The sequence below is a fragment of the Tamandua tetradactyla genome, chromosome 11 (genome assembly GCF_023851605.1).
Source record: "Tamandua tetradactyla isolate mTamTet1 chromosome 11, mTamTet1.pri, whole genome shotgun sequence".
Lineage (NCBI taxonomy): Eukaryota > Metazoa > Chordata > Mammalia > Pilosa > Myrmecophagidae > Tamandua > Tamandua tetradactyla.
The window spans coordinates 11617406-11689494 of NC_135337.1; the positions used below are offsets into that span (position 1 = coordinate 11617406).

Here is a 72089-nt window from a genome sequence, read left to right on the forward strand (position 1 = left end):
ATATCTCAGCTTCTCTGAGTTCTCTGAGCTTTTTCTGTGCATCTTTTATCCTCTTATAAAAGACTCCAGTAAGGGGATTAAGACCCACCTAGAATGGGGTGTGTCACAGCTCATTTGAAATAACTTAATCAAAAGGTCCCACTTTTGCATAAGTCTATACCCACAAGAATGGATTAAAAGCCTCATAGCTGACACAGAGACATTTGGAGATGCAGAAAGAAAATGCTCCCAAGGAAGCTGTTTGAAACCAGAAGTCAAAGGACCAGTAGATGTGACCTACTTGCTTTCCCAACCAACTGAGGTGTTTCAGACCCAATGGCCTTTCTTGAGTCAAGGTATCTTTCCTTGGATGCCTTAGTTTGGACATTTTTATGGCCTTGGAAATGTAGACTTATAATTTGATAAATTCCCTTTTTAAAAGTTATTCCATTTCTGGTATATTGCATTCTGGCAGCATTTAATAAACTAACAGACTCCTAAAAAAAAAAACAAACACATGTTCTCTGCATTCTTGTGGGTATGAGCTCACTATAAATGAAATATTTTGAAGATGCTGTTTTAGTTAGGATGTGGCCTAACTGACTGAGGGTGGGCCTTAATATGATTACTGGGATTATTTATCAGCAGAAGAAATTAAAAAATAGTCAGGAAAAGTCATGAGGAGGAGTCAGAAGCCAGAATTCAATAGGAAGCTGGAAGTAAAAGAAGAGGAAATCTCTATACGTGTCACCATGTGTTTTGGTTTTCAAAAGCTACTGGAATGCAATAAACCAGAAATGAGTTAGCTTTTACAGTGAGGATTTATTAGCCTACAAATTTATGGTTCTAAGGCCATGAAAATGTCCAAATTAAGGCATCAATAGGCTGATATCTTCCCTGAAGAAAAAATTCCAGAATCTGGGGCACCTCTTCACATGGAAAGGTACATAGCTGGCATCTGCTGGTGCTTCTATCCCAGGTTTCATTACTTTCAGCTTCTGGATTCCATGGCTTCCTCTCTCAGCATCTGTGGGTACGTGTTTATATCTCAGCTTCTCTGAGTTCTCTGAGCTTTTGCTGTGCATCTTTTATCCTCTTATAAAGGACTCCAGTAAGGGGATTAAGACCCACCTAGAATGGGGTGTGTCACAGCTCATTTGAAATAACTTAATCAAAAGGTCCCACCTTTGCATAAGTCTATACCCACAAGAATGGATTAAAAGAACATGACCTTTTCTGGGGTACAGAAACAGCTTCAAACTCTCACACTATGTGATGGCAAAATCAAAGAACTCAAGGATTGCCAGCTAGCCAGAATGCTACAGATTCCAGGAGTAAGCAAGCCTTCCAGCCTCTGAAACCATAAGATAATAAATGCCTATGTTCAAGCCAGCCTGTTTATTGTATTTGTCATAGCAGCCTGGACTCTAAGACAACTAAGTTCCCGTACCAGAAAATTTATATATTGACTAGTACATTTCCTAATATAACTTATGTAGACAGCTTAATTGAAAGCCATAATACTTGGAACTTTGAGTAGGGCATGAGATTTTGTAGGTTTGTCCAGAGTGATGCCCTGATAAATCCCAGAGTGATTTATACAGTGAACAAAAAAGTATATGCAAAGTCTCCTTGGGGGAATGGTGAGAAAGGGGAAAATTCAACTTCCCCAAGTGGAGAATCCTTGATATTCTCACAAGCAGTGGGGACAACCAAAGCAATACACTGAGCCCCCAACCTTGGGGTTTGTTCATAAGAAACATAACTTTGCAAAGGATAGGCTAAGTCTACTTAAAATTAGGCCTAAGTGTCATCCCCAAGAGAACCTCTTTTGTTGCTCAGATGTGGCCTCTCTCTCTCAGCCAACATGACAAGCAAACTCACCGCCCTTCCCTTCTTTACATGGGACATGACTCTCAGGGGTGTGGACCTTCCTGGCAACATAGGACAGAAATCCTAGAATGAGCTGGGACTCAGCACCAAGGGATTGAGAAAACCTTCTCGACTGAAAGGGGGAAGAGAGAAATGAGACAAAATAAAGTGTCGATGGCTGAGAGATTCTAAACAGAGTCGAGAGGTTATCCTGGAGGTTATTCTAATGCATTAAATAGATATCACTTGTTTAGTTAAGGCGTAATGGAGAGGTTGGAGGGATCTGTCTGAAAATGTAGAGCTTTGTTCCAGTAGCCATGTTTCTTGAAGAAGATTGTATAATGATATAGATTTCTTAATGTGACTGTGTGGTTGTGAAAACCTTGTGTCTGATGCTTCTTTTATCTACCTTATCAACAGATGAGTAATACATACAGATTAAAAATAAATAAATAATAGAGGGAACAAAGGTTAAAATAAATTTAGTAAATTGAAATGCTAGTGATCAATGAAAGGGAGGGGTAAGGAGCATGGTATGTATGAGTTGTTTTTCTGTTTTCTTTTCATTTCTTTTTCTGAATTGATGCAAATGTTTTGAGAAATGATCATGATGATGAATATACAACTATGTGATGATTTTGTGAGTTATTCATTATATAATAAGAATGGAATGATCATATGGTAAGAATGTTTGTGTTTGTATGTGGTTATGTTTCATAAAAAAATGATTATGGTGAAGAATACATAACTATGTCATGATATTGTGAGCCACTGATTGTATACCATATATGGACTATATGATTGTGAAGATTTGTCAATAAAAATATTTAAAAAAAGAAAAAAGAAGAAGCCACACCAGGATTGTGGCTGTTGTCTTCAAGGCAACTGCCAAGCTAGGTATGACAGGAAGGAGCTAGGATTAGCTAAAAAGCCACAGAACTCTCTGACTGTGATCCAGATGATTTTTTGTTGAGTAAGTGTTGACTAGGTTGCTATAAATTTCTCATTAGTTTCCAGAATTCTGAAAAAAGTCTTATCAGTTTTCTTTTTCATTTTAATTTTCAGAGGAATTTTATTAATTACACAGAAATCTTTTTTATAGATTGAGAGTGGAAACTTTTTTTCCAGGTACAACTTTTATTATTATTATTATCATTATTATTATTATAGATCAATAAAAGAAACTGGGTCCTAGAAGCTGCAGTGATCTAAGCAGCAGCAAGTTTGTGAATTCGTCCTTTTTTGCTTGTTTAAATATATTTAAATTATCACACTGTTCATATACTCATTTGCACGCAATTCTGCACCAAATATACTAATTGCAATAAAGTTATTCCCCATCCCAGGAAGAAAAAAAAATTACTCTGTAAGATAATTTTCACTGAAATCTAACCAAACTTTGTTAAGTGTACTGTGACAAGATTATAAATGATATGAAAACTAACATTCTAATATCTGGTCATTAAATTAAGGTTTACCTATACATTCTTTAATTTCTGTAATTTTAATAGGTAATATATTTCACTCTCATAACACCTTCAGAAGTAAAGCATATTGAAAAGGAAAGAAAAGAATACAACTGAATGTTCAGGCAGAACATCTTGCCAGAAGTAATGAGATAGAGATATACTAAATGCCCAGTGAAGAATTTCATAGGGTCAACAAGATATTTTTCACTTACACAGGCAAAATAGATTTTGCAATTACCAGTTGCATTAAATACACCAAATAAAGCTCCAAAAATTGATACTATAAGGTAAAATACTTTAAGTTTTCCAGGCTACAACTGTGAATAATTTTAAAATGGTTTTCTTAAATTTATTTATTTATTGATTGATTGATTGATCTGCTTTTTTTAATTTTGTAAATTTTTTATTAATTAAAAAAATTAGAAGAAACACAAACATTCCCAACACATACACTCAGCAATTCACAATATCATCACATAGTTGCATATTCATTATCATGATCATTTCCCAGAATATTAGCATCAATTCAGAAAAAGAAATAAAAAGACAACAGAAAAATATAACAAACAGAAAAAAAAATTTTTACAGGCCATACCCCTTACTGATCTCTTTCATTGATCACTAGCATTTGAAACTAAATCTATTTTAACATTTGTTTTCCCTATTATTTATTTTTATTCCATATGTTCCTCTCATCTGTTGACAAGGTAGATAAAAGGAGCATCAGACACAAGGTTTTCACAATCACACAGTCACACTGTGAAAGCTGTATCATTATATAATCATCATCAAGAAACATGGCTACTGGAACACAGCTCTACATTTTCAGGCAGTTTCCTCCAGCCTCTCCATTACATCTTGGATAACAAGGTGATATCTACTTAATGCATAAGAATAACCTCCAGGATAACCTTTCGACTCTGTTTGGAATCTCTCAGCCATTGACACTTTGTCTCATTTCACTCTTCCCCCTTTTGGTCGAGAAGGTTTCCTCAATTCTTTGATGCTGGGTCTCAGCTCATTCTAGAGTTTTTCTTAATCCCTTGATGCTGAAACTCAGCTCATTCTGGGATTTCTGTCCCACGCTGCCAGGAAGATTCACACCCCTGGTAGTCATGTCCCACATAGACAGGGGGAGGGTGGTAAGTCTGCTTGCTGTGTTGGCTGGAGAGAGAGGCCACATCTGAGCAACAAAAGAGGTTCTCTTGGGGGTAACTCTTAGACTTAATTTTAAGTAGGCTTGACCTATCCCCTGTGGGGTTAAGTTTCATATGAACAAACCCCAAGACTGGGGGCTCAGCCTATAGCTTTGGTTGTCCACACTGCTTTTGAGAATATCAAGAATTCAACTTGGGGAAGTTGAGTTTTCCCCCGTTCTCACCATTCTTTGCAAATAGTTTTCCACTCACTGATCAAATCACTCTGGGATTCATCAGGGCATCACCCGGACAAACCAAAAAAAATCTCATGTCCTATACAAAGCTCCATGTACTTAAGGTGTTCAGTCAACTATCTACATAAGTTATATTAGGAGATGCACTAGTCAAAGTATAGATTTGTACCAAATAAACATTTTTTGCTTTAGTCTCACACATTAGTTGAAATTTTTAAATATTAATTACCATCTCTTTTCAGCCCATTGCAGTAATGACATTCTTTTTTTCCTCCTCATGCAAAAACATTTTTTAAATTTGTACATTTATTCACTATCATTATATACTCTAGGCATTCCTAGATTATACCATCTCAATCTTTATCATCTATCTTTCTTTGTGATTTCATTTATGCCCCAGCCCTCTTCCCTCTATCATTCTCATATGCAGTTTCATTCAGTGTTTTAACATAATTGTATTACAGTTAGGTAATATTGTGCTGCCCATTTCTGAGTTTTTATATTCAGTCCTGTTGCACAATCTGTATCCCTTCAGCTCCAATTACCCAATATCTTACCCTATTTCTATCTCCTGATGGTCTCTGTTACCAAGGAAATAGTCCAAGTTTATTCACTAATGTCAATTCATATCAGTGAGACCATACAGTATTTGTCCTTTTGTTTCTGGCTGATCACACTCAGCATAATGTCCTTAAGGTCCATTCATATTGTTACATACTTCATAACTTTATTCTGTCTTACAGCTGCATAATATTCCATCTTATGTAAATGTCACAGTTTGTTTAGTCAACTGTCTGTTGATGGACATTTTGGCTGTTACCATCTCTTGGTAATTGTTAATAATGCTGCTATAAACATTGGTGTGTAAATGTCCATTTGTGTCCTTGGCCTCGTGTCCTTTGAGTAGAGACAGCATATAGATGGGTCCCGTTTTTTAATCCATTCTGCCAGACTATGTCTTTTGATTGGAGAGTTTAATCCATTAACATTCAGTGTTATTACTGCATGGGTAGTACTTTCTTCTACTATTTTGCCTTCTGGGTTTTATATGTCATATCTAATTTTCCTTCTTTTTACCTTTACTCATAGCCTTCCTTTCTACAGTCTTCTCCACACCTCTCTCTTCTGCCTTCATATCTGTCTCTAGTGTTCCCTTTAGTATTTCTTGCAGAGCTGGTCTCTTGGTCACAAATTCTCTCAGTGATTTTTTGTCTGAAAATGTTTTAATTTCTCCCTCATTTTTGAAGGACAATTTTGCTGGATATATAATTCTTGGTTGGCAGTTTTTCTCTTTTAATAATTTAAATATATTATCCCACTGTCTTCTCGCCTCCATGGTTTCTGCTGAGAGATCTGCACATAGTCTTATTGGGCTTCCCTTGTATGTGATGGATTGCTTTTCTCTTGCTGCTTTCAAGATCCTCTCTTTCTCTTTGACCTCTGACATTCTGATTATTAAATGTCTTGGAGTATGTCTATTTGGATCTAATCTCTTTGGGGTGCGCTGTATTTCTTGGATCTGTAATTTTAAGTCTTTCATAAGAGTTGGTAAATTTTCAGTGATAATTTCCTCCATTAGTTTTTCTCCTCCTTTTCCCTTCTCTTCTCCTTCTGGGACACCCACAACACGTACATTCGTGTGCTTCATATTGTCTTTCAATTCCCTGAGTCCCTGCTCATATTTTTCCATTTTTTCCCCATGGTTTCTGTTTCTTGTCGGATTTCAGATGTTCCATCCTCCAGTTTAGAAATCCTATGTTCTATCTCTCGAAATCTACCATTGTAGGTTTCCATTGTTTTTTTCATCTCTTCTACTGTGTCTTTCATTCCCATAAGTTCTGTGATTTATTTTTTCAGACTTTCAGTTTCTTCTTTTTGTTCTTTCCTTGCCTTCTTTATATCCTCCCTCAATTCATTGATTTGGTTTTTGATGAGGTTTTCCATGTCTGTTTGTACATTCTGAATTAATTGTTTCAGCTCCTGTATGTCATTTGAATTGTTGGTTTGTTCCTTTGACTGGGCCAAATCTTCAATTTTCCTAGTGTGATTTGTTATTTTTTGCTGGCGTCTAGGCATTTAATTACCTTAATTAGTTTATTCTGGAGATTGCTTTCACTTCTTTTATCTAGGGTTTTCTTGCTGGATGAATTTGTTGTCTATCTGTTCTTTGACATTCCATTCAGCTTTATCTGGACCTTTAGCTTAAGTTTTGTTTAACAGAGGAGAATTTTTCAGTTCTTGTTTTCTTGTTTCTTGCCCTGCTTGTGTGGTGCCTTTCCGCCCCCCCAACACACACACACTTAGGAGGGTCTACTTAGATATTATAGACCCCAGCCAGATTTTCCCAGACCAAACTGGCCTCCTATCAAGAGGAAAGAGTCACCTGCATCGGTTTTCCCTGAGGGTGAGACCCGGCAGTTTGAAAGACTTTTCTATGAAGTCTCTGGACTCTGTTTTTCTTATCCTGCCCTGTGTGTGGCACTTGTCTGACTGCAGGTCCCATCAGCATATGATGATGCGGTACCTTTAACTTTGGCAGACTCTCCCTGCTGGGGGCGTGGTGGAGACAGAGGAGAGGTTGTAGGCTGGTTTTAATGGCTTCAAATTACCAAGCCCTGGGATCTGAATTTCTTGATGGAGGGATTCCACCTGAGTTGGGGTTCACCCCTCCCCTGGGGGAGGCACAGGCTCCAGACAAGCCCCCAAAAGAGCTCACTTCTGCCTATGCCTGGGGCATTGCAGCCTGGAAAGTCCTGCCACTGTATCCAGAGGCAGTCAAGTCTTTGTAGATACACAGCCACAAAAACCTTCATTTCCTTCTTTTTTTTCCCCCCCCTTTTTCTGTCAGTCTTGCCCCCTTGGCGCTGGGGCAAAAATGAGCAACCTCTGCTTCGATCAAGTTTACCTAAGCTGGGGGCCTATTTTTAGTAGTCAGAATTTGTTAATTAGTTTCACAATTGGCGTTTGATTGTGCCCAGTCCCTGCTGCTGGTAAAGTCCTTTGCTTTCCCCTCTGGGAAGCGGCCTGTGGGGGAGGGACGGTGGCCGCCGCAGCTTTCGGAACTCATGGTTCTGGGGGGTGCTCGCAGCCGGTCCAGCTGGTCCAGACTGGGGTACGCCGAGCGTCTGGTCACTGATGTGGCCCCAGGAGCTGTTCTGTACTGTTTCTGGTTATTTAGTAGTTGCTCTGGAGGATGAACTAAAATGCGCACATTGCTAAGCCGCCATCTTGACCCAGACTAAATTTATTTATTTTTTTAAACATAACACGAAGAAGGTATTAAAACTGGTTTAATAGCTCAATAGAATAAGTACTCCAGATTTTGGGAGGGATGAAAAGGGAGATATTCAGACCCCTTCATCAGAATCCCCCAAACTTGACCATAGTGGATTAATGATGTGCTTTGTGGATATGGTTAGTCAATGACACCAGCTTGACAGATCTTTCTGCACCAAATCTCATTGGGCTATCTGGTCCCCTAGGCTGATGAAGAACCACTGGACAAGGAGCACTGGCATCATCCAGGGTGATGCTCTTCAAGCAATTGACCAACTGAACAGGTCTTAGAGCTGCAATAGCCTTTGGGCCTTTGCAGACTCACCAAACATTACAAGCACTACACTTGCCAGTGCAATGACTAAGAATCACTGAGAATTCCACCTCATTTCCTGCCTATAGCTCAATGTCATCCTGAACTTCTCTCACATGGAAAAAGAGCTTCTTGCTATCTCCTACTTCATAGTTAATGAAGCTATACTGATCTTTCACAGACTCCACTGTGGTCGTTCGCAAGGGTATGATGTTGCAGGCCACAGTCTGTGCATTTTGGCCCAGGACACACAACTGGAACTTTACACTCTCTCCATTCTTTAGGCAATCCCCTTTGTTAGCCATCCCAGCTATGCCAAATGGATAGATTTCACCTTTCATATCCCCCTCCTCCATGATCCCAATCATTCCTTGGTACTCAGTTTGTGTTGGATCAACACTGTCCAGGGACAAACGACTTTACCAGAGTAGATGGTGGAATCAGCTTCCTCAGTAGTGCCATTCACTGAGTGTGTTTGTTCAGCTTTTTTGCACTGACTTTATTGCTTTTACCTTTGGACAAGCTGCACTCAACTGTCTCCCTATTCCAGGCTATCAACATCTCCTGAGAATTCACTGTAATGGAAAAAGATTTCCTTTACATGATTGGCTATTTCAATAAATCCAAAATTATCCTTCAGAGTTGCCATATAACCCAAGAGTCTCTTGGAATTGGAATTATGACCTAAAAGTTACACACAAGTTCTGCTCCCAAAGCTTCTGTTTGTCATCAATAGTAAATTCAACCTTATCTCCTATTTGAGAAATAGAACTTTCCACATCCTTGGCTTGAAGAGCAATGGTCAGTTTTACCCCACAATCATCATAAGCAATAATGCCATCCTCAGCTTCCTCATTTTGCCTTCATTTGGGATTGTGGCTTTGGGATTGGGAAAAGTGGCTTCTTTTTCTACAGTGCCTAGCAAATGATTATCTGAATGGGAATGGAATGAAATCATGCCTTTGGGAAGTTTTTTAATCCTAATACCATGATTTCTTTGGACAGAGAGCATATCCAGAACCACAGTAAACTCTACTTCATCTGCAGTATGGAGCTGGTTCCCACACAAAAAAAATATTCACTGAAGTGGAAGAACATGTGAACATCACAATCCACATACTTGACGAAACCCAAACCGTCTCATGGCAGCAATCACACCCATTTCTCTGGCTTCATTTGTGAACCGAAGTGTACTTGATAGAACTTCTATGTTGGTTGCTCATTCTAGTTTGTCACGTTGGTCTGTTGAAATCTTAAATGTAATATGGTCACATTCCAGCAGGGTCACCTTGGAGTTTGTATCTTTGTCTCCAAAAGGAAGTTCTTTAGGAATCAGAAAGTCAACTTTGATGCATCTTGGAAATGGGTCATTCTGGCTTTTACTGTGTACTTTTGGGATCCCTTTGGTTACAGTTCCTTCAAAATGTTTGGTGCTGATATCTTAAAAAATGGGTGCTCCTTGAGGTAATAGTCTGACATCTGTTGTAACTCCTTTACCATCTCTGTCCTTGATTGTGAACTCCACATCATCTCCAGGCTATAAGGTTTCTAGGTCACCCTTAAAATCACTATAGTGAAAGAATATTTCTTTTACAACATCACTTCTTTCAATAAAGCCAAATGCCTTCTTCGTGGCACAAACTACTACCTGACAGTAGGCTTGTTTCTTTTTCAATAGTATACTGTTACGAGCACTTACAGCACCAATGTGTTTATTGTTATCAATTGCAAGATTTATTTTATCTCCAGTTTCCAAATGAACATTCCCTTTGACATCTTCAGGAATGTAAGTCAGATAAAACACTTCCTTATTATGTTCATAGCAGACACTCCCTGTTGGACTCTGCTCGGGGCAGCTGGAGATTTACTCTGAGTTGTGAGGAACAGTGCACATAACTTGTCCATTAATACATTTTTTCAGGAAGGATTTCTGGTTTTATCTTCATCAGTTTAATGAGTTTTCTGGTCCACCAATCAGATGATACTTCAAATTTAATATCATCTCCTACTTTTAAGTCCTGCAGGTTGCCATTATACCATGAACACTGGGAGAAAAGTCTAGCTTGATATTCTGAACATTGGATAAATCTGTAAGAGGTTAGCAGTTTTTTGATAACCCCAGTTACACACAGTACTGCTGAAGTATCATTGGGGTACCCATTGTGTCCATTGTTGTGGAGAATGTTAAGATCAAAGCTCGTCTTGCAGTGATAATCAAATATTGTACTTTCAGTAGTATTTGCTCATTCTTCTTTTTCAGTGCACATTTCAAAGGATGAAAGTTGTTAGTATTTAAAAAAGAGCGAGAGAAAATGATCTATCAAGCAAATAAATAAGACAACTGCTGCTGCACTGGGCAATCTCACAGTACAGCACTGAAGAAAAAGACTACTTGCAGCATTGGGAAGTGCTCTTTCAAAGCTGTTGAGTAGGCACAAACCTCTTGTTTCAGATCAAGTGTTGTGTCTTCAACTTAAGAGTACTCTTCTTTGGTCTTGTTGGTTGTTATGATGTTTGTTCCTTGCCTGATCTGAACTTGAAGCAGCAGTTTCAGGTGGTAAAGTCTGTTCTGTTACACGTCATACCCAACAGCTCAGTGCCCCCTCTCCAGCATTACCATAAGCAGCATAGGTGACAGTGGAAACTTTTAATAAAATACAGAATGGCTTGAAATTAAAAACATCCATTAAATGATGCAATACACTATACAATCACATGAGCCCACAAATGCCACAAATCACAAGCACCTCATCTGCCTCTGTTGGAGCAATGCCAACATCCTGGCACCCATTACCAATCCAATGGCAGTTTATTTTATCTTTGAAACATGCTGTTAGAACATGTGACTAAACAAAGAGACAAAATGTGACCCTCTGCAACTCTGGCATAACCAGAATGAAGTTTGGGACCCTACGGAGCAAGTCTCACCACTCTGCTACAAGAGGAAGTTCCACCCAGTCTCCTTGCAGACAAGCTCCCAGACATCCTTCCCCACCTCAGACATCTCCCCTTCTTTAGCCTAGCAATCTTGAGTATGTCGTTACCTGAATTCTGCATTAAATTTGGACTCCTACTACTCTTTTTTTTGCATCCCCCACTGAACATATCCCAGACCTGTTTGGGATAGGAACAGGCATGAAATACATGAGCTATGTCAAACAGGATCATCTCCTGTGCCATTTGAGATATGTCACTTCTATCAATGCAGTTTCAGATGCAATGGCTATTCTGAGAAACTATATTCCTGTGAATCTATTTTAAGAGTACCCCTAACTAAAACCCCCAAATCTATATATTTTAAGAGTACCCCCTAATTAAAACTCCCAAATCTATGTATTTCTTAAATTGGCACTCTAGACTCTGTCTCCTGCATACTCTATTGCCTAGCTGATGTTCAAAAGTACTGGCATCTCCACCCATACTTTTATGGATATGTCTCTGTATATTATGAAAAATGTGGAGTTCCTTGAGAGATAGAAGAAAAATATGGAACTATTAAACTTTACCATCAGGAAATCCTCTGATACTGTGTCAAACATTGATCTTGAGGCTTACCCTTGTGAAGCCTATGTAGGTAGTGGAGAAGCTTAGGCCTACCCAAAGGTATGCCTAAGAGTTACTTCTGAAGGACCTCTTTTGTTGCTCAGATGTGGCCTCATTTTCTCTAAGCCCATCTCTGCAAGTGAAATCACTGCCCTCCCCCCCTACATGGGACATGGCATCCAGGGGTGAAAGTCCCCCTGGTGGCATGGGAGATGACTCCCAGAGATGAGTCTGGCACTGGCACCATGAGATCAACAATGCCATCCTGACCAAAAGGGGGAGAAGAAGCGTAACTAATAAAGTATCAGTGGGTGAGAGAGTTCAAAAAGAGTCGAGAGACTACTCTAGAGGTCAAGGTCACTCTTATGCAAGCTTCAGCTGGACCTTGCTACCTATCATAACTTGCCAAACTCCAACCAAAACCATTCCAGCCAATCCTAAAGAACACCTAGGGCAATATATAAGATTCTTCAAAGGTTTCCATAAACATACAACCTCCAAATGGGTTCGTGGACCAGAAAAGCCCTGAAACTTCAAGGGGCCAGCCTCTTCAAAACATCAGGTAGTTCCATCTCCCTACCCCATATTATTGACAGCCCCTTCCAACATGAAAAAGTTAGAATGGCCATAGCCCAAATACCTCTAAAGAGTGGGATAAAAAGATCCAAGGTGATGGGAGTTATATAGAGAAGGTAGGGTTTAAGAAACGAATACAATTGCTGAATCATTAAATTGATATTTGTTTTAGTTTCCAATACCTTAGAACAGCTAGAAGTAAAAACCTGAAATTTGTTCTACAACTAATTGTAACAATGTGCTTTGAAATTTACTGCTTTTTTGTATATATGTTATTTATCACACACACACACACACACACAAACAATTTTAATGATTAAAAAATATTTTTTCCTTCTAGCTTCCTATATTCTGGAACAGCTAGAAGGAAAAATCTGAGAGGGTGGTATGGTAACCCATGACAAATTCTGGGATCTTTCCTGTAACTACTTGTGAAGAGTGTTCTGAAAATTACTGCTTTTTTCTTTCTTTGCTTTGTATACATTTATTATATCATACAATAAAAATTTTCAGAAAATAATAAATTCCCCTTTTTAAAAACTGTTCTACTTCTGGTATATTGCATTCCAGCAGCTTACAAACTAAAACAACGTCTTCAATATGTATTTTTATATACATTTCTATTGTACATGTGCTTGATCTTTTTTCTCATAGCAATTTTAAAATCTAGAGTGAGAATAGAAAGGCAATTCATTTTTTTCCTATCATGCGGTCAATTAATTTATTTCTATAACTAGTATTGATCACAAAGGCCAGTTTCTTTCAGCTTCTCACTTTCTGTTTGGTTCATTTTAGCATTCTTGTCAACTTTGGGAAAATTTCTATCAAATTTCTTCTCTCTTTGAAAGTTAAGATTCCAGGATGGATGTTTAAATCATGTGTGTTTTTGTGTGTAGTGACAAAACATAAGTACTCTTTGATGTTCTGATACTCATTATCAGTTTTGATTTGAATTTGTCATTGTAACAGTATATTATGAGTTCTATGTTGTTTTTGTTGAGGTTAGGATTTTTGGAGAAACCAGCAAAATAAATCTTTTCGCCATATGTACATGTTATAATTACCTCTTTATTAATTTTATTGTCAATAGTCAATGGTTCTATTATTTGTATATGAAATTCATCTCTTCTAATAACTACTACTTTCAGTACAATCTGAAAAAAAATTGGGAGTCAATGCTTAATGGCTAGAGAGTTTCTGTTTGGGGTAATGGAAAAGTTTTGGTGATGGGAGCACAATGTGAACGTAATTGACCCCACTGATTGTACACTTGAATGTGGTTAAAATGGAAAATGTCATGTTCGGTATCACAGTAGAAAACTTTTCAAAAGAAAAATAAACTATTTCTTACACAGGGAAAGTGACCACTCATTTGATAAACGTGTTTTAGTACTTACTATATGCTAGGAACTGTTCTAGATGCTGGGGACGCAGCGTTGAACAAGACATACCAACGTCTTTATTTCATTGTCAACCCTTTACCCAAAGTTACCTATATAAAGTGTCTGGGATATATAGTTTCTGTTCAATAAATTGTTGCTATTGTTATTATTAAAGTCTTTATAAATTACTACAGATTTTTAAAATGAAAATGCTTCAGTATTGCCACCAATACTCACCAATTCCATAGTATCTCTAATTCTGTCCGCATGATTTCCTTTAACTGATTACTTTAGCTCTTTTTTTCTCTTATCAGTTATATATATATATATATATATACATATATATTTATTCCTTCGAGGAAATGTTGCACTTGTCTTGTTCAATATACATATATATTTATTCCTTCGAGGAAATGTTGCACTTGTCTTGTTCAAGAAAGACTGTATTAGCATCTTCTTTTCCAGTATAAATCTTTATAGCTGAAGCTGAGGCTGTCTGCATTTTGTTTAGCTTGTTTTTTCTTTTCCAATCGAGCAAAATAGCTCTGTTTTCGTTCCTCTTTCTCTTCCTTGGTATCCGTATTACACCATCAAAAGCACAAGAGTAAGTAATTGGAGAAGCCCTTCTTTTTAATCAATGCATCATAACCCTTCACTCAACATCTCCTAGAGAACTAGATTCATATTGGTACCAAACAGAAAAAACGTACAGCAAACTAACGCAAACGTGGCAGCCTCAGAGAGCGGGGGCGCCGGCTCCCGGGTTCTGGGAGAAGGTGGTCGGGTGCGCGCATTTCGGGGAGCTGCGGCTTCTGCTTCCAAAGGCTGGAAAGGAGCGGACTGGGAAGGCAGACGCCGGTAGGAGGAGCGGGGGGCGGAGACAAGAGCGCCGAGGCGCCCGCACCAGGGCCCAGCGTCGAGCTGGGGAAAGAGGCTGCCGCCGGCGGTCCTCGCCCCCGCGCAAGCGCTTAGGGCACAGGCCGTAGTGGGCCCACTGGCCCGCGACAGGCGGAAAGCTGCGGATGGTCGGACGCTTTCCGGTTGAGTTTTCACCAGTTTATTCACTGCTTTTGTGAAGCGATGGACTTTTGGAGCTCCCTATTCCACCTTTTTATTTATTTATTTATTTATTTATTTATTTATTTATTTATTTATTTATTTATTTATTTATTTATTTATTTATTTATTTTTATGTCACCTGTTATTTTTTATTTGTTTTGCCATTCTGATAGCTATGTAAAGAGATATTACTGTTTTAATATGAATTCCTCTAACAGCTAAGGATCTTGATCACCTTTCAATGTGCTTATTTGTCATCTGGGTATCCTCTTTATTGAAATTTCTCTTTAGGTGTTTTGCTAGTTTTTCAATTGGATTGTTTTTCAGTTGAATTTTGAGCGTTCTTAAAATATTCTAGACACTATCACTTTGTTAGATATGTGGTTTGCGAATACTTTCTCTTGACCTTTAGCTTGTCTCTTCAGTTTCTTAACAAAATTTTTTGTGGAAGAAGTTTTGAATTTTGACGAAGTCCAATTTATCAATTTCCCTTTCTATTGATTATGCTATTGATGTAAAAGCTAAGAACTGTATATATATTCCTAATCTTAAATCAGTCTGCAAATTAGGACAAGTTTAATGTAGTCATGGCTAGTACCTTTTGGATATATTACCAGCTTTAGTTTGCAGTGAGTCTGCTCTGTAATAATTCCCTTCCATGTATTTCTCTACTGTTGTTTCCAGATAGGCAGTCAAATAGTTAATCCGTTGGCCACTGTTTATGAATCAGTAAATCCTTTTCAAACAATGTGATGATTTATTTTTCTTGCACAGCTAAGGACATGATAAAGTCAACATAAAGTACAGGGAATTATTTTGATAAAACTCTCTGCTTTTTACATTCCTTATTTAGAAAAGACTTTTATAACTTTTCACTGAAATAGACTAACAGTCCAAGAAAACTTTGTCACTTTAACAGAGAGAAAACCAAGTTTTAGTCTTGCATCAGTATATTATTTGATACTAAAGCTTTTAAAAATTTAGTATGTAGGCCTAGTAAATCTTTTTTACCTTTGACCATAATTTCCTTTTCTACAAACCTTCTGCAACTTACTGTATTTACTCAAGTTTTGTCCTACACTTTCCTCATTCTGTAATAGCCTTTCATTTTATGTTAGGACAAACTACTCTCTTTTTCCTTTTAATAAAAACACATCCTTTATATCCTTTATACTTAAATCATTAAAATGATTTTGGAAACTGTCTTTAAGCAAACATTCACCATCTACAATTATCATCAAAATCAAATTTGTCAGAATAATGTCAAATACTTGAAACATTTTAATCAATGCATTCTTGAAAAGTAATTTTACATTTTTTAATAAGAATTTTCACGTTTTCAAAGTCTTTTGATCATATTTCTTTTACAAAACAAATCTAATTGCAAGATGCTATTGAAATTTAAAGTTTCATTCTTAGGTTACTTTTCACTAATGTTCAATTTGTACAATGGAAAGTTAACAGATTTTTCAACTGAAAGTAAAGAAAAACTGTGAAGATGAAATTTGCAAGCAAGGAGCTTCTTAATATTAAATGGCTTCCCCAATTCAAAAATGTAAAATATGAAACCAAAGGGAAGCCACAAATTTGGGGTCAGAGCTAATGGGGTTGCCCTAAACCTAAACAAGGGGCTAAATCAGGGTACAGAGGTGCTGTGGGAGCTAGAGGTAGGTCTTCTGTCTTATCAGGAATAGGAGCATTATCAGTATTTACTTTATGATTATAACTTAGTTTACATTTTTTAAAAATACATTCTCCTCATTTCATTATTTGGCAAACCATTAATACTCTCGTATTTGGACCCTAGCTTCCAGCAGGGCTTGGAACATGTCTCTGTGGGAAATCCTATTACTGGTATTGGGGAACCAACTCACATCATATCTCTTGGTCTCTCCTTCCTCTGTATTACAGTTACCCATGTCTCCTCGCTCTGCCATTTTATCTAAGACTTGGTTAAGTGGATTGCCTCTTTCTCCTAACAATAAAGCCGTTATCCAGTGTTTATATGCTGGAAGTTCTGTCTTAGTGATAGCATTTCTTTGTGAGGCATTGATTATTGGTACATATCAGCCTCCCCTATCATGGTGACTGACTTCATGACCTCCTCTTTCAATCTCTGCATGACATCTTGCAAAGTGTACCAAGGTCCATCACTTTTTGGCCACATAGTGTCAGTAGGGTATTGTTTATTACACCCTTGTGCAACCAATGCCAGCAAGTTAGAACTTTCTTCTGTTGGTTAAGTCCCTGAAAAGCAGTCTGTATTGATGTATTAGTGCCAATTCCTACAAATTTCATGCAATTGCCATAGTTCAGCACCTCTCCTCTAGCTCCTGCATCAGCAATTCTGACCATCCAGGCAATTAATGGCTCACCAATTTTCTGAGTAAAACAGCTAAGAATGTCAGTTATTTCTTGGTCAGTAAAATCTTTTCTAGTGGTTTTGAAAGTAACCTGATTGCCCCATTTTTCTTATTTTTCCTTTTTGTGTTGGGCATGCTTTTATTTCTGGGGGATATTTATTCTTTTTTCCTGATAAAGGTTTCTCATCCAAAACATCACAATCTTCTTCATCATCATCTGTCTTATCCCACACATCATCATCCAACTTATCAGGATGCCAGTCAGCAGTGGCAGTTGCTATTACAGCGTGTATTTTTGTTTGTTTGTTTATTTTACCTTGTATCATTTTATATTTATATTGGGCCACAGGGACTGTGGCTTTTTCAATTATTGACTGACAATTATGAACTTGATCTCCCAAAATAGAATTTTGACACTGCAGCCTAGACAGTTTTCCCTGCAACTCTGCCAATTCCTTTACACAATTAATATTTTTAGAAATTGCTTGGTCTCTCTGTTAACACATTTTTCTATATGCTGTTAACAAAACACATCCTCTTTGACATACTCCAATTATTTCTTCCCCTGTTTTTAATGGATTGTTCTTGACAAAGAGTAACTTGAATAGGCTATCCTTGTTTAATTCTATTCCCCCAATCCTCACAGGGTCCCATGCATTTTTCCCATTCCTTCGCAAGTGAGAAGTAAAGTAAATCATCCACTCCTGGGATTTCTTGCCTTTTTGCTTTGGGCTTAGAGGACTTTTTTAAAAATGACATCTCTTAGTTGATGTCCAAAGCTTATGACATACTATTAATTTCTTAGTGCTGCTTGGATGGAGTCCATGAGCTCTCATGTCATGTCAGATATTGCTAAATGCCTGTCCCAACTCCTGAGCAGGTTTTTCACTAATATCTAAAACAGTGGATGCACAGTCAAAAAGATAAAAGCGATGGCACCTTTTGATTTTTAAACAGTTTTTTGACCCTCACTGATCTCAAGAAAATCTTGAAGAGGGGTTACTCAATTACAAATTCCCAAATGTCTTATAGCACTAGAAAGTAAAAACCAAGGAGATGGAACATTCAGATCCAAAGCAACATTCTGCATACAAAAAGGACAAGAAATAGGCAATTTTAAATCTATTGAGAATGGTCCTAACAAACCATTATAATATTCAGAAGAGCACAGTCCGTATTTCCTGCCAGATTCTCTAAAGCTTGTCTTATTGACATTCACCACTACAAAGCTGTGCTGAAATGTGAATCCTGCTGACTATGCCAATTTTATTGCATGAAAGGCAACATGATATTTGTGGCCACTTAATTCAGAGGCTCAGATTTGCAGACAATACAGACTTCAGTGATATAAAAACAGAATTTATTAGGAAAGTAGTAAAAAGATTTTTAGAAATGAGACATAATTACATCACCAGATGGGACAGCACCAACACCCAAAGAGGAGTGCTGGGGAATCTCGGAGACAGCACTCAGGGAGGGTCTGGCTGGTAAAAATCCACAGCAGAGCATCCTCTTCCCAGATAAGATTCTCTTTCTCTCTCTCTCCTAATCTGTGTGTGTGTGTGTGTGTGTGTGTGTGTCTGTCTTTGTCTCTCTCTATTTCTCTCTCTCATGAGATTCTCAAGCCTAACTGCTTGCATGCAGTTTATATGATATTTTACACAATAGTGGCCAGATTCCAATTAGCTTATGTGACAGGGTCCAGGTGGTCCTCTGGGAACTGGCTAAGGACTGAGAGGAGCTTCCTGGGACCTAGATAACTTTATCAAAGTATGTCTCCTTCTGGGAAGATAGCCAATCCTCCCAGCTAGAGTGCACATTTCAACAATTTATAACCAAGGTCACATAATGGCAGCATCAGTTGAGCAGAACAGACTCTACAAATTTAGTTTTTCCTTTCAAGGGCTCAGCCTGAATTGATTATTTTGTCCCCACTGCTTGCAAGAATATCAAAAATTGTCCAAATGGAGAAGTTGAATATTTTCTCCTTTCTTCCCATCCCCCCAGTGTGACTTTGCAAATCTTTCTTTCTTCACTGCCAAATCACTCTGGGATTTATCAGGCCAGCATACTAACCTGGACAAACCACAAAATCTCACACCCTGTTCAAGATTCCATGTACTTATGGTGTTCAACTAAACTAACCATACAAGTTAAATTAGGAAATGCACTACCCAAAATATAATGTTTTATTAAAAAAATTGTTTGCAGCAAATAAACATCTCCCCCTTTAATCTCACACGGAAGTTAAAATTTTAAAATGTGAACCATATCATTCTTTATCTAGTCTTCTTGTATAACTTAGTCCTATCCAGATCAGCTTCATTCATATCTCTACTTGATGTCTGATCACTTTTTCAACTTTTTAAACAGTTCCTGTATGAGGTACTGTTGATTTTCATAGCTTCAGAGCTCTAACTCTGAGTCTTAGGTGTCACATATACACCCGAAGTTTCTGGGAAAGACCATATTATATTCAAACATCCCAGTACCTCAAATTTAGAATTAACAGTTGCAGCTTCTGAAAATATGTGACTGCTGTAATAGCTCACAATCTAGGACCCTTTACAAAATGCCCCAGTCTGATAACCAATGTTCTTGACTTTAGTTCATCAAATTTTTCTATTATAGTTAGTCCATATGATTGAGGCATGAAAATATTTGTCTTTTTTTCCTGGCATTTCATTCTACATACAACTCTTAAGGTTCATTCACCTAGTTGCATGTGTCCCAACTTCATTCCTTCTTACAACAGCTCAGTAGTCCATTGTATCCTTCTATTCTCAAGTTCATTATTTCTTTCATTAGTTTCTACTGGTTTATTTGGTATTCTTTTTCTGTTATCTTCAGGTGGATCTGCATATCAATACTTTTTCATCCTTTCTTTTTTTCTAATATTTTTATTTCATGTTGTAACTTTTCCTCTAAGAAAAGTTCTGGCTGCATTTCTCAAACTTTTTCTTTTCCAAGATTTTAATTATCATTCAGTTTTAAAATGTTCTTATTTCCATTGTGATTTCTTCTTCCACTCAGGGTTAGCTAGTAGTACGCATCTTAATTTAAGTGGATTTTGCAGTTAACTTTTTGTTATTACTTTTAGTTTAGATTGATTGTGTTCAGAAATATATGTATACGATTTCAACCCTTTTAAATTTACTGAGGCCCTCTTTATGACTCAGCAAATGCTAAATTATAAGTATTCTGTGGATATTTGAAAAGAATGTATCCTCTGCAGTAGGCACATTTAAACATATGGGAAAATTCATTCAAATAATTTATACCTTTAGTCAGTTTTTAAAAATAGGTTTGTTGCCAGAGACCTGGGTTCAATTCCCAGTGCCTGCCCATACAAAAAAAAAAAAAAAAAAAAACAGAGAGAGAAGAAATTATTTTGCAATTTTGGCTAAAGGAAGATGGAAGAGAGCATATGGGTGGAGTATCATTACTTTTCTCTGATGAGTAATGATGATTTTTCTATTCCCCTCCTTAGTACAACTAAATACCCTATATATACCAAAATATATGTATATATATGAGAAGACTAAAAAGGCATGGAAAGGAAGGCAGGTCAGGTAAGGACCTAAAGATATGAGTAACTACTTGGTGGTTTGTTCTCTGGCTTTTCTTTTTCATCATCCCAAACTTGGAACTGAAGAAGACAGCTCCCAGAAACACATAAAAAAAAAAAAAAAGCCTTATCAAAAGTCTGCTCTCTGCTTAAAGAATCAGGAAGGGACAGCCTAGAAAGATAGAAAATTTTCAAATAATCATCAGTCTATTCCAGCTATAAACAGCATTCAAAAATATATATATAACTTCAACACCATCCATGCAACAAAAGGTGAAGTGAGGAGCCTGGATTTCTGTCCCAACCATGCTGTAAAGAGATACTTTGACTCCTAGCTAGAATGGTGTCACAGAAGTCCAAGTGTATAGCCAGCATTCCCCTACCACCCAGTAGTCACAAAGCCATTCCTACATCATGGTGTTAGTGGAGTCCATGACAGGAGCAGTAACAAGGGACTATCACACCTCTTAGGGCGTAGATATGAATGAAAGTCTAATGTGAAGATAGGACTCCCACACTTGCCCAGCAGTAACATGTAGTCCACCCTCAGGTGTCAATGGAGGTGAGTGGGTGAATATGGACTTCTCTCTCCAAATAACAGTAATGAGATACTCCCCTTCCCCTTTCAGAGCTGTGTTAAAGGAAGCTAGGTAAAACAGAGGCAGAATCTCAATAACATCATAATCAGAATGACAAGGTTTTAACTAAAAATCACTCACTATGCCAAGACCTCAAACTAAATGAAAAATAACAATTAATCGACACCAAAATAGAAATTACAATGACATCAAAGATGTTTGTTTCACTCAGGAGACACTTCCCCCTTCCAAAGCCAGACACCCTCTTTTTTCTTTTTTAAAATGGGTCTTTACATTTTTAAATTTTAATTATTTTCTTTATTTTTAGGAAAGGAAGGAAGGAAGAAAAAGAGAAACAGAGAAAGAAAAAGAATAAAAAAGAAATGAGACAGGAGTGAAAGAAGGAAGGGTAATGTGGGCAGGAGAACACTACATTCCCCATATGTCCCCAGATTCTTCACCCAGATCATACTAGAGCAAAATATCAGAGGAAATTGCATTAACTTTCTATCTGGGAGCTGATCACTTCTTGGCTTATTATTCAGAACAATTCATTTGGCTCACCTGAATCTTGACATTGTCATCTTTACCAGAATCATAATATCAAGATTATACAGTATCTTTCCTTTTGCATCTGGCTTATTTCACTGAGGATTATGTCCTCAGTGATCATCCACATTGTCATATCCTTCAGGACCTCATTTTGTCTCACTGCTGCGTAATACTCCATTGTATGTATATAACATATTTTGTTTATTCATTCATCTGTTGATGCCCACTTGGGTTACTTCCATCTTTTAGAAACTGAGTAGTGTCACTATAAACATTCGTGTGAAAATGTCTGTTCATGTCACTTCTTTCAGCTCTTCTGAATATATATCAAGTAGTGATATTGCTGGGTGATATGGCAATTTGATGTTCAGTTTTTTGAGGAATGTCCAAATTGTCTTCTATAGCAGCTGTACCATTATACAGTCTCACCAGCAGTGAACAAGTGTTCCAGTTTCTCCACATTCTCTTCAATGTTTGTAGCTTCCTGTTTGTTAAATGGCAGCCATCCTTACAGGTGTAAAATGGTATCTCATTGTAGTTTTAATTTGCATTTTCCTTATAGCTAAAGAAGATGAGAAAATTTCATGTGCCTTTTAGCCATTTGTATTTGCTCTTCAGAAAAATATCCATTCATATCTTTTGCCTATTTTATAATTGGGTTGTCTATTCTTTTGTTGTTGAATTGTATAATTTCTTTATGTACATGGGATATTAAAACTTCATCTGATATGTGGTTTCCAAATAGTTTTCTCCCATTGAGTTGGCTATTTCTTCAGCTTTTTGACAAAATCCTTTGAGGCACAGGCGCTTTTGATTCTGAGGAGCTCCCATTTATCTATTTTTTCTTTCATTGCTTGTGCTTTGGGTGTAAAGTTCAAAAAACTATCTTCTATTACTAGGTCTTGAAGATGTATCCTTATGTTTTCTTCCAGGAGTTTTATAGTCCTGGCTCTTATACTTAGCTCTTTAATCCATTTTGAGTTAATTTTTGTATAAGGTTTAAGGTAGGGGTCTTTTCTCATTCTTTTAACTATTGATATCTAGTTTTCTCAAGCCCATTTATTGAAAAGACTATTCTGTCCCAATTCAGTAGATTTGAGACACTTGTCAAAGATCAATTGACCATAAATTTCGTGGTCAGTCTCCACACTCTTGGTTCAGTTCCCTTGATCAGTACTTCTATCTTTTGCCCAATATCATACTGTTTTTATGACTGTGGCTTTATTATAAGCTTTAAAGTCAGGAAGTGTTAATCTTCCTACTTTGTTCTTCTTTTTTAGAATATCTTAGCTATTTGAGGTTCCTTTCCCCTCCAAATGAATTTGATAACTAGCTTTCCCAAGTCTTCAAAATAGGTTGTTGGAATTTTGATTGGTATTGCATTGAATCTATAGATCATTTTAGTAGGATTGACATCTTAGCAGCATTCGACCTTCCTATCCATGAGTACAGAATTTCTTTCCAACTGTTCAATCTTCTTTAATTTCTTTAAACAGTGTTTTGTAGTTTTCTGCACACAAGTACTTTACTTTCCTGGTTAAACTTATTCCTAAATACTTGATTCTTTTAGTGGTTATTTTGAATGGATTTTTTCCCTAATTGCCTCTATATTTAAGACATGTTTTTATATAGAAACAGTTCTGATTTTTGTACTTTTATCTTGTATGCCACCATTATTCTAAATTTGTTTATTAACTCAAGTAGCTTTGTCATAGATTTCTCAGGATTTCCCAAGTCTAGGGTCATGCCAGCTGTGAATAATGAAAATTTTATTTTTCTTTACCTATTTGGATGCCTTTTATTTATTTCTCCTGCTTAATCATTCTAGCTATGACTTCTAATATAATGTTGAATAATAGTCTGGACAGTGGGCATCCTTGTCTCATTCCTGATCTTGAGGGAAATGCTTTCACTGTCCATTGAGAATGATGCTGCCTGTGAGTTTTTCATATATGTCCTCTGTGACATTGAGGAAGTTTCCTAAAATTACTACATTTGTAGTCTTTTTACTAGAAAGGATGCTGAATTTTTAAAATGTTTTTTTAGCATCAATTGATATGATCATATGATTTTTCCCATTGAATTTATTAATATGCTGTATTATACTGATTGATTTTCTTGGGTTGCACCAAGATTATGGCATTTTTCATATATTTTTCATATATTGGATTCCTGATATAAATCCACTTGGTTGTGATGTATAATTCTTTCCATATGTTGTTGGGTTTGATTTGCTAGAATTTTATTATAGAGAATTTTTGCATCTATATTCATTAAGGAAATAGGTCTGTAATTTTCCTTTCTTTTAACATCTCTACCTGGTTTTGATATTAGCTTCATAAAATGAGTTAGGTCATAATCCTTTTTCCTCAATTTTCTGAAAGAGTTTGAGCATAATTGATTGTTAGTTCTTTCTGGAATGTTTGATATAGTTCCCCTGGGAAGTGTCCTGCCCGGAACTTTTCTCCGGAGGAGGATTTTTAAATACAACTTGTATCTCTTCACTAGTGATTGGTTTGTTAAGATCTTCTATTTCTTCTTGAGATAGTGTTTATAATTCATATGTTTCTAGAAATTTGTCCATTACATCTAAGTTATCTATTTTGTTGACATATAGTTGTTCATAATACCTTTCTATAATTTAAATTTCTTCAGGATCCATAGTAATGATTCCTTTCTCATTTCTAATTTTGTTTATTTGCAACTCTCTTTTTTTGTAGTCACTCTAGCTAGATTTTAAAGCATTATTATAAAAATAAGTTCAGGATAGGAATAACAACCAAATGGAATTTTAGGGCTGAAAAATGCCATAATCAAAAATCTAAAACTCGGAGGCTGGGTTCAAGACCAGAATGGAGAGGAACAATGAAAGAATGAGTAAACTGAAGATAGAGCAATAGAAATTCTCCAATCCGAACAACACAGAGAAAATATTTAAAAAAAAAAAAATGAACAAAGCCTTAGTGATCTGTAGGACTGTAACAAAGATATAGCATTCATTAATTAGAGTCACAGAAGAAGAGGAGAAAGAGTGTATTATACTGCAAGTAGGTGGGGGCTGATCAAGAGAAAGACTGGACCACTATATGACAGGAATGTAATTATTTAGGGACAGAGCTTAGACAAGTCTGTGTTAGAGGGATGGTCCCTCACTAGCAGGAAACTTTACTGAAGATAGCAGTTTCAGGCCATCACCCAGAAGGTGAAGAAGGCCAGGGAAACTTTTAGAGCAGAAAAGAATCAGAAAGGGGGCTTCTGCATCTATGTAGAAGTCTCTGGGTCAAGAAGCTCCTTAAGGTAGCAGCGTGCATGATCCTCTTCCTCTCAGAAGCAACTAATAAGAGAACAAATCATACTTGCTTGGAACCCTAAAATACTATAGGGACTGAAGTAGAACTCTACAAATGCTGAATTGAATGAAAGAAACAACAACAAAAACACTGAAAAAGAAGGTAGACCTCCTACTCAGACAAGCCAATCTGGACCCGTGGCCCTCACTCAGTCTCACATAGCTGAAGAGTTACCCAGCAGCAACAATCCAATCCAGGTACCACCCGCCATGGTCATGAACCACAGAGCCACTCACTACAGTGAGTTAGAACCCCATGTACAATCATGCCCAGGGACCCAGGCCACACAAGCCAAGGGCAGAACCCAAGCAGCTGGCATGCATGTATATACAAGAGGGCCTCCAAGAAACAAGAGACTCATAGCAGACCTATTAGCAAGTGGGGTGCAACCCTAATCCAGGCCCTAATTGCAGGGGTGCCTACATGAAAATATAAATGCATGTTTTTGAACACTATCTCAGCTAGCTTCCCTAACATGGAAGTTACCAGAGGCAGGACAGCCTCATGGAACAAAGGGAAAACTTACCTGCTGTAAGGCATGGCAGCACCCAGGACTTAAAATTGTTTAAAAAAAAAAAAAGAAAGAAAAAAAAATTGTGCCACATGTTCAGGGCAAGAAACAGGTGCAGAAGAACTTGAGAAAATCTGAACAATTAAATATGGGCTGCCTTAAAGGTGCAGTATAAGCTGGAACTGCTATAAGTATTTAGAAAGAGCCTTAACACACAGCTATTGTGTAATTAACCCCAGGCAAGAGGAAGAAATTGACTTTCAGAGTTAGCACATCAAAATAATCAGATAATCATCAGCAAAAAATCACAAGACATCCTAAGAAACAGAAAGATATGGCTCATTCAAAAAACAACTGAAAACTTCAGAGGAAACATATACTTTTGAACAATTAATTGAGGAAGATTAAACAAATCTTCTAAATCAATTCAAGGAGTTGAAGGAAAATGTGGATAGAAATAAACTGAATATGAATAAAGAGCTAAAGGACATTAAGAATACAATGTGAGAACAAAAGGAAGAATTAGAGAGATTACAAAGGAACATAATAGAACTTGTGGAAGTGAAAAACACAAAAATGGAGATAAAAATATACTAGAGGCATACAACAGCAGTTTTGCATAGGCAGAAGAATGTATCATTGAACTAGAAGAAAGAAAGACAATTAAAACCATAGAGTTGGAAGAACAAAGAAAAGAATAGAAAAAAATAAAAAAAATCTAAGGGACCTATGTGATAGCATGAAGTATATCAACATATGCACTATGGGAATTCCAAAAGGAGAAGAGAAGGGAAAAGTGACAAGAAATATTTGAGGGTACAATGGCCTAAAAATACCCAACTCTTATGAAAGACATAATATACATGTCCAAGAAGTGCAATGTATTCTAAATTGGATACACCTGAATATCAAAGATACATATTAATCAGATTGTCAAATTCCAAAAATAGAGAGAATTCTGAAAGCAGCGAGAGAAAAGTGATTTGTTACATACAAGAGAAGCTCGATAAGTTCAATAAGGTGAGAAGGCAGTAGTATGATATATTTAAGATACTGAAAGATAAAAGTTGCCAACCAAGAATCCTATCAGGCAAAACTGTCCTTCAAAAATGAGGGAGAGTTTAAGAAATTCATGGATAAACAAAAGATGAGTGTTAGACACCAAAAATACTTGCCTTCCAAGAATTGGTAGGTTGAAAGGAAAAGGCAGAAGAGAGTGGCTTGGAGCAATGAAGGAGTGAAGATCTTGAGGAAAAAGTAACTAAATGGGTAAATGCAAGACCCAATAGTACTTTATCCTCAGTATACAACTCTACTCTTTATTTCCTGTAAGAATTAGAAAACAACTGAATAAGAAATAATCATATTCTTATATATTTAATTATAATGGATACACAAAGTGTAAAGAGGTAATGCATGATAGAAACAACATAAAGTGGGGAAAATGAGGAATATGGGTGCAGAGAATGTGTATACTATTCAATTTAAGTTGGGATCTTTTCAAATGATTAGATTATAGACTTAGATTGCTTAGTACAAATACCAGAGAATGGAAATGACAAAGGGATCAATCAGTTAGTTCACAAAAGATCAACTATATACAAAAAGAGGCTGCAGTAAAGGAACAGAAGAACCAAAGAGAGAGAGAGAGGTTTGACATATAGAAAACAAAAGAACAAAATGACTAAAGTAAATACTACCTTCACAGCAATAACATTGAATGTTAATGGAATAACCCCCCCCCCCAATCAAAAGACACACATTGACAGAATGGATGAAAAAAACAAGATCCAACTATATATTGTTTATAAGAGACTCACCTTAGACCCAAAGACACAAATAGGTTGAAAATGAAAGGATAGAAAAGATAGTCCAAATAGTAACCAAAAGAGAGTTGGGTAACTGTGCGAATATTGGGCAAAGTAGACTTTAAGTGAATATATGTTACAAGAAAGAAAAAGGGATTTTTTTTATTAATAAAAGGGTGAAACCATCAGAAGAAATAACAATCATAGACATTTATGCACTTGACAATAGTGCCCCAAAATACATGAGGCAAACACTGGCAAAACTAAAGGAAGAAATAGACATCTCCACAACAATATTTGAACACTTCAATATACCACTTTAATCAATGGATAGAACGTCTAAGCAGAAGCTCAATAAGGAAAACAGAGAATTTGAACAATATGATAGATCAAACTAGACCTTAGTAACATATGCAGAACATTGCACTCCCAAACAGCAGGATACACATTTTTTGCAGGTGCTCATGGATCATTTTCCAGGAAAAACCATATGGTAGGTCAAAAAACAATTGTCAATACATTTTAAAATATTGAAATTACATAAAGCATTTTCACTGACCACAGTGTAAATGAAGCTATAACTCAATAGCATATAGAGAACTGGAAAATCCACAAATATATGGAAGTTAAATAACACACTAAATAGTCAATGATTCAAAGAAGAAATTATAAGGGAAAAATGGAAATATCTTCAGGTGAATAAAAATGGAACATTACATATAAAAATTTATGGGATTCAGTGAAGATGGTGCTCACTGGTAAATTTATAGCTCTAAATACATTAAAATTAAGAAAGAGTTGAAATCAGAAAGCTAGGAATTCTGGTATGATGGTGGGAAGTTCTGGGAAGATAAAAGAATAGGGTAGATCGAGTTCACCCCTAGAGAAGTGACAGAAAAATGACTGGGAGAGCGATTCCAGGGTGTAAGTGACCTGGGAGGGTTTTCTGAGATGCAGAGAACCAGAGACTGACCAGAAGTGCACACAGCCTAATGCAGCCCTTCCAAATGGAGGTCTGGAGCCCTCAGGAGTGCATGGACAGGGAGATGGGGACAGGAAGTAAACAAAGCTGTGTTCCTTGAAAGTGCTATCCTCACGTGTGCTGCCTGCACCCCGTGCCCTGCAACTGCCCCTACACCCTATGCACCTGAACCCTGTCACTCACCCTCCACCGCACTCCAAGCACCCCCTCCCTGACACCCCTCCCTGCACATCCCTGCCCTGCGCCTCCACCCTATACATGCGTGCAAGCCTGTCCCAGCCCGACCAACCCTCCACCATCTCTTCCCTGCAAGTGCAAGTCTTACCCCACCCTCCTGAGACATGCACCTGTGTCCAGCCCCTCGACCTCCGTCTCCCCCTCCCTGCCCCTGAAGGTGTTCACCTGTACATCTGGGCTGCAGGCACGCACCTTCATGCTTGGGCCACACCCACACTCAGTTCATACAGTTTCACAGCCCTGCCCTCCCAACTCTGCACACACGCACATCAACATCCAGCCCCCCAGACCTGTGTGCGTGTATGCACCCACTCAAGACATGCTCCCTCAGCAGTGGGCAAGTGCTGACCTGTGAATTTGAGTCCACCCACCCCCTGTCCACTCAAGTGCAATCCCGCCACTGCCCCTGAGCTCTGCGCACATGCACACCAAGGCCCTCACCCGCAGACCTGTGCACACTAGGGCCCTGCACCCCAGACCCATGCATGGGCACAGCCATATTCTCCCCACCAGCATCCACATATCCATGCATGGACTCAACCCCTGCACCGCACCCCCCAGCCCCAGACACATGTACACCCTTGCCCCACCACCCAGGCACAAGTGCCTTTCTTCCACACCTGGCAGATGCTCTCGTGCACTTCAGTGCCACATAGCCCCTGCCCTGCACATGTATGCACCCACCCCTGCACCTGCACATCCAGGCCAGGGCCTCACTCACCCAACATCATCCACCCCTGACACACAACACACAACTTCCATGACCTGTGCCCCACCCCTACACACTTACACATCTGCATCCTAGTCACCCTGGACACCACCCCCGCACAAGTACATACCCACACCCTGCCCTCCCTGTGCCCTGACTTCCGTGCCATTTACCCCACATCCTGACACCCATGACCCACATACTCTGCACTCCCACCCACATCCTGCCCACATACCAGCCCCAGCATATCTGCTCAACTTCCCCATCCACATCCCACCATGCCCTACCTCTGTGTCTCCCATGCTGCACCTTGCTTCTGCTCTCCAATGCCTGCTTGAGCTTCAGATCACCCCAATGACCCCCACACCACACCTCTACAACCCCACAACCTGGACCCAGTGCTCACAGGCACCAGAGTAGCATCCCCTACCCACGTATATACCTGCATGTCAACCTGTCACCACACTGTTGTGCCCCTCCCCACACCCTGCATGCTGCTTCACACCAGTGCTGCAAATGCAAAACTTTAGACTACTGAAGGAAATCAACTTCCAAAGTAACACTATCAAGATATTTACATGCCACAAAGACAAGAGATGATCAGTACACATATGAAGATGCAGACAGATATAACACATTCAAATGACCAAATTAAAACACTGGAGGAGGCACAGACTTTGGAGCAACTAATCAAAGATTAGTTCATACAACTTACTAAATAAAATCAGTTGAATGTCTAATGACATAAAGGAGATCAAGAAGACACTAGAATAGCACAAAGAGGAACTTGAAAGAATAGAAAAATAACAGATATCACAGACATTAAAGATGCTGTAGAACAAATAAAAATTATACTAGAGGCAAACAACAGCAGATTTGAAGAGGCAGAAGAAAGAATAAGTGAACTAGAAGACAGGACAGCTGATTTTGAACCCATAAAAGAGAAATGACAAAACAAATGGAAAAATTTGGGTTGGAGCTCAGGGAAATGATGAACAAAGCAAAGTGCACAAATATAAGAATCACTGGTGTCCCACAAGGAGAAGAGAAGAGTAAAGGGCTAGGAAAATGAGTGGAGGATATAGTGGGGGAAATTTTTCCCAATCTTTAAAAAAGACATAAATACTCAAATCAAAAAGGCCCAATGAACTCCAAATATAATAAACACAAATAGGAATACTCAAAGTCACATACTGATCAGTCTGTTAAATGTTGAAAAGAAGCAGAAAATCCTGAAAGTTTCAAGGGAAAAACAACCCACTATGTATAAGTGAAACCACATAAGACTGAGTTCAGACTACTCAAATGGCACTATAGGGGCAAGAAGGCAGTGGTATGACATGTTTAAGATCATGAAAGAGAAAGACTTCCAGCCAGGAATTCTTTACCTGCTGTATTGTCCCTCCAAACTGAGGAAGAAAAAGAAATAAAAAATGAACAAAAAATTAAAAGAAAACTGAGGGAGAGAGTAAAAGTGTCACAGACAAACAAGCACTGTGAGGATATAAAGAAATATGAAAGGAAGTTATGCTGGCTGAAAAACAAAGACAGGAGAGGGAGGTCTGGAGGAAGGCAAAGAATTGAAAAGTACCAGTAAGGATAACTTAAAGCATAAAAAGAGAAAGAGGGAAAAGAATATAGAGATCTGACAAATAAAATCCAAAGGATAAATTGGTGGATACAAGAAATGCCTTTAGAGTAATAACTTTGAATGTTAATGAACTTAACTTACCAATTAAAAGATACAGATCGGCAGAATGGATTAAGAAATATAATCTAGCTATGTGCTGCTTATAAGAGACTCATCTTGGAAACAAGGATACAAATAGATTGAAAGTGAAAGGATGGAAAAAGATGTTCAATGCAAGCTATAACCAAAAGAAAGCAGTAGTAGCTATACGGATACCAGACAAAAAAGACTTTACATGTAAAGACATCATAAGAAACAAAGAAGGACACTAAATAATAGTAAAGGGGACAATTAATGAAGAAGAAATAACAATCATAAAGGTCTATGTTCCCAATCAAGGAGCCACAAAGTACATGAGATCGACACTAGCAAAACTGACGACAGCAATAGCCTTTTCAACAATAACAGTAGGAGGCTTCAAGACACTGCTCTTCTCTATAGATAGAAATACCAGGCAGAGGATCACCAAGGAAATAGAGAACTTAAACAATTTGATAAATGACCTAACAGATATATATAGGTCATTGAACCCCAAAACACAAGGATGTACATTCTTCTCTAGTGCTCATGGAACATTCTCCAGGATAGATCATATGCCAGGACACAAAACAAATTTCAATTTATAAATTTAAAAACGTTAAACTTATTCAATGCGCTTCCTCTTATCACAATGGAATAAAGCTGGAAATCAATAACCACCAAAAAATGAGAACTTCCACAAATATATGGAGATTAAATAACCACTTTTAAATAGCCAATGGGTCAAAAAAATTTCTTGAGAAATCAGTATATATCTGGAGACTAATGAAAATGAGGATAGAATATATCAGCACTTGTGAGATGTGGCTAAGGCTGTTCTGAGAGGGAAATTTATTGCCCTAAATGCCTATATTAAAAAAACAAGAAAGAGGAAAAACTGAGGACTTAACTGCTCACCTGGAAGAACTTGAAAAAGAACAACAAACTAACCCCAAAGCATATAGAAGAAAAAAAATAAAGATTAAATCAGAGTTAAATGAATAGGAGAACAAAAGAACAATGGAAAGAATCAATAAAATAAAAAATTGTTTCTTTAAGAAAATCAATAAAATCGATAGGCCACTAACAAGGCTGACAAAGAAAAAAAGAGAGGATGCAAATAAAATCAGAAATGATAAGGGGGCCATCAACACAGACACTGCAAAAATAAATAAATATTTATTTATTTATTCTCATATATATATACATATATATATGAGAATACTACAAACAATTATACACCAACAAACTAGACAACTTAGATGAAATGGACAAATTCCTGGAAACACACAAACAGGCTACACTGACTCAAGAAAAAATAGAAGATCTCTAAAAAACAATCACAAAGTGATTCAATCTGTCATAAAAAAAAAATCTTCCTGCAAAGAGAAGCTCAGGGCCAGATGGCTTCACAGAGTAATTTGATCAAACATTCCAAAAAGAACTCACACCAGCCCTGCTTAAACTTTTCCATAAAACTGAGGAAAGAACACTACTTAACTCATTTTATGAAGCTAACATCGTTTTAATACCAAAACCGGGTAAAAATACTGCAAGACAGAAAAACCACAGAGCAATCTCCCTAAAGAACATAGATGCAAAAATTATCAACAAAATATTAACAAATCAAATCCAACAGCACATTAAAAGAATTAAACACTGCAACCAAGTGGGGTTTATACAGGAATGCAAAAATGGTTCAACACAAGAAAACCAGTTGATGTAAAACAGCACATTAACAAATCAAAAGAGAAAAATCTTATGATCATCTTAGTTAGTGCCAAAAAAGCATTCAACAAAATTCAACATACACTTTTGATTTAAAAAAAAAAAACAAAACACTTCAAAAGGTAGGAATCAAAGGTAACTTCCTCAATACAATAAAGGGCATATATGAAAAACACATAGCCAGCATCGTACGCATTGGTGAGAGATTGAAATCTTTCCCCATAAGATTGGGAATGAGACAATGATGCCCTCTGTCACCACTATTATTCAACATTTTACTAGAAGTTCTATGTAGAGCAATCAAGCAGGAACAAGAAATAAAAGGCACCCAAATTGGAAAGGAAGAAGTAAAACTTTCATCATTTTGCAGATGATGTGATAATATACTTGGAAAATCTTGAGAAATCCACAACAAAATTACATGATCTAATAAAAAACCTTGGAAAGGTAGGGAGATAAAAAAATTAATGTGCAAAAATCAGTAATGTTTCTATACACAAGCAATGACCTAACTGAGGAGTCAATTAAGGAAAAAAATCCATTCGAAATTGCAACTAAATATAGGTATGCCTTAAAGTTACTTCTGGAGGAACTCTTTTGTTGCTCAGATGTGACCTCACTCCCTCTAGCCACAACTCTGCAAGTGAAAGCATTGCCCTCCCCTCTACATGGAAATGACATCTTAGGGTTAAAGTCTTCCTCCCAGGGATGAGTTTGGCCCCCTGGAACTGTGGGATCAACAATACCATCCTAACCAAAAAGGTGAAAAGAAGTGTAACTAATAAAGTGTCAATGGCTGAGAGAGTTCAAATAGAGGTAAGAGGCTACTCTGGAGGTTGCTCTTTTGCATGCTTCAGTTAGACATTGATACCTATCATAACTTGCCAAACCCCAACCAAAACCATTACAACCAATCCTGAAAACACTGAGGGCAATATATAAAATTCCCCAAAGGTTCCATGTACTAGGGTAACTTTCCAGAAACTTACAACCTCGAGATGGGTTCTTGGACCAGATAAGTCCTGAAACTCAAGGGTCCAGCCTCTCCAGAACATCAGCTTGTTCCATCTCTCTACCCCATATTATTAACAGCATTTTCCAACATGAAAAAGTTAGAATGGCCATAGCCCAAATACCTCTAAAGAGTGGGATAGAAAGATCAAAGGTGATGGTGGGGTTATACAGAGAAGGTAGGGTTTAACAAACAAATATGATTGCTGAATCATTAACTTGATATTTCTTTTAGTCTCCAGTATCTTAGAGCAGGTAGAAGTAAAAACCTAAAATTGGGGAATTATAATCTATGCCAAACTGTGAAATCTGATCTACAACTAATTGTTGTGCTGTGCTTTGAAATTTGTTGCTTTTTTGTATATATATTATTTTACACACAGAAAAAAAAGTCAATTGTAATGATAAAAAAAAATTGATTCCTTCTAGCCTCCTTTATTCTGGAGCAGCTAGAAGGAAAAATCTGAGAGGATGGTATGGAATGACAACTCTGGGATTTGTCCTGTAACTACCTGTTGAAGAGTGCTTTGAAAACTGTTACTTTTTTCTTTGTTTGCATTGTATATATCTTATATTATACAATAAAAGCTAAAAATAATCACAACTAAAAGAATCAAGTGTCTAGGAATGAACTTAACAAAGGATGTAAAATACTTGTACACAGAGAACTACATAACATCGCTAAAATAAATGAAAGATGATCTAAATAGGTGAAAAAACCTTCCATGGTCATAGATACAAAGGTTAAATGTTGTTAAGATGTCAGTTCTATCCAAATTTGTTTATGGATTCAATGCAGTACCAATCAAAATTCCAACAACCTACTTTGAAGACTTGGAAAAGCTATTTAGCAAATTCATCTGGAAGGGAAAGAGACCCTGAATAGCTAAAAGCATCCTAAAACAGAAGAAGAATGAAATGGGGGGATTAACAGTTCCGAATTTTACAGCTTATTATAAAACCACAGTGGTCAAAACAGCATGGTACTGGCACAAAAACAGAAGTATTGACCAATGCAATTGAATCAAGATCACAGAAATAGACCAACAAATTTATGGTAAACTGGTCTTTGCCTGGGCCCCCAAATCCATTGAACTGAGACAAAATAGTCTTTTCAATAAATGGCATGGGTGAAAGGGTATCCATAGCCATATTAATGAAAGAGGACCTTTACTTTAAACTCTGAAAGCAGTTTATTAGTGGGTCTATATGTACTATTATCATATTGAAGGTGAACATGATTGAAGGGGGTTGGATAGACTCATGTGTCCCACCAATTAACACTACAAATATAAATAAGTTCTTGTTTGAGCTACTGCAAAGGTATGAATTTTGTACAAAGAGTGTATAATTTTGGAGTACAGGGGGAAATGCTATTGCATGCTATGGGCTATGCTTAACAGGAAAATATCAATAGTATTGCAGCAATACCAGGGGTACATAATGTGGGGAGGGACAAGAGTTAAGTGGAGGTTTAGATATTTGGCAAGGGTGTGTTAATTGGTTATCTTTCTCTTGGAACAATGAAGTTATCTAAAATTGAGAGTGTTGATGGACTGCTGACTTTGGAAGTTATATATGAGGCCCAGTAGATGGAGGTGGCTGAAAGATACACTGGCTGACAAATAGATTGGTGAATGATGGTGTATACATATGATTGAACACGGTGCTGCTACAAAAAGGAATGAAGTTGTGAGGCATGCAACGTTAAGAATGAACCTGTGAGACATCTGGTGAAGCAAAATACGCCAGATACGCCTGGATCTGGCACTGTGGGACTAAGTATGCCATCCTGACCATAATGGGGAAAAGATGTGTAACAAATAAGTTATCAATAGGCTGAGAGAGTTAAATAGAATTGAGAAGCTACTCTAGGTATATAACTCTTATGCAAGCTTCATCTAGATTGCCACCTATCGTAACTTGCCGAACCCCAAACAAAATCATTCTTACCAATTATAAAGAATACTGAGAGAATTATATGATTCTACAAAGGTTCCATGCAATAGGGTAACTTTCCAGAAACCTACAATCTCCAAATGAGTTCCTGGACCAGATAAGTCCTGAAATGCAGATGGGCCAGCCTCTCTAAAATATTAACTAGTTCCATCCTCCTATCCCATATTATCAACAGCCACTTCCAACATGAAAAATTTAGAAAGTGCATAGCCCAAATACTCCTAAAGAGTGATAATGGTGGAGTTATACAGAGAAGGTAAGGTTCAACAAATGAATATGAATGCTGAACATTATATTGATATTTCTTTTAGTCTCCAGTACCTTAGATCAGCTAGATGTGAAACCTAAAATTGTGGAATTGTAACCCATACCAAACTCTGAAATCTATTCTACAACTGATCATTGTGATGTACTTTAAAATGTTTTACTTTTTGTATATGTGTTTTTTCTAGTTTGTTAGCTGTTGGGATGCAATATACCAAAAACAGAATGGCTCTTAAAAGGAGGAATTTAGGGCGGGCCGCGGTGGCTCAGCGGGCAAGAGTGCTTGCCTGCCATGCCGGAGGACCTCGGTTCGATTCCCGGCCCCAGCCCATGTAAAAAACAAACAAACAAACAAAATATAATAAAACAAGAAAATGTTTAAAGATGTTTCCCTTTCTTTCTCCCTTCCTTCCTTCCATCCTTCCTTCCTTCTCTGTCTTTCCTTCCCTTCCTAAAAAAAAAAAAAAAAAAAAAAAAAGGAGGAATTTATTAAGTTACAAGTTTACAGTTCTGAGCCCTTGAAAATGTCCAAATTTTAAAGTATCTATAAAAATGTCCTAATTAGGGCACAACAAGAGATTACCTTCACTCAAGAAAGGCTGATGAAGTTCAGGATTTCTCTCTCAACTGGAAAAGCATATGGTGAACATGGCAACATATGCTAGCTCTCTCTCCAGGCTTCTTGTTTCATGAAGCTCCCACAGGGGCATGTTCCTTCTTTATCTCCAAAGGTCTCTGGCTGCATGGGCCAGAATTTTTTCCAAAATGGTTCCCTGTTAGGGGGCTCCAGTAAGCAACCTTACCTTGAATGGTGGAGACACATCTCTGTGGAACCCATCTAATCAAAAGTTACCACCCATACTTCAGTGTGCCACATCTCCCTGGGAACAGTCAAAATATTCCCACCTGGCAATATTGAATGAGGATTAGAGGATATGGCTTTTCTGGACTCCACAACAGATTCAAACCAGCACAATCCTATATACAGAAAGCCCTGTAAAATCCTCATCAAAGCTGCAAGAGTAAAAAAGAAACTTCAGCAAAATGGTGGGATACATGACCAACACCCAAAACAGCAGTGTTTCTTTAAACTAGTAATGAACTATCTGAAGAGAAAATCAAGGGAAAAATCCTTTTATAGTAACAATGGAAAGACTCAAATATCTAGGAATAAATCTAACCCAGGATATAAAGGATTTATACATGGAAAACTTCAAAACATTGCTAAAAGAAGTCAGAGAAGACCTAAATAAATGGAAGAGTTTTCCATACTCATGGATTGAAAGACTAAATATTGTCAAGATTTCAGTTCTACCCAAAGCAGTTTAAAGATTCAATCAAAATTCCAAAAGCCTTCCTTGCAGAAAGGGTATATAACCAATCATCAAATTTATTTAGAAGGGTTAAGGGTCCCAAATAGCCCAAACCATCTTTCAAAAAAGAAGAATCTGAGGACTCACATGTTCTGACTTTATAACTTATTACAAAACTACAGTGGTCAAAACAACATGTTATGGGCACAAGGATAGGTAAATAGATAAAATGAATCAAATTGAAGGTTCAGAAATAGACCCTAACATCTATGGTCAAGTTATTTTTTAAAAAGGTGCCAAGCCCACTCAATAGGGAAATAAAAGTCTCTTCAACAAATGCTACTGGGAAAACTAGATGCTCATATGCAAAAGAATAAAGAGAAAACCTATCTCATACCATTCACAAAAAATAAGTCTGACTGCTTCAAATAAGAATCAGGGCTATAAAACTCTAGAAGAAAACGTAGGGAAATATCCCCATGACCTTATGTTAGGCAATGTTTCTTCAACCTTACACCAAAAGTGCAAGCCACAGAAGAAAAAAAAATTGGACCCAATAAAAATTTTAAATTTTTTTGCATCAAAGGACTTCATCATAAAAAAAGACAACCTACTGAATGGGAGGGAACATTTAGAAACCACCTATCTGACAAGCATTTACTGTCCAAAATATATAAATTACTCATACAACTCAGCAACAAGGAAACAAACAACCCAATCAAAAGATGGACAAAAACTAGAATAGATTTTTATCCAAAGAAGATGTACAAATGGCCAAGAAAAACATGAAAAGATGCTCAACATCATTAGCTGTGATGGTTCAGTTCTGGTGTCAATTTGATCAGCTGATGGTGCCCAGCTGTCTGGTCTTACAAGCACTGGTCTAACCATTACTGAAAAGATACTTTGTGACTGGTTGATAAGCCAGAAGGCTGGTTTTTAAAATCATCAGTCAGTCAATTGCTGCTGTGGCTTATTACCTCAACTATCAACTAAGGACATGTCTTCTGCAAATGATATAATCCAATCAGTTGGATGTGATCCAGTTGATTGAAGATTTTTAAGGGAGAAGAGAGAATTTTCACTGCTTCTTCAGCCAGTGAGCCTCTGCTGTGGAGTTCATTGAGACCCTTCATCCATATTGCCAAACTCATAGCATACCCTACAGACTTGGGACTCTTGCATTTCCATTGAATGAGACACTTTTATAAAACTCAAATTTACAGATATCTCCTTTTGGTTCTGTTTCTCTACAGAACTCAGACTAATATTAACCATTAGGGAAACACAAATCAAAACTATTATGAGATGCCACTTCATCCCTACCAGAAGGACTATTATTAAAAAAACAAAAAGTAACAAGTGTTGGAGAGGATGTGGAAAAGTAGAAACACTCATTCACTGTTTATAGGACTGTAAAATGGTGCAGCTGCTGTGAAAAAATAATTTGATTGTTCTTTACAAAGCTAAGTATATAATTTCCATGTGAACCAACAATAACACTTCTTGGTATATATTTAAAAGAATTGTAAGCAGGGACCTGAACAGACATTGGCACTCTGCTGTCCATAGAAGCATTATTCACAATTGCCAAAAGATAAAAGCAACCCAAGTGCCCAACAGGTGAGTGGGTAAACAAAATGTGATATATGCATGCACTGGAATATTATGCAGCCATGAAAAGGAACAAAGTTCTGATACATTTATCAACATGGATGAATCTTGAAGACATCATGATGAGTAAAATAAGCCAACACATAAAGACAAATTTTACATGATTTAACTGATATGATTTAATAAAAATAAGGAAATTTTTAAAGTCAGAAACTAGAAGATTACCAGGACTGAAAAGGGGTGAAAATGGGGAATTATATCTTAATTGGTGCAAAATTTCTGTTAGGGCTGTTGGAAAAGTTTTAGTAATTGAGGATGGTGATGGTAGCACAACATAGTGAATGTAATTAACAGCATTGAATTATATATTTGAATGTGGCTGAAGTGTGAAATTTTAGGTTGCATGCTTATTACTTCAATAAAAATATAAAAAATAAACTATAAGACTGTACAATATGAATAGTAAACTGTAACATAAACTATGGACTATAGTTAATACAAAAATTATAATAATATTCTTTCATCAATTATAATAAATGTACCACACTAATGCAAAGTGTTAATAATAGAGAAAACTGTGTGTGTGAGGAAGGGTGGGTGTATCAATATTTTGGTCATGATTTTTCTGGAAACCTTCCTCTCTAATTAAAAAAATCATGGATGTCATCAGCATGGCTATGTAAAACAGCTACTTACTGACAACCTCTCCCCAGAGATTCAGCAAAAAGATAAAAAAAGCGACAAATCTTATTTGTTCAGAACTCTGGAGAAAGGTGAAGACTATAGAAGGATCCTATGAATGCTGAAGTGAAGAAAAAAAATATCAGGTTGGAATCTTCTGTTCCAGACTTGCTGATCCTTCCCCCTCCCCCTCAGTCACACACAGCTCAGCAAGTGCCCACAGGCAGCAGCCAAGATCCTTCCCAGTTCCCACTGGAGACACAGACTATAAAATATCTCACAGCAGTGATATAGATCCCCACCTATATCCAGATGCAGAGACCCAAGCCTTCATGGTCCCATAGCAGGACACAAGCCACTGGGGAGGGCTGAATACAAAAGTAAACCAAGGAAGATTTTCCAAAATGGAGGGTTAGGGAAAGAATGGCAAAATCTACTTCTTTCCCAAAAGCAGCAAGTAGTTCAGGCAGAAACAGTCTGACTCAATTGTTTGGGGACCCAGGAGACAGGGCAGGATCCAGAGGCCCAAACCAATGAGGAACTAAGAACTGAGAAATGTGGACACTGTATTTCCAATCATGGGTCTTGCTGCTTATTCCTCCCCCTCCCCAAAGGAAATAGTAGCAGATGACCTGATCCTTGCCTGGGCTGTGCATCAGGGTGGCTGTGGGAGTCCTCCACTCCAAATACATGAAGACACAGCCCCACACTGAGCAAGATGTTAGCCAGTGAAGTGGGCAAAAGAACGCTGCTGGGTCAGCTGCTTCAAGAAGTGAGCAGCTACTTAGGCGAATAAGATACTAAAAGCACTGTCTGCTGATAAGGCTATAAAAGTGCAGCGGAAAAGGGAAAGATTTTCAGAGCCTCTCAAGACTCTATCCCAGGAACATCAGAGCTAGTCTACACCCCATGTATGTGTACCTGGCTCTGTTTTGGTAGAGAAATACTGACAACCCAGTTTTCCTTAATGCAAACCCTGGCAACAGCTAAATCTCAAACAAGTGAAAGAAATCAACCTTCAGAATAGACCCATTAAGATAATCAGATAATCACATATCAGCAAAAAATCACAAGATGCACTACAACTCAGAAAGATATGGCCCAGTCAAAGGAATAAATAAAAAAAATCAGAAGAGACACAGCATCTAGAACAGCTAATCAGAGATATTCAAACAAATCTGAATTAATTCAAAGAAATGAAGGAAAATGTGTATAAAAAGATAAGGGATATTAAGATACTAGAAGAGAATAAAAAGAATTTGAAAGAATATATAGAAAAATAACAGACAATATGGAAATAAAATAAAAGACACTGTAGTTGTGATTAAAAATATGTTGAAGCCACATAAAAGCAAGTTTGAAGAGGTAGAAGAAAGAATTAGTGAACTAAAAGACAGAACAAGAATTAGTGAACTAAAAGAACAAAAGAACAAATGAACAAAAAAATGGAGAAATTTGAGCATGATCTCAGGGAAATGATGGACAACACAAAGCACACTAACATATGCTTCATGGATATCCCAGAAGGAGAGGAGAAGGAAAAAGGATGAGGAAGAATATTCAAAGAAAGAATGGCTGAAAAGCCTTATCATAAATATGCAAATCCAAGAAGCCCAATGTATGCCAAAGAGAATGAATCTGAATAGACCCACTCCAAGACACATGGTAATAAGACTGTCAAGTGCCAAAGAGGAGAGAATTCTGAAAGCAACAAGAGAACAGTGATTCACCATATACAAAAGGGAAGTCAAAGAAAATTATGTGCTTATTTTTCATCAGACACCATAGAGGCAAGAAGGCAATTGTATGATATATTTAAAATACTGAAAGAGAATACTTGTGTGCCATGCAAGAGACCTGGGTTCTATGCCTGGAGGCTGCCATGCCCCCACAAAAAAACCTACCCATAAAATACTGAAAGAGAAAAATGCCATCCAAGGATTCTCTGTACAACAAAGCTGATCTTCAAAAGTGAGGGAGAGTTTTAAATATTCACAGATAAACAGAAGTTGAGAGAGTTCATTAATGAGAGACTGACATTACCATAACTCCTAAAGAGAGCTCTGCCAGCAGAAAAGAAAAGAGAGAAGAGAGAGGTCTCGAGGGAACAGAATTAAAGAGTATTAGTAAGGATAACTAAAAGGATAAAAACAGAGAAACAAATAGCTCTCACACATAATAACCAAAGGATAAGATGGTTGAAATAAGAATTACCTTTACAGTAATAACTTTGAATGTTAATGAATAAAACTGCACAATCAAATGATACAGATTGACAGAAAAGATTAAAAATATGATCCCTCTATATGATGTTTATAAGAGACTCACTTGAGACCCAAAAATACAAATAGGTAGCAAATGAAAATATAGAAAAAAATATTCCACAAAAAACAATAAAAACCACCACCAAAAAGCTGGGGTAGCTATATTAATATCAGACAAAATAGACTTTAAGTGCAAAAATGTTATAAGGGACAAAGAAAAATACTATACAGTAATAAAAGTAGCAATTTAACAAAAAGAAATAACAGTCTTAAATATCTATGCTCCTAATCAAAGTGCCCAAAAATACATGAAACGAACACTGGCAAAACTGAAAGAAATAATAGATGACTCGACTACAATAGTGGAAGACTTCAACACACCATCTTCAACCTCTCCAATAGGAAAAACATCTGAACAAAGTCAATAAAGAAACAGAGAACCTAAATAATATAATAAATGAACTAGGCCTGGTAGACATATATACATTGCACCCCAAAATAATAGGACACACATTCTTCTCAAGTGTTCATGGAACATTCTCTAAGACAGTCCATAGTCTGGGACACAAAACAGGTGGGTAAATTTTAAAACATTGAAATTATATAACGCACCTTCTCTGACCATAATGGAATGAAGTTGGAAAGCAGTAACAGAGAACTGGAAATACTGAGATAAATGAAAATGAAAACAATGTATCAAAACTTATTGGATGCAGCGAAGGCAATGCTGAGAGGGAAATTCATAGCCCTAAACACCTACATTAGAAAGGAAGAAAGAACTAAAACCAATGACATAACTGAACAACTGGAGAAATGAAGAAAGAACAGCAAAGTAATCCCAAGGCAAGCAGAAGGAACAAATTACAAAAATTAGACCAGAAATTAATAAAATGGAGAGCTAAAAAGCTATAAAGAGAATCAATAAAACCAAAAGTCAGTTCTTTGAGAAGATCAATGAAATAAAAAAATCCTTAGCTAGATTGACAAAGACAAAAAGAGAGAAGCTACAAATCAATAAAAGCAGAAATGAGAGGATCTGTCCTGTAACCACATGTTGAAGAGTGCTTTGAAAACTATTGTTTTTTAATAAAATTGTTTAATTTTAATTTTTCTAGTTTTTTTATTGTATGGTATAACATACTTAGAAAGCAAAGAGATAAAAAAATAAATACTTTTCAAAGCACTTCATTCTTGTCTCTAATAAATATAGGTACAAAAATCCTCAACAAAATACTTGCCAATCAAATCCAATGGCATAGTAAAGAATTATACACCATGACCAAGCCCACTCAGCTGGACAGAAGTCTCTTCAGTAAATGATGTTGGGAGACCTGGATATCCATAACCAAAAGAAAGAAACAGGATGCCCATCTCACACTTTATAAAAAAATTAGTGAAAAATGGATCAAAAACATAAATATAAGAATCAGTGCCATAAGACTTCTGAAAGAATATGTAAGGAAACATCTTCAAGATCTGGTGTTAGGTGGGAGTTTCTTGGACTGTACATCCAAAGCATAATCAGTGAAAGAAAAGGCAGATAAATGGGAACTCATCAAAACTGAATACTTCACTACTTCAAAAAACTTTGTCAAAAGGATGAAAAGGCAATAAAATGAATGGGAGAAAATATATGGGACCACATATCTGATACCCAGAATATATAAAGAAATCCTACAATTCAACAATAAGAAGACAGATAACCCAATTTTAAAAAATGGGTAGAAACATGAACAGACTATTTCTAAAGAGGAAATATGGATGGCTAAAAAGCATAAGAAAAGATATTTAGTTCACTAGCTATTAGGGAAATGCAAATAAAAAAACACAATAAAAACAATCTCACCCCTACTAGAATGGCTGCTACTAAATAGGCAACTACAAGTTTAGGAAAGAATGTGGAGAAACTGCAACACTAATTCACAACTGGTAGGAATGTAAAATGGTACAGCTGCTGTGGAGGACATTTAACATTTCCTTAGGAAGCTAAGTATAGAGTTGCCTCAGAACCCTGAATTCCTGCTGTTAGGGATGTACCATGAAGATCTGAAAGCAAGGATGTGAGCAGACATTTGCACACTGATGTTCATAGTGGCATTATTCACAATTACCAAAAGATGGAAATAACTCATGTCCATCAAAAAAGAATGGATAAAAAAAGTAGTATATGCATATGATGGAATATTAATCAGCAGTAAGAAGGAATGACATCCCAAGGCATGCAACAACATGGATGCACCTTGAGGTTATGTTAGATAAAATAAGGCAGACACAAAAGGACAAATATTATATGATCTTAGTGATATGAACACATTATAATGTGTAAACTCAGGCATAAAATTACAGAATATAGGTTACCAGGATGTAGAAGATTAAAGAATGGAGAGCAATTGCTTAGTATGTGCAGAATGTTTAACTGGGTTGAACATAAATGTTTGGAAGTGGATTGAGGTGACAGTAGTATGTTATTGTGAGAATGATTACCATGCTGAATGGTATGTGAATGTGGTGGGAAGGGAAACTTTTGAGTAATGTGTGTCACCAGTAGGAAAGTTGGAGGTTAAAACATGAGAACATATAACACACTGAATCTTGTGGTGGGCAATGTCTGGATTAATTGTACAAATATAAAAAATTCTTTCATGAACTAGAATAAATGTATGATACTTCTATAAGGAATTATTAATAAAGGGTAAGTGGGGGAAAATAATACATATTGCAAACTGTGAACTATAGCTAACAGTAATATTTTAATAATTTTTCACCAACAGTAACAAAACTATTACACCAAAACTATGGGTCAATAATAAGTGGAGGGTAATAGGAGGAACTAAGGGGTATGGGAGGATTTGGGTTTTCTTTTTAATTTTATTTATTTGCCAGAGTAATGAAAACACTCTAAAAGTGATTGTGAGACTATGTGCACAACTATGTGATGGCATCATAAATCAATGTTTGCATATTTGGGATGGCTTTTATGATGCATGAATATATCTCAATAAAACTCCATTTAAAAAGTCACTTAAAAATTTTAAAAACCATAAGTCATAAAGAGGAAAGTTTGATAAATTTGACTTCATTCAAATTTTAAATTTAAAAGTTTATTCTCTGTGGAAGACACTTTTGGGAGGATTAAATGACAAGCTACAGATGCTTTGGCCTCTGCTGGGGGCCTGGAGGGAGGGGCCATGGGGAAGGCCCACTGAGTCCCTGTCAGAGACCATACCACTGCCAGATACAAAAGACCCCAGAGCTGTAGAGAGAGTAAACTTGTTAAATATAGCTAAACTATGTATCAAAGAAAAGACTCACTGAATCAACCACACTCTGGATTGTGACTGTCTCCTCTTGCAGCAGTTCTTTGTTGTTATGGAACATTGTCTGAAATATGGTCTTAAAGTAAGAAAATAATTTTTAATTTATGACAAAACCATCTGGTGACCATTAGGACTTGAGAAACTGTATCTAAAAGCAGAGGAAATAGGAGCCAACGTCCAGGATTGACCTAGTCTTAAGACTTCCCTGGGTCATGGGTAATGAAAAAGAAAGGCTTTGATTAGCCCTCATGCAAAAAAAAAAAAAAAAAAAAAAGGTCTGATTACCTGCATTGCTTAATTATTCAAAAGGATCTCTTGAATGAATTCTATGAGTATCATGCACTAATGATCGAAAGAAAAGGAGCAGTAGTTGTTGGGCTGCTGGTTAGCTGGAATGTGATAGATGCTAATCTGTGTGTAAAGGGAGAGGATTTAAACTCATAGGTTGGGCTGATTGATTTTTCCATGTATTTAAAGAATGAAGAAATATCAGAAAGAGAGGAATTTTCAGTGCTGTCATCTCAGTTCAGAAGAATTATGTTGAAGATTTAAATAGACAACTAACAGCACAGCCGGCAACCTCCATTCTAAAGTTGATTAATTAGAAAAGTCAAATGCTAAGCTGATTGAAGAGTTAGCAATTGCAAAGAATAATATCACTAAATTCCATGAAAAATCATCAACTATGAAGTAAAAATAAATAAAGTTTAATGAAAAAATAAATTTTAATGAGGGTGGATATGGAAACTGCACTTCAGACATATAAGCATTCTGGGTAGAGGCTGGATGGAATGTGCAGTTAAGCCAGTAGGTAGCTTTCAGATGGATGTCAGGACAGGATGTGGCAAATGAGTTAGCAGTACAAATTAATATGAAACATGAAATTGAACTTGCCATGAAGTCATTGGAGAAAGATATCCATGAGAAACTGGATACTCAGACAAGAGCTAGAGGGAGTTTAAGCAATTAACATACAGATGTATCAAAAAATGCAGATTTCTGAAGATTGTGCAAAAGAAAAAATGAAATAATTGCCCAAATAGAAGGAAAAAACAATAAAATGAAATTGAAGCTGGAACAAAGTTCGAGCCTCAGTTTTACCTAAAATTCATTGATCTGAATTACACTAGATTGCAGCAAGCAGAGATGGAAGCACAGATGGAAGCTAATGATAAGGACAATAAATATCTACAGGAATGTCTGAGTAACTGACAGTCTGCAGAAACTAGTCTCTCGAAAGGAGAAACAGCTGGTGCAACTGGAGACAGATTTGCAGACTCAAAAGGAATGGAAGCAGACTTTGCAGGAAGACCTTTAAAAGACAAAAGATATTGCATCCTTGAAATGAGACCCGACAAATCACCAGTCTTAAAAAAGAGTTCCTTAGCTTCCAGGATGAAAATCAGCAGTTGAAAAGAAAATGTCATGATCAAGAGCAAGACCTCCAAGAGCTCAGCAACAAGCTTAGCAAATTAAAACGTACAATGGAAGATATAAAAGAAGCCAACAAAACATGATTAGGACTAGTTTAGCTGAAAGACAAAGAAACAACACACCACAACCTTTGTAAAAAAGAATTTTCACTCTCTAAGAGAAAGCACCATCGTAGAAATCATGCAGAAATTTTCTTTAATGCCTGCTCTGACAAGGAACTGCCATTGCCTTCTTTACCAAAGCCAGTATGAGCCTGTGATTCCTGTCATGCATTGCTGGCCAGAAATGGTCATCTAACTAGCTTAAGACTCTAGAACTAAATCCCTATGTATGTATGATGAATGTCATATGTAAAGATGAGTACAAGGTATCTGGACAGCCCTTTTTTTAATTAAAATTTTTTATTAGAGAAACTATGGGTTTACAGAAAAGTCATGTTTAAAACACAGGATTCCCAGACAGTTCCTTACCACCAACACCTGTATTGGTATGGGAAATTTGTTACAATTGATGACTACACCTTTTTTTTGTAATTCTACTATTCTTTTTAAAATTTTTATTTCTTTTATTACAAGCAATCTTGATTATCTTTTATGTCTACACAAACATGAACTTCCAGGTGGTGTCTGTTCATATCCTTCATTTGTTCCATTGAGTTATTGGTCTTTTCTTATTGATTTATGGGAGCTCCTTATATATGAAGGATACTAGCCTTTAACTGAGATATGAGTTGAAAATATTTTTCCCCAGCTTGTGGCCCATCTCTTAACTTTGCTTACAGTGGGTTTTGCCCTACAGAATTTTAAAAAATATTTTTATTGATAAACAAAATACAAACGCAAGCATTCTTAACACAAACCTTCCATACATGGTATACAATCAGTGGCTCACAATATCATCACATTTGTGTATTCATCATCATGATCATTTCTTAGAACATTTGCATCACTCAAAAAAAAAAAAAGAAAAAAGAAAAAACTCATACATACTGTGTTAGTTAGATTCAGTTTTCAACTTGGCCAGGTGAGCATACCTAGTTTTGTTGCTGCGGACATAAGCCAATGGTATGTGAACCTCATCTGTTGCTAATTGCATCTGCAGTCGGCTAGGAGGCGTGTCTGCTGCAATGAGTGACATTTGACTTAATTGGCTGGTGCTTAAATGAGAGAGCTCAATGTAGCACAGCCCAAGCAGCTCAGCATACCTCATCTCAGCACTCACAGCTCAGCCCAGGCCTTTGGAGATGCAGAAAGAAGTCACCCCGGGGAAAGTTGTTGGAACCCAGGGGCCTGGAGAGAAGATCAGCAGAGACCATCAAGTGCCTCCGTGTAAGAAAGAACCTCAGTGGAAAGTTAGTTGCCTTTCCTCTGAAGAACTAACAAAATAAATCCTCTTTTATTAAAAGCCAATCCATTTCTGGTGTGTTGCATTCTGGCAGCTAGTTAACTAGAACACATACCATACCCTCTCATTGACCGCTAGTATTTCCATCGACCAATTTACTTTACCATTTGTTCCTCCTATTATTTATTTATTTTCAATCCATATTTTTTACTCATCTGTCCATACTGTAGATAAAAGGAGCATCAGACACAAGGTTTTCACAATCACACAGACACATTGTGAAAGCTATATCATTATACAGTCACCTTCAAGAAATATGGCTACTGGAACACAGCTCTACAGTTTCAAGCACGTCCCTCTAGCCTCTTTAATACATTTTAAGCTAGAAAGGGGATATCTATAAAATGTATAAGAATAACTTCCAGGATAACCTCTCGACTCTGTTTGAAATCTTTCAGCCACTGACACTTTTTATTTTGTCTCATTTATCTCTTCCCACTTTTGGTTGAGAAAATTTTCTCAATCCCTTGATGTTGAGTCCCAGCTCATTATAGGATTTCTGTCCCACATTGCCAGGAAGGTTTATACCCCTGGGAGTCATGTCCCACATAGGGAGGGGCAGGGCAGTGTATTTGCTTGCCATGTTGGCTGAGAGAGAGAGAGGCCACATCTGAGCAAAAAAAAATATTCTCAGGGGTGACTTTTAGGACTAATTTTAAATAGGCTTAGTCTAGCTTTTTCCCATATGAACAAACCCCAAGATTGAGGGCCCAGTCTATTGATTTGGTTGTCCCCATTGCTTGTGAGAATATCAGGAATTCTCCAAAGGGGGAGGTTGAATTTTCCCCCTTTCTTGCTGTTCCCCCAAGGGGACTTTGCAAATACTTCTTTATTCACATCAATCATTCTATCTTTCAAATCAATCATCTATCTCTCCTTCTGATTTTTTTTGTGCCCCCAACCCTCTTCCCTCTATCATTCTCACATTCAGCTTCACTGAGTGTACTAACATTATTGTGCTACAATTAGGTAGTATTGTGCTGTCCATTTCTGAATTTTAAAATCAGTCCTGTTGCACAAGGGGTATCCCTTCAGTTCCAATTACCCCAAATCTACTCTATTTCTATCTCCTGATGGCCTCTGTTCTTAACTGAAATTCCCAAAGTTCATTCATTAATGTTCATATCAGTGAAACCTGTCCTGACCCGCGGGACAGATGAACCTGGACCTGAGGGAGGGAGGGAGAATGGGGGGACAAGAGACACGGAGAATGGAGACAAGACAGGATTCTGATCAAGTCTCATTTATTGAGGGCGAATCCAGGGTATTTATACAGCAAGAAAGGGGAGGTGACTTGTATCGGGTGCTAACAGAGGTTGGGCATTACCCTGCAGTTAAGTAACCAATCAGCAGAGACTAAGTTGGGAAAGGCAGATCAGCCAAGGCTGGTCAGCTGATTTGGGGGAAGGGCAGAGCAGAAGTGAGGAAATAGAAACTTAACTTTGAGATAGAAACTTAACTTGAGTTAGTACCTAAGATGGCATCAGACCACAAGATGGCCGGCACACTGCCGGTGCCATAAGCAGTTTCCCACAGGTCCTCCTTTTTTATTATTTTCAAAAAAGGTGGAGACTGTGACAACAGCTTATTCCAAGGGGACTGTGCCTGTCTTAGGTCGGGACACCACAAAGTAGGCAACCTGAAACCTTACCCGTCATGGAGGCTTAGGGCAGCATGAAGCCAGGCCTCTGTCTTAGGTGGTAGATTGCTCAGACTAAGGTGTCCAGTTGCCTGTCATTGGCTACCCAGTCCAGCACTCTGGACTGTGCTGATGGAGTGTCTTTTATAGGTATTCATCAAGATTACCATCACAATCTGCTGTGTCTAGTCTACGATAATGGACCTGGAGGGGCTGCATTTTTATGGCTTCAATTTGTTGTTTTAAGAAGGCCATCAATTTATTGAAGAGGATAGGTCCTAGTGAAATTAGTATTAGTAAGCCAAGCAAGGGTCCTAGAAGTAGGAGAAAATAAGGCAATAGTCCATTAAGCCTGCTTCACAGAGGGGTCTCAGCCAGTTCTTTTCCTCTTTTCATCAGATCTTCTTGCAGCTTCTTTATTTTGTCTCTGACAATGCCTGACTTGTTGGCATAGAAGCAGCAGCATTCCTGTAAATCCAAGCATATTCCCCCATGCTCTGCGATTAATAAATCTAATCCTTTCCGATTTTGTAGGACTACCTTGGCAAGGGAGTCTAATTGGTCTTGAATATCCTGAATAGTGCCTGATAAAGTTTGCACATCCTCAATTAATTGTTTGGATAATTTAGTATATTGCATGATAGAAATCCCTAAACCAGCAGATCCAGCAGTTAAAGCTCCAGCAATGCCTATCGTAGCCAGGAAGGGAAGCATCTGCACAGCCCTTTTGTGGCAGCCAGCAATAAGGTCTAGTCTGGGAATAGGTACTGGCTCCTCCCCTCTGATGACGTCAATGTTAGGAAGGAGTATATCTAAGACACACAACCCAGTCCAGATTTGTGGGAGTGTAGTATAAGCAAGGCTACCGTCGCACATGAATACAGTGCCGTTAGTGGGACAAGAAGGGATCAGAGATATTGATTGTCTCCTGACAACCGATAGAGAGCACGCCAAGATCTATCTTATTACTATCATTAGAGGATGGCGAGGAGAAACAAAGAGTACTGTTCTTGAACTTAGGTAGTACTCGAAAAGGTGTGGAGATCCTGCAAGAGCTAGAGAGGTTACCATAGGTATTATTGCATGGTGCCAAGGCAAGGGGCAGGGAATATGAATATTCCCATTCATATGCAAAGCCAGCAATCAGAAGCCAAATCTGGCTTGGAGCTATTAGGTAACTTCCAAGTGGCAGTTAAAATATCAAATGTTTGGGGGTCTAGGTTTATATCTTGGGTTTTTACTTTAGCTAACGGGTGATAATGGAGCTGAGGATACAAGTGATCAATCATTATTTGTAATTTCTTCTTGACTATGAGCTCTCTGGCCTGATCTTGTGGACCTTCTCCATCTGACATGTGTATTGGAGGTGTAGGTGGCCAGTACACCTCCTTCCCTATTCTGGTGTCACTGCCGCCACAGTTGCTTAGTTGGAGTTTAGAGTAGCCTAAGCTTTCAAGCGGCTTAAACATTAAATCCGTGCAAGCCAATTTAGTAAAATAGTAAGTTTTGTTATTGCTTTTGTCTATACACTGTGAATATGCCATGTAGCACTGAGCATTAATAGAGGGATATATTGTGGTACAATTACACTTTGGTAATGCCCCATTAACAGGAAATTCTAGGTCAGGAGGCTTCAAACAAACCCATTTTGATAATTCCCTACCTCAGAGGTGTGACCAGTTAATAGATAGGCTACCTTCTCACCACAATTTTGCTGCAACGTGTACATTCCCGTCAAAGGTGTGGCTTCAATTTCCTCATAGCAGTTGCAAGCGCTGGCATGAATGTTATTTACCAGCTTTCTGATGGCCTGTGGGTCATCCCAGCCACCATAAGAGCCTTTCAGGAGTAAGCCCAAGATGATAAGTATACAGGGTATTAATCCTGATGGAGTCATCTTTGATTACAGTGCTATTGGCCTGCTCTTAGAAAGGGAGACAAGCTAACGTAGCAAAGCACCCTATTGTGCATAAATATGCTACAGCGATCAAAATTCTTTCTAATGAATTCCAATCCCTAGGGGCAACTGTCACTAGGCCGGCTGCAAATAGCGGGGCTCGCCGGTTTGTTAGTGGGTTCAGATGTGCTGGAAAAGAAAGAAAAAATAATAGCGTCTCTCAGGGTGATTTCTTGGCCCTGGACAGATTATTATTGTTTATTTGTTTTACCAATCGCTCTGACAACCATCTGGCTGAGTCTAATTCTTTAGAATATATGCAGACCGATCCTCTGCCTCATATTAGAACAGGATCTGGTCCATGCCACGTATTATCTAATGGGTCTTTCCAGAGGACCGTGGCAAACTGTGTTTTGGACTTTGTGTGCCAGAATCGTTCTGCAGCAGAACGTCCATCTTGATCCAAGGTTAAAAAATTTAGAATTAAAAGAGAATGTGATATTAGGTTTCTGAGTGATCTTTTAGTGGGGTACCACTCCCCCTTTTTTATTTTTTCAATGGTGTTTTTTAAGGATAAATTTGCTCATTCTACTATTCCTTGTTCTTGTAGGTTATATGTATGCCTGTGGTGTGTTTTATTTGTAACTGTTGATAAAAATTTTTTTTTTAAACATTTGACCTGTGTATCCGGGATTGTTATCGGTTTTTATATGCTGTGGGGTCCCTAAGGCAGCCATGGCTGCTAACATGTGTGCAATAATTTGTTTTCTTGCTTCACCGGTTTGGGGCGTAGGAAATATAAATCCACTAAAGGTGTCTATGCTGACACGCACATATTTGAGATTGCCAAATTCTGGGATGTGCGTTACATCCATTTGCCATAATGCATTGGGCACTAAACCTCGGGGGTTAACCCTTAAATGTGGTGAAGGTAGATGTGTGACACAGCCTGGACACTGCTTAATTATTTGGCGAGCTTGCTCTCTGGTGATATGAAACATTAGTCTTAAGGTGCGAGCATTGAGATGATGCAGTTTATGAGCTTCCATAGCCTTTGTGACTAAGTCGGATAGTTGGTTACTGAGGACAATGTCTGCACCGCATGCGATACGTGTGGCTTGGTCAGTTAATTGGTTTCCCAAAGACAGTGGCCCAGGGAGATTAGTATGAGCTCTAAGGTGACCAATAAAGAACTGTTGGGTTCTATTTTGAATGAGGGATTGTAGTTGAATAAACAGACAAGCTGCTTGAGAAGCATTTTTAATTTGAGCTGCAGTTTCCAATAGTGGCACAGATTGAGCAATATAGGCACTATCTGTAAAAAGATTGAAGGATTTGTTCGGATAGGCTGAAAACACTGCTATGACTGCTTGTAGTTCTGTTATTTGAGCAGAATTGCAGTGCATTTGGAATTAAATAATTTCATTATTGACAACATAAACAGCGATCCCTGACGAGGACACATCAGTAAATATTAAGAGGACATCCTCACTTGGCCGTAAGGAAGTTTTAAGGGGAAATACAAAGTCGTGAGTGCTGATGAAGTGCAAAAGTTTATTGTTAGGGTAATGATTGTCTATTTAGCCAGAGTAAGAAGTGCAGGTGATAGGCCAACAGTCTGTAGTTTGAAAAAACCAATTAAACTGCGCTATAGTGTATGGTTGAATAATTGTGTCTGGATCTTTATCAAAATATTTGATACTTTGTTTTCAATCTAAGATAATGATATCAGCAATCACCTGGTAGTAGGGGTAAATAGTTTTTGTGGGAGAAGTGTGTAGAGGAACCCACGTAATAGGTGCCTTTTGCCAGAACACAGCCATAGGTGTGAAAGTTGTCCGACAAATTATTAGAGCTAATGGCTGAGTGTAATCTATGAAAGTAATAAATAGTGATTGGATAGCTTGTTCTACTTTGTTAATTGCTTCATGTCCCTCGGGGGTGATGTCCTGGGGGAATTGGGGTTAGAATCTCCCTGAAGGAGGTCAAATAATGGCTTGAGATCCCCAGTAGTTAACTTTAGGTAAGGCTGGAGCCAGTTAATGTCTCCTAAAAGTTTTTGGAAGTCATATAATGTTGATAATTTGTCCAATCTTAATTCCATTTTTTGGTTAGCAATTTTATTTCCATTTAAGTGGAACCCTAGATATGTGTATGGGTCCTGTAACTGAACCTTTTTAGGGGCAATTTGGAGTCTATGAAATGCTAAAGCCTTAGTTAGATCATGATAACATTTTAAAGCGACTTGACCATCTTTTCCTGCTATTAATATATCATTTATGTAATGAATAATGTAAAGAGCTTCCCATCTTTTTCTAGTACCTAAAATGGCTAAACTTATGAATTTCTGGCACAAGGTAGGGCTATTGGCCATACCTTGGGGCAGAACTTTCCATTGGTATCGTTTCATGGGTTCTCTGAAATTGGTGGATGGTACACTGAACCCAAAGCGCTTTTGACCTTCTGGGTGTAGAGGAATGGTAAAGAAACAGTCTTTAAGATCTATAATGATTTTATAGTGATTGAGGGGGATGGCTACAGGAGAGGGCAATCCTGGCTGTAAAGCTCCCATGAGTACCATAGTTTTGTTAACCGCCCTTAAGTCCTGCAATAACCTCCATTTTCCATATTTTTTCTTAATCACAAAGATAGGTGTGTTCCAAGGTGGGCTACTTTTAGTGATATGACCTGCACTAACTTGTTCCTGTAGTAACTGTTGTGAAGCCTGAAGTTTTTTAGTAGATAAGGGCCATTGATTTATCCACACTGGCTTATTTGAGAGCCATGTGATTTTTTCTGCATGGGGCACAGGAGAATAAATGGCCCTTAGGATAAATTTTCCAGTCCCTTCTTGTTAAGTTGTCCTTTGATCTCTAAGAGTTGTGCAATGCCTGATTCATTCTTTCCTAACCCTTTTCCTGGTCGGAACCCTTGAGAAAGCATTTAAGCAGTGACTGCGCCACTGGGGCTTAACATAAGGAGTCCTAATTGGGACAGTAGGTCTCTACCCCAGAGATTAATGGGGAGTCCTTGTATGACATATGGCTGTATGGTTCCTTGATTTCCTTCCTCGTCTTTCCAGATTAATATTTTTGCACTTTTTTTAGGATTTTGACTTTGACCTATTCCTTGCCAAGAAATGGGGGGTGTTTTTAGAGGGCTGAGGTATTTTTCTGGCCAGGAATCCAGCTCCACGCTGGCTCAGTTATAGCTTGTCTGCCTTTTCAGCCTGGGAGGGCTTTGCTTGCAAAGTCCAGCTTAGCTAGGCCCCCAATTTTCAAGACCATGGGAGGCACTTCCATGACATTTCTATAGGAAAAAGTTAGTTGCTCAGGACCCTGCCCTGGGCAAAGGAAAACCACATTAATGCTTAGACCTTTTTCAGCATAGGGTCTTAGACCTGAGCTGGAGCTAACTGGAGGGTAGAGAGGCAGCGCCATGTTCCAGCCAGACTTCTAGACTCTGAGACTCTGACTGCACAGCAGTCAGAGCTCAGGATGTTAATTGCTTTTTGCTTAATAAGTCAGAATGATCTTGTAAAATATTAAATAAGTTTTGCAACATATAATTAGGAATTTTTAAAGTGACAAGTAGCAAAATTGAAAGCAGAGTGTTAATAGTGATATGCATTCATAGTAAATGATCAGATTTTGTAAAATGAATTTATTGGACTGATTGAAAAGGAATGCAGGGATGAGGATTATTTATAATTGATTGTGTGTTTTTGCTAATTTTAAATTGATTGCATGCAATTTGTATGATATATATATATTTTTTATAATAGTGGTCAAATTCCAATTTGCTTACATGACCGGGCCCAGTTGGGTCCTCTGGGAACTGGCTAGGGACCAAGAGGAGCTTTCTGGGACCTAGATATTTTTATGAAAGTACATCTCTGTCTGGGAGGATAGCCAGTCCTCCCAGCTAGAGTGCACAGTTTAATTGTTTCTTTTCAAGATCATGTGATAGCAACATGAGCTGCATGTAATGGCAACATTAGGTGAATAGAAGACTCCACAAGTATAATTATAGGAAACATTACAGCCTTTATGCTGAAACCAATAACATTTTTGCATGACATGTTTTAAAAGTTTCTTAAGTAGAGCATCAGAAGCCTCCATATCCATGGAGTGTAACAATTTCTTAAGCAAATATAAATATTCCCGAGTTGCCCATTATAAAACATAAATCCGAAAGCCCTCCCAAATTCCAAGAGGTGTGTACCCTTTCGGTTTCTCAGTAAAGGAATATTCCTATGCTGTGACATAAAACATAAATCCAAAAGTCCTTCTCAAATTCCAGAGGCGCCAAGTCCCTCCCCTACTCCAGGAGGTGCCTTACCTCTTGTGGGAACCAGGGACAAATCTCTTTTAAGAATTCAAAAAAATTTAACAAATCTTTAACTTTAACCTTTACTCCCTGTGTCTTTAAAGCACCTTTTAAACCTTCTACAAAAGTTTCATGCTGACTAATTTCTTGTCCCATAATCGCTGACCACTTACCGAGGATCTTGACTGCAGGGCAGATTCCCCCACAGTGTCCTCTGTGCTGCTCCTTTGAGCCTCTTTTTCACCTGGCTGGGGTTTCTCAGTCAGCATTCTTCACTGGACCCCTCATACTCAGGTCCCTGTTCGGGCGCCACTTGTCCCGACCCATGGGACAGATGAACCTGGACCTAAGGGAGGGAGTGAGAATGGGGGGACAAGAGACACAGAGAATGGAGACAAGACAGGATTCTGATCAAGTCTCATTTATTGAGGGTGAATCCAGCGTATTTATACAGCAAGAAAGGGGAGGTGACTTGTATCGGGTGCTAACAGAGGTTGGGCATTACCCTGCAGTTAAGCAACCAATCAGCAGAGACTAAGTCAGGAAAGGCAGATCAGCCAAGGCTGGTCAGCTGATTTTGGGGAAGGGCAGAGCAGAAGTGAGGAAATAGGAACTTAACTTTGAGATAAAAACTTAACTTGAGTTAGTACCTAAGATGGCGTCAGACCACAAGGTGGCCGGCACACTGCCGGTGCCATATGCAGTTTCCCACAGAGACGATACAGTATTTGTCCTTTTGTTTCTGGCTAATCTCACTCAGCATAATGTCCTAAGGGTCTGTCCATGTTGTTATATGCTTCATGATTTTATTCTGTCTTACAGCTGCATACACTCCCTCATCACCAACATCTGCATTGATGTGGGAAATTTGTTACAGTTGATGACTATGCTGTTTCTGTAATTCTACTATTCTTAACAATAGTTGCATTTGTTACAATTGATGAAAGATTATTAAAGTAGTACTATAACCACTGTCCATAGTTTATGTAGGAGTATTTTCCCACATATTCCCAACCTATTATCATCATATTTTCCCTGCATATCTTTTTGAAACTTTTTATTGTATAGTATAACATATATACAAAGCAAAGAAATAAAAAAAACAATAGTCTTCAAAGCACTAGTCAACAGGTAGTTACAGGAAAGATCCCAGAATTTGTCATGGGCTACCATATGATCCTCTCAGATTTTTCCTGCTAGCTAATCCAGAATATAAGAGGCTAGAAGACTTAAATATTTTTTGTCATCACAATTGACTTTTTTCCCTACTTTTTTTTGTGAAAAATAACATATATACAAAAAAGGAATACATTTCAAAGCACAGCACTGCAATTAGTTGTAGAACATATTTCAGAGTTTGACATGGGTTACAATCCAATAATTTTAAGTTTTTACTTCTAGCTGCTTTAAGATACTGAAGACTAAAAGAGATATCAATTTAATCATTCAGTATTCATATTCATTTTTTAAATCCTGTTCTAGTTCGCTAGCTGCCAGAATGCAATATACCGAAAATGGAATGGCTTTTATTTATATGTTTTTTTTTTTTTTTACATGGGCAGGCACTGGGAATTGAACATGGATCCTCTGGCATGGCAGGCAAGCATTCTTGCCTACTGAGCCACCGTGGCCCACCCTCCTGGAATGGCTTTTAAAAACAGGAATTTAATAAGTTGCTAGTTTACAGTTCTAATGTTGAGAAAATGTCCCAATTAAAACAAGTCTATAGAAATGTCCAATCTAAGGTATCCAGAGAAAGATACCTTGGTTCAAGAAGGTCAATGAAGTTCAGGGTCTCTCTCTCAGGTGAAAAGGCACATGGAAAACAGGGTCAAGGTTTCTCTCTCAGCTGGAAGGGCACGTGACAAACACAGCATCATCTGCTAGCTTTCTCTTCTGACTTCTTTTCATGAAGCTCCTGGGGAGGTGTTTTCTTTCCTCATCTCCAAGGGTTGCTGGCTGGCAGATTCTCTGCTTATTGTGGCTATGTCATTCTCTGCTCTGTCAGTAATCTCTCTTTCTCAAAAATGTTTCCTCTTTTATAGTACTTCAGAAACTAATCAAGACCCACCCTAATGGATGGAGACATACCTCCAGCTAATCCAGTTTAACAACCACTCTTTATTAAATCACATTTCCAGGGAGATAATCTAATTACAGTTTCAAACATTCAATACTGAATAGGGATTAGAAGAAATGGCTGCATTTACAAAATGGGATTAGGATTAAAACGTGGCTTTTCTTGGGTACATACATCATTTCAAACCAGTACAAATCCTACCTTCACTGTATAACTCCACCATCATCTTTGATTTTTCCATCCCTCTCTTTAGGGGTGTTTGGGCTGTAGTTTTTCTAAATTTTTCATATTGGAAGGGTCTGTCACTAATATGGGGTAGGGAGATGGAACTGTCTGATGTTCTGGAGAGGCTGGGCCCTCTAGGTCTTAGGATTTATCTGGTCCAGGGAGGTTGTAGACTCTGAAAAGTTACTCTAGTGCATTGAACCCTTGCAGAATCTTATATATTGTCCTAGGTGTTCTTTAGGAATGGCTGGAATGGCCCTGGTTGGGGGTTGGCAGATCATCGTAGGTAGCTGGGTCCAATTGAAGCTTGCATAAGACATCCTCCAGAGTAGCCTCTCAGCTCTATTTAAACTCTCTCTGCCACCGATACATTAGTTGCACTTCTTTTCCCCTTTCTGGTCAGGATGGAATTGTTGATTCCACAGTGCCAGGGCTGGACTCATCCCTGGGAGTCATCTCCCACATCACCAGGGTTTCCCGCATATCTTTATTTTATCACTAATCTACCCATTCACTGGATAAAAGGAGTAGACAGCCCTTCTTAAGCAGCTTTGTCAATATGATGACAGTTTATTTTCCATGTATTCAATCTCATGGGAATTAGAAGTTGTATAATTTGATATTTCCTTTCCTGTTTTTTTTTTCAAAAAATATTTTCAACAGGGCATGCTTTAAGGGAAAATAGCTTAAGCCTAATCAATAATTAATGTGACAATCATATAACTCTTAACTCTGTTAAAAGGCAAGATAGCATAATTAGCACAGATTTGCCTTCAGATAGTTTTATCTAAAAATAAGGCTTCAGATAGTTTTATTTTTCTAGGTGGTCAAGTTGACATTATTTGATGGTGCCTCTAATTCCCTTAATATAATCTAAAATTTCGTGGTTCTCAAAGAAGGATTGGAAATGTATGAAATGTTTTAGAAGTATTAATATTCAAAGTCAATGGACTTTTCATTAGCTTTGTAAGATTTCAGCTATTTAACTGTCCTCTTTTTTTCCTTTCCTTTGCCCCTTTTGCACTAGAAAAAGCCAACATTTTGTTCTATAAAATCTCACTCTAAAACTGGTTATTGTTGTACTGGCTCATACTTTTCAGGCACACAAGGTTAAATGAAAGGGGCATTGATATTTGGCCTCAATTTTTCCCTCTTGTCATGAAAATAAATTAAACAAAACTACCATTCTAAGTATGCAGAGCTCTTCATATTCTCTGCCTCACTAAAGAACTGATTCCTTTTATAAGTAAGGGCCTCAGACTCCATTTGAGAAATATGAAAGCATAAACCTATCTCCAGACATACATATGTAATAACAGGGCACTTTTGGCTCCCAACAAAGATTCCCTAACCATTAAAGTGAGGAGAACTTAAAATGCAGTTAAACTTTGCCTTTTATAACATAGATTTGATTAATTCAAAACATTGTGTATTATATTTCTTTCCACCCTAGTAAGCATTAGGAAGGTACAGTCTATGTCCACAGTAAAAATTCAACATCCAGACTGAGCAACTCTATGCCAATAATTTAAGTAGATGAAGATGTGGCCTCTCCCCTGCCATGAAATACATACTTGAACTATTTCAAGGATGAAAGGTTCAATAAACACTAATCCAATTATACTTCTTACAGTACACCAAGATCTTATCTATAAGAATTGTTATCCCTGTATAATCACTTGAAGAGATCCTACCTTATCAACTTTCTTTTATATTAATCTGATTTTCTGCCATGTACTTTAAGCCTGTATGGCATTCAAAAATATCATATAGGAATCTTTAGTTTCTCCTAGTAGCATAACTTTCAGTAGTCAGTAATGGGTTCCTTCCTAACCCCAAGATGGGATCACCCTTAATCTGCAGTATCTTCTCTTTAAGAGGACACATTTTCACTTAGGTTTAAAATCATTTAGTGCATCTAAATTTCCAAAATATGAAGCCATTATTTTACTTGAAGATCTATTTTCCCATAATCTACACATTTCTAGTCTTTTGCAATCTTTAGTTAGAATTTAAATATAATTTTTAGGTGGTCTTGTATTGCTGATGGAAAGCATGGTGGATATAGACACATAAATTATATTCTGGAATTGTTTTTGCGTTGATGGATTTTTTTGGTTGGTAAAACTGATAAGCCTAAATGAAAAAATTCAAACCCTGTTTTTACTACTTTGCACTGTACAAATTTAAAAATATGACTCACCAATTAATTTACTTACATTCCAAAACTGGATTCATTCAACAAAATATCTTTTCTTGTTATCTTTTAGCTTCTTTGCCATTTGCCAATCATGTCATTATTGAATTGGGGTTTTGGGAGGGTGGAAGCAGGGGCAGGTTTTATAACAGAAATGCAAGTATAGTGCTGCATTTAGTTTAGTTTTTTTTTTAATAATTTTTCATTTTTCTGTTATTACAACTTTTACAGTTTGTATTTTGTGATTGTGAACTGAACACTACTGTTACTTTTAAAGATTTGTCTTAACAGAAGAGAAAAATTTTAACTTAAAAGACTTCACCTATTTTTAGTTAATATGCTGCTGGAATGTGATATACCAGAATTGGAATGGCTTTTAAAGACAGGAATTTAATAAGTTATGAATTTACAGTTCTAAACCTATAAAATTATTCAAATTAAGTCATTCAAGGAGGTACCTTAATTAAGGAAGGCCAATGGGTCAGAAACATCTCTGTCAGCTGAGTAGTCAGATGTCTGGCATCTACTGGTCCCTTGTTCCTAGGCTCCTTTGCTTTCAGCCTCTGCTCTTGTGTGGGTTTCTCACTGCTTCTCCAGGGCTGACTTTCATCTTTTGGTTTCCCTTGGCTCTTTTCAGGTTCTGGCTTGCATCTCATTGCAAAGTCTGCTGGGCTCCAAACATTGTCCAAACATCTGTTTCTTTGCTCTCTCTGTCAATTCTGAAGTTCCTATCATTTCTATAGTTTCTGACTCTCTCCAAAATGTTTCCCCTTTTATGTGATTCCAGTAAACTAATCAAGACCCACCTGGAATGAATGGAGTCACATTTCCATCTAATCAAAAGTCACACCCACAATTGGGTGTGTCACATCTCTGTGGAGAAAATTTTATCAAGTTTCCAATCTACGGTACTGAATTAGGATTAAAAGAAATAGCTGCTCCCACAAGATTGGATCAAGATTAAAACATGAATTTTCTGGGGTACATGATATTTTCAATCTGGCACACCTACCATGCTCTCACCTATCCAATATTACCACAATAACACTATCATGGTGGTGAGAAATTTCAATTGTAGTTCACTTATCTTGAAATGTTTTGAACAAAATATATTATGAATTTTTTAAACCAAAGATTTGAAAACTAAAAAAGGCAAGCTACAGGCTAGCCAACAAATGGTTAGTATGTAGAATATATGAAGAACCATCAAAATACAACAGAAAAAAAAGAAATAAGAAATAAAGTTTTAAAAATTCAGAAGAAAATTCCCAAACCTTCTAATTTAAAAATGGACAAAAGATGTTAAGTATTTTCACTAAAGAGGATATGCAGGTGGTGGTAAACAAGCACATCAAAATATTTCAACATCTTTAGCCATTAGGGAAATAAAAATTAAAACCTCAGTGAGTGTAAGAAAATTAAGTTTAGCTTCACACAAGATAGTGCAGGAAAGTGCAGCAGAATAACCCAAACTGGACTTGCAGGCAGGAAAGGAAAGCTGCCTTTCTGATGTATGCCTAGAATTGGCACCAAACAGGTAGAAACAAGTTTAAATAAGAAACAGCCAGGATCATTGACATATAAATCATTATCAAAAACAGGAACCTTCCACTGGAAAATTGAATTCATTAGACTATCTGGATAGGCTAAAACCTCTGGAGTATCTAATCAGCAGAGAAACAAGTGAGGGTCTGCAAGCTAGACACAGGTGTAACCATTTTGGCATTCTCCTGTTGGCATGCCAGCCACTATTTGTGTTCTGCTGGGTCTCTGTTCTTGCAAGATCATGAATACATTCTTTTCTTCTTCACAATCAGGAGAGCATTTATTCATTTTCAAGTACAGTGTTTTTCTAACAATTTGGGGGCTCATCCAGGGTCTGTGACTTCAGAGGAGAACCCCTGGGGAGGACAAAGGGAAGGTGCACCCCACTGATTAAGTGGTCTCAGATTCTGCCATTGGGGGCCTACCTCTAGAGGTAGAGCTGGATGTATCTGAGACTGGATGCATGGATCTGCCAATTGTGAAAAGAAAAGGGGAAGGGGAATCTGCCTCACAGTGACCAGGTAACTCTGTGCATGGACAAAGGTAAGAAAAGACTATTGAGTATTGCCTTGGTGGTTGGAATGAATTCTGATGAGCCTGGAGATGAGTAAGCAAGTGCAGAGTCCCAGTCCATGGTTCCCTTCTCCTGCAAGGGAGAGGGCTGGATTCAGACAAAGTGAGATTGTGCCAAGACAAAGGAACCCAGAGAAGACTCAGAATGGGTAGAGACAGTTGGCTGGCCAGGGAAAAAGGAAGGAGGCATTTATAGGGTCCCTGGGAACATTCCCCTGGATAGTCCATAGGGAGAATATTGGAATATTGGCAGAGCAAAGGAAAGAAAAATGTACATTTGGACAAAAGAAAATATTGTGCTACCTGATGTATTCTGACCAAAATATGGGGGAGATGAGGATTGGCTTTGTGTGAGATCTTTAAGGGAATAAAATTGCCTGTACCCAAATCTCAGAACTTAATTGAAGACTTTGAGGTGCTCAAAGAAAGACAGCTTGAACTATCCACTAATTTTTAGTCCTTAAAAGGGACTTGAAGAAGCTACCCAGAGTTACTGATATTCTTGTAATTTTCTAGTTTTGTCTCTGGCTCAATAGAATTATTTCAAAATGGTGTGTGTCCACTTGATGCAGAGTCTGGATTTCTCTATAATAAATCCCTCTGCCAAATGCAGGAATTGTAGACCTGCTACTAATAAGAGCAAAGCAAATGGGTGAATAAGATTATCTTGATGTGGGAGCATTTTCCTGTAGGAGTTCAGTCTTAATGAAAATGTCAATGCAGGAATAGGACTCCTAGGAAGGTTAAGGTGTCTTCTAACGGGAACTGCCAAGTACTTCTGAGCAATAATGTTGACACTATTTGAGGTGGCAGAAAAAGATGGCTCCTTTCTGATTTATATAGGCAAGTAGCTGAGTCAAGGAGAGGTTGGATGATTGAAGAGACACAAAAGATTCTTTGTTAAACTAAAGATGTGTCTTTTCCAGCAAAATCTTGTTCGGTATTGCATTTTTTTCTTAAGGAATGAACTTAACCAAAACTCCCTCTGCTTACCTGCAAAAGTTGAGGGACAAAGTAAAGAAATATTCAGGGATGGACCCTGATAGTCCTGTGACCCAAGGATGTAAAGGGGACTTGGGCTAACATTCATAAAAAGATCCAGAAAATAGATAGGTGGAAGGATAAGCCACTAGGAGAGTTATTAAGAAGGTCTTAAATGTATTTTGGTTGTGATGTTTTGCTGTATTCAACTTTACTGGTGGACTCAATCAGACTCCTTTCTTTGCTTCCACATTTTATTTTAGATGCAGGATCACCTGTTTCTTCTTTGGCAGAGGTGTGGGTTTTTGTTTGTTTGCTCTGAGGTTTTGTATGAGAGGGAGGTGGGGAGCAGGTGAGAAGGGGTGTTCAGAACTGTTCAGTGTCAGGGCTGTGAAAGGACACACTGGAGCTGTCAGCTTCAAATCTTCTCTGGAGGAGCAGCGCAAGGAAATCAGATAGTCAGTGGGCATCTCCCAAGTGCTATTTAACAGGGTTCTTGTTTACTCAAAAGTGAAGCAGAAAAGAGGTGCTGAGGGCAGACCCTGCTTGTGCTGGCTGCGGGACACATGTCAGCCCCAACAGCTCTATAGCGATTAGCTGTGTGCTGGTCACTACTGCATAGAGGGACCTGCAGTCTCTGTTGAACACAGGGACACAGGCAAACCAGGGGTGGGGGAGGGGAGGCACCAGCTGAGAGCATGGGCTTGACACCCACCCAGCTCCCTCCTCTAAGCCCCCAAACCCTTCTGCCATGCATGGCCCACAACCAGGCTCCCAGGATGCACAGCTACTAGCCCCTCTGAGATTGGGGACCAGTACCAAGGGTGGGACAAGAGGGACAGGCCAAGGGGTTAGCCAAGGGGCCAGTGAAAACACTGGCTGGATATTCCCCAGGCTGCCCACCGAGTGCAGAAACCAAGTCACTTGGCTGACCGGATTCCCTTGCCATGCCATTGGGGATAGTGTGTTGTGGAAGGGAAGCAGAAAGCGAAACAAGTTGAAATCATGTTGACCATGGTCAATCACATGGTCAAGAAGGGATTAGAAATAAGGAGTGAAGAGGGTATGAGACTCAGCAGGGTGTTATCACTTTGGAAAACCTGATCATTTCAAAAGGGGATGCCTAAATTTAAAGAAAGAAGGTCAGGGGAGATCCATGATGAATTTTGAAAATTAGGGAGGTCAAAGCCTCCTTGTCTCAAAAGCCCACCAGGAGCCTTTGGTAAATATAAGGGTGAGCCCATATTAGGGAGAAATTACATTTTTTTGTGGACACTGGGGCAACTTAATCTTCTGTGACCCACGTAGCAAAGGAGATCGAATTCTTGGTAACTCCCTCACAGTTTCAGGGGTAAAAGGAGAATGTCCCCATTTTCAAAGCTACTGACATCTATTGGGAAGATAGTCAAATAATAAGTCCCTTGCTGCACATTCCAGAAGCTGGGAGTAGCTTGTTGGAAAGGGACTGAATAATACCCATGGAACTGGCTAATGGGTACAACTCAAAACTACTACACTGAAGGCCAGTGGATGTTGCAGCACTGGGAGGGGCAGGAATGGGATGCACTGGAGGAAAATGGATTCAGAGACAGAACTATGGAGGCTGGGGTCTGATGTCAGAAGGCCTTGGGATGGGAAAGCAGACCCACCCAAGAATCTGAAGAGGGTGAGTTTGCCCCAAAGACAGAGGATGAGTCTTCCACCTCATGTAGAAATGTTGCCACCCTTGGCCTTGGAGAGAGGGTGAACACATTCCTTGGGGATTGGGGAGAGTCTGGCTGCCCCCACATGGAAGGGCTGAGCATGTGCCCTGGAAATGACAGAGAGTCCAGGGGTGACCCCAATGCTAGGAGAAGGTGGAGCCAAGAGGGATGTGGTCTCCCCAGTGTTCCCCAAGGTTGCATCTGGAGACAGGCAGTTCACGGTATAGGCCCTTGGAAAGGGTGAGACTGCCACTTTCTAAAGCCCTAAAGATAAATGACTCTTAGACTTTGAAATCGAATGGAGTTTGCCCTGGAGGTTTTTGAAACTGTTGGGGGCTGGTGACTTCCGTGTTCCTTCCAATTTCTCCTTATGTAAATGAGAATATATATCCTATGACTGTCCCTCCTTCGTATGTCAGCAGCAAATAATTTATTCTGAGTTTTACAGGTCCAGAGCCAGAGGAGAATTTTGCCTTCAGACAGACTGTGCCCAGTAGCTGATGTTGCAAAGTATCTCTTCCTTAAGAATTATATACTGGCTTTGCCCTTTGCTCTGTCATCCCTCAGGCACCTTGATTTGCTGTCCCAGACCCCACCTCTTGAATTTGCTGCCCATCAACTTCAACCCGGCAATTGGGTCCTCATCAAATTGTGGAAAGAGTTCAAATTCCAACTTGCCTGGGTAGGATGTTGAAAACTGAAATGTCCATCTGGACAGGAGAGAAAGGCTGGACCCACTACACCCAAGTGAAAGGACCAATACTCAAGTCGGACAATAAGTACTCAAAACACAGTCAGTTTCCTGGGAAATAGCTACAACTTTGGACCCTTTACAATCACATTAAAGAGACAATGGTTGGGGGAGGGGTAAAAGGGGTTTTTGGATTTGGAGTTTGGATTCTGTACTTTAACCTAACAGAGTTAATAGTGACCCTGGCCAAAGAAAAGTCTTATCCAAAGAAGACAGATGAAGGATCTGGGGCCCAATTTAAAAATGAGAATAATTATACTAGTTATAATTTTCCAAATTGGGGATGCAGCAAGCCCTGTCAAATTGATAATGAATGTAACTGAAGGTTTAAAGCTCTAAACTGTACTGTTTGATGAAAGGCCAACTCTGCAAAGTCACCAAGAAGGAGTTGGAACAAAAGAGTTTAAGCACAGACCTGCAGGTAGTGTCAAACATCTGGCAAAGGGTGGTAGCAGAGATGCAGTACTAGTTGATAGGCTATATGGGAAGGGGGTAGACCTTATTGGAAAAGACCCTCTAGGAAGGTTCAGGATACAACTCCTGTCCCCAACACCAGTAATGCCCTCTCCAGTTAACTCTTCCCAATACAGAACAATCCCAAAGTTTTCAGGGTGGACAAAACAGAAAATTTGGAGCAAACCATAAGGGTAGGGTTAGGGGCAGAGATAAAAATGCCTGGGTGGAATGTATCAAATATACAATCCAGAATCTTAGCAAAAGCAGCTGTTGTGCTTGCACAACAGGCTGACCCACTGCTCTTGCTGTGCCCTTTCCAATGGGTATAAAAGAACATGATAAGGAGTTCAAGTGCATGGTACTCCTTTTTCAGAATACTGCTCCTGGTGAAAATTGTGGTATGTTGTCCTCTATTTTCCCTCCAGTTGGGGTGGAAAAATCAAGGCCATACTGGCTTCTCAACCTTGGTTCAAGAAACCACTCTGCCTTTCTCTCTAGATTAAAAAAGGGCCCCAGGACCTTAGGACCATGGTCTTGCATAGCCAAGCATGGGATATAACAGGATAGTACTGGAAATTTCTCCAGTTTAACTACATCACATGCAGGGCTTTGGTGGTATTGTGGAAAGGGCACCCTCTGACCAGTTTTATCCAAGAACTGAAAAGGGACCTGTGCTCTGGTCCAATTGGCCATCCATTCACCCTGGCATTTGAAAAGGAGGAGGATTGAATTGATTTAGACAGTGTAGGGGTGCCAAGGGAAATCCCAGATGAGTTTAAGGCTTAAAACTAAGCTGCAGGATTTAAGTCAACTTTATTCTGGTGGATCACAATCACAAAAATGTGGATTGGATTAGTCAAGTCAATTACACCAAGGATGCAGTTTAGGGAAGAGCAGAAGAATAGGATGCTACTAGCCAACTGGCATGGGAGAATAGGATGGCCCTAGACATGATGTGAGCCAAAAAGGGAGGCATTAGCATTATGGTTGGGCTGGGGAACTCACAGCACTTAAGTGCTACATTATCCCAGTGCCTGAGGATTAGTTCAGGGACTCATTGAGAACTCCCTTAAAGGATAAGATCCTTATGATGAAGGATGTGAAAAGGCTTTTATCAAATTTGAAGAAAGACTAAAATGTGAAAACTAAAAAGAGTTCAAAAAGAAAGAGGGGGGATTTGTAAGAAAATTAAGTTTAACTTTCACACAAGATACTCAGGAAAGGGCTGTAGAATAACTCAAACCAGTCTTGCAGGCAGGGAAGGAGAGCACCTCTGATGTAAGCCTACAATTAACACCAAACAGGTAGCAACAAGTTTAAATAAATAACAGCCAGGGTCATTCATATATAAAGCATAAAAAAAGCAGGAATCTTCCACTGGAAATTTGGATTAGTTAGGCTATCCAGATAGGCTGTAACCTCTGGAGTATCCAATCAGTGGAGAAACAGGGGAGGGTCTGCGAGCTAGGCACAGGTATAACTGTTTTGGTGTTCTATTGTTTGGCATGCCAGCTACCATTTTGTGCTTGGCTGGGCATCCATTCTTGCAAGATCATAATAAATTCTTTCTTCTTCACAATTGGGTGAGTGTTTATTCACTTTCAAGTATGGCATTTTTCCTAACAATGAGATATCTATTTTTTCTAACAATGAGATTTTTTCTAATAATATATATATATTTTATATATTTATATATATATATATATTTTATAACTGAATATATATATATTGGCTAAAGTTTTAAAAAAAGTTTACAACATCAAATTCTGGAAAGGATTCAGTGAAACTGGATCACTCATACATTGCTGGTGGGAATAAAAACTGGTATTGCCACTGAAAGACAGTTTGACAGTTTCTTTGAAAACTAAACATGCAACTGCCTTATGACTCACCAATTGCACTTCTGGATATTTAGCCTATAGAAATTGAAATTTATGTTTGCATGCCAGAGACCCAGGTTCAATTCCTGTGTCTATATATATATATATATATATATATATATGTTTACAAAAAAACCCATAAGCAAGTGGGTAGAAAACCTTTAGAGTAATAGCTAAAATCTGAAAACAACCTAGATCTCCTCCAAGTAGTGGAATGAACTTTGATACATGTAATAGCATGGGTTAATCTCCATAGAATTATGCTAAGTGAGGAAAAAAAGCCAATGCAAAAAGTTATGTACTTATGACTCCACTTATATAACATTTCTGAAACAAAATCTTTGCAAGAATAGAGAAAATATTAATGGTTATCAGAGAAGAGGAGTTGATAGAGGAAGGAAATGAGTGTAACTATCAAAGGGCAATAAAAGGGATTCTGCTGCTAATGAAAATGCACTGTATCTTGACTGTACCAAAAATAATATTCTGAATGGGATGTTTTACTACAGTTATAGATGTTCCTACTGGGCAAAACTTGGCATGTGGTACACAGAATCTCTCTGTGTTATTTTTTATAACTGTATATGAATCTATAATTATCTCAAAATGCAAGTTGTGCTGGTTTGAAACTGTTATGTATGCCAGAAAAGCCATGTTCTTTTAATCCAATCTTGTGAGTGCAGACTTATTGTGGGTGGGACTTTTTTTTAAACTTTTTTTTTATTGTATAGTACAGCATATATACAAAACAAAAAAATAAAAAAGCAATAGTTTTCAAAGCACTCTTCAACAAGTAGTTATAGGACAGATCCCAGAGTCTGTCATGAGCTACCACATGATCCTGTCAAATATTTCCTTCTAGCTGCACCAGAATATAGGAGACTAGAAGGCTTAAATGTTTTTCTATCATCACGGTCGACTTTGTTTTCCATTTTCTCTTTTGAAAAATAACATACATACAAAAAGCTATACATTTCAAAGCACAACACCATAATTAATTGCAGATCATATTTCAGAGTTTGATATGGGTTACAATTTCATAATTTTAGGTTTTTACTTCTAGCTGCTCTAAAATATTGGAGACTAAAAGAGATATCAATTTAATGATTCAGCATTCATATTCATTTGTTAAATCCTATCTTTTCTGTATAACTCCACCATTACCTTTGATTTTTCCATCTCTCTCTTTAGGGGTGTTTAGGCTATGGCCATTCTAAATTTTCATATTGGAACAGTCTGTCACTAGTATGGGGTAGAGAGATGAAACTAGCTGATGTTCTGGAGAGGCTGGGTTTCAGGACTTATCTGGATATGGGACCCATCTGGAGGTTGTAGGTTTCTGGAAAGTTACTCTAGTGCATGGAACCCTTGCAGAATCTTATATGTTGCCCTAGGTATTCTTTAGGATTGGCTGGAATGGTCCTAGTTGGGGGCTGGCAGGTTATGATATGTAGCAAGGTCTAACTGAAGCTTGTGTAAGAGCAAGCTCCAGAGTAGCCTCTCAACTCTATTTGAACTCTCTCTGCCTCTGATCCTCCATTAGTTACACTTATTTCCCCCCTTGTGGTCAGGATGGAGTTGTTGATCCCACAGTGCTAGGGCTGTATTCATACCTGGGAGTCATCTCCCATGTCACCAGGGAGACTTTCACCCCTGGATGTCATGTCCCATGTAGGGGGGAAGGCAATAATTTCACTTGCAGACTTGGGCTTATGCAAAGTGAGGCCACATCTGAGCATCAAGTGAGGTCCTCCAGAAGTAACTCTTAGGCATAACTATAGGTAGTCTAAGCTTCTCTGCTACTACATAAGCATCATAAGAGTAAGCCTCATGATTGTGGGCTTGGGTTATTGATTTGAGTGTCCCTAAATTTTGACACCATATCAAGGGATTCCCTGAAAGTAAGGTTTAATAGCTCCATATTCTTTCTCCCATCCCTTAGGGGACTTTGTCAATACTTTTTGATTATCTGCTTAATATACTGTAGGATGTATCCAGGCATTACAATATTCTATACAGGATTAAAGGGCCTCTTTCTTATTCTGTGTTCCCTGTGTTTCAATTGTTCAAATAAGCTATACAGATAGGTTTTGAGTTGGATTATGCCCTACAGAAAATTTCAGTTCCAGATTAAATAAATCTTTCTTCCATTGGTCCCAAAGAGTATGTGCAGTTCTAAAATATAGACACTATCTCTTACCCCTATGTTCTGAATTGCTCTAACCCCAACCTGTTTAGATTTGTTCTTATCTCTAAATATCAGGTTATTTAGCCTCTCAAAGTCCAGAAATAATAATCACCACTCCATACTTAATGTGTCTGCTCTAAAAGCTTACAATCTAGGTCATTGTTTTCTTATAAGCATTTTTTAAAGGTGACCATACCATTTTTGTTCTTTTGTTTCTGGCTTATTTTGTCTCACAAAATGCCCCACATGTTCATTCACATCATTGCATGCCTCATGACTATCCCTTTTTGTAGCAGCACAACCTTTATTCATAAGTATTCACCATCATTCGCCAATCTACTACTCAGTTAGAACATTCTTCAGCCACCTGCACTCATCAGTCCTCATGTACAGGGCCCAAAGTCCACAATCCACCAACATTTTCAATTTTAGGTAATTTTATTGTTCCCAAGAGGAAGAAAACCAACAAACAGACCCTTGTCAAATAAGAAATCTAAACCTCCTCTTAACTCTTGTTCCTTCCCCCATTATTTACCTCTGCTGTTCCCATGTTAGTGCTGATAGTTTCCTTTTGAGCATAGCTCATAGCATGCAATAGCAGTTTTTGCTAATACCCTGGATTTAAACACTCTTTGTAAAAGAATCTTATCTTTGAAGTAATTCCTGCAAGAACTAATTCATATTTGTTGTGTTAATCAGTGGGGCATGTAGTGACCCATCAATTTTATTAATTTTCTCAGAGAATCAACTTTTGGTTTCTTTGATTCTTTCTGTCTTTCTTTTGTTCTCCCATTCATTTATCTCTGCTTTAATCCTATAAGTTCTGATAAGTTGTATCCTCATTTTCATTCGTCTTCAGATAGCTATTGATTTCTCTAGCAACTTCTTCTTTGACCCACTGGTTCTTTAAGAGTGTGTTGTTTAATCTCTATATATTTCTGAATGTTCTCATTCTTTGATGGTTATTGAGATCAGAGAAAGTGTTTTGAATAATTTCAACGTTTTAAAATTTATAAATACCTGTTTTGTGCCCCAGCATTTGTTCTATCCTGGAGAATGTTCCATGAGCATTAGAGAAGAATGCATATCCTTGTGTTTTGGAGTGCAATGACCTATATATGTTTGCTAGGTCTAATTCATTTATCAAACTATTTAATTTCTCTATTTCCTTGTTGGTTTCTGGTGGTTGCTCTATCTATAGAGGAGAGTGGTGTATTAAAATATCCCACTATTATTGTTGAAACATCTATCATTCCCTTCAATTTTGCCAATGTCTGCCTCATGTATTTTGGAGCTCCTTGATGGGAAGCATAAACATTTATGATTGTTTTATCTTCTTGGTGAATTGACCCTTTAATTAATATTTAGTGTACTTTGAATTTTATGGTGTCTTTACATTTAAAGTCTATTTTTTCTGATATTAGTATA

At 38.0% G+C, this 72089-nt stretch overlaps 2 pseudogenes; one reads left to right on the forward strand and one right to left on the reverse strand.

The window, feature by feature from the left end:
* Positions 1–8013: 8013 nt before the first annotated feature.
* Positions 8014–16799, reverse strand: LOC143651015 (cold shock domain-containing protein E1-like; annotated as a pseudogene).
* A 28413-nt stretch (positions 16800–45212) lies between these two features.
* On the forward strand, positions 45213–46073 carry LOC143651016 (RUN and FYVE domain-containing protein 2 pseudogene; annotated as a pseudogene).
* Positions 46074–72089: the final 26016 nt, after the last annotated feature.